Source organism: Coenobita brevimanus, chromosome 25 (genome assembly GCF_032717465.1).
Source record: "Coenobita brevimanus isolate Jiangsu-jjx chromosome 25, ASM3271746v2, whole genome shotgun sequence".
In the NCBI taxonomy this organism is placed as follows: domain Eukaryota; kingdom Metazoa; phylum Arthropoda; class Malacostraca; order Decapoda; family Coenobitidae; genus Coenobita; species Coenobita brevimanus.
In genome coordinates this window covers 12,442,432-12,514,520 of record NC_136978.1, presented here as the reverse complement: position 1 = coordinate 12,514,520, position 72,089 = coordinate 12,442,432, and the positions used below count along the sequence as shown (strand labels likewise).

General features: G+C 41.4%; 1 protein-coding gene across 1 annotated transcript; it reads right to left on the bottom strand.

Annotated features, from left to right (window-relative positions):
• Positions 1–32,866: 32,866 nt before the first annotated feature.
• Positions 32,867–69,056, bottom strand: LOC145393862 (uncharacterized). Its single transcript, XM_080267917.1, has 7 exons — positions 68,956–69,056; positions 68,601–68,686; positions 66,632–67,165; positions 60,805–60,972; positions 54,652–54,771; positions 35,348–35,452; positions 32,867–33,298 (listed from the first exon to the last, which is right to left on the bottom strand). The coding sequence occupies exons 2-7, from the start codon at positions 68,679–68,681 to the stop codon at positions 32,867–32,869; spliced, it is 1,440 nt and encodes a 479-aa protein (XP_080124043.1). The 5' UTR covers positions 68,682–68,686; positions 68,956–69,056.
• Positions 69,057–72,089: the final 3,033 nt, after the last annotated feature.

Genomic DNA, 72,089 nt, shown 5'->3' with positions numbered 1-72,089 from the left:
GCGAAACCCCTAAAGTGGCAACATTCACAAGGAGATTGTATCCATGTCAGATATGTTGCAATGAGGTGGTTGTCAATGGAGTTGGTGATCAAGTGGTTATAGAAGTAAGGTGCTGTCTGGAAGGATGTAAGTTATCCCAGGATGCCATCAGACATAAGCAGTTTCCTCACCCCCCTCAAAAAATAAATATACAGTATAAATAAATGAATAAATAATAAATAAAATAACAAATAAGAATACATGCATTACAAACATACATCTACTAATCCTCTGTTGCCCCATGAGGAGTGTAGGAGCCTGGGGCTAGGTAAGTTGGTCCTGACTTTTAAGATGACAGTGACCGGCCTCACTCATCCCTGTGTGGAATGATGTGAACAGTAAACCCCAACCATTCCTTGGATATAAACCTTCACAGGCTTAATCCGATTTAGCGCCCTAATTACCCACTAAACCACCAGGTGCCATAAGTTGGTTATATGGTTACCACCCAGCATAGTAAATGGTTTCCTGGTATACAGGAAACCATTTGGCTTGTCACTCAGTATAGAGTCACCCATAGACAGAAGGAAGAGGAAAGAATGAAGGAAAGAAAGATAGAAGAGGAAGGAGGGAAAGAAGGAAGCAAGAGAGGAAAGGACAGTCACCCGAGAGCAGCATGACATTGAGTGAGTGGATGGTGAGCGCCCCTGCCTATAATACCAGCTATTTAGATCTGACAGTAAATAACTAGGATAACATCTTCATTGCTCCTAGAAAGCTTAAGGAAATACCATACCTCCTATTTCATGAGAAACCACCAATGAGGAGAGGTAAAATGATCAGGGACCTTATAAAACTTCTCTGCGTCTGTGAGAATCTTTACACAGGACAGGTAAACAAAAGCACAAAAGCCCCTAAGCTGCACTGCCAAAAGTGTAATAGCCACTTCCACTGGAGTGTAGTAGCTGCTTAAACAATGACTCCCATTGGAGTGTAGTAGCTGCTTAAACAATGACTCCCATTGGGGTGCAATAGCTATTCTTTAGTGCAACAACTACTCCATTTGGAGTGCAATAGCAGCTCCCTCTGGAGTGCAACAGTCACTCCACCTAGAATGCAGTTGCTTCTCCATCATGAGTGCAGTGGCTACTTGTTTGAGTCACAGAACCCTGCCCTCATTTCCTACCAAGAACTTCTTTCATAAAGGTCAGAAGAGAAAGAGGGAATAAAAATGTGCTGGCACAAGAGTTTAACTACTGTGGCAAAGTAATGGTGTGTTTACAGTGGGGATATTGTGGAAAATGGGGATTGTAGATTGTGTCTGATCAGAGTACCTTTTTTACATGAACATACATTGCAATAATATTCTAAACAATCCACTTCCTATAAATGTTTCATATATTGCAACAATATATTCTGAGGCCATGCTGTGGCTAATCACCCTGAGAACAGTTTCTTGCCATTTTAAGTTAGGACAATAATTTGGAGAAACAGAAAGGTTACTTGATACATCATAAATGTGCCCAAACCCTACAAGATAACCTTTTATGATACAAACTACTGAAAGCTTCTGTTGTAAAATACATAATAATAATAATAATAATAATAATAATAATAATAATAATAATTAATAATAATAATAATAATAATAAATAAATAATAATAATAATGATAATGATAAAAGCTCAATATATTCTGAATTTTCTCATAAAGTTGATACATTTATTTATAGTGAGGTTGAAGACTCTGTTCATAGGCTTTAGAGATCAAGAAAGTATACTGGTACTGTTACTGGCAAAAAGGAGTTATAGAAACACTTTTCAGCAACAACTTACTGAACTGATTTCTTACTGCTAATTTACAGCCTATCAACTTGGAATGTTTTTACTAGAAACTGTTTTTCTTGTAAACTGACGTATCATTGTAACAATATTTAAATAGCTTAACTGGTATCTTAACAAAGGACAGGTGATGATGGATACAAGTTTCATTACCAAATATTGAGGTGAAAGTAAGCTTTTGTATACATTGAGATAGATTAGTAAGCACAGTTCAATATCAGTATTAAAATCAATATCAGTATATTCTACTGTACATCTGTGCTGTTCTGTTAATGAGTATATTATCACAAAGTAATACTGTAATGCATTAACTTAAGCTGTACTTATTAAACAAATTAAATTTTGACTGACACAGTGACAACTGCAGTACTGTATTAATATCATATTTAAACTAAGGCATGACACAGTAATGGATATATATATATGTAAAAATATATATATCATACAATGGTACCAGCAGTTTTTCATTTTAAGCACAAACTAAAATTACAAAATCTTAATAACTACTGTACAAATAAAATAAGTTAAAAGTTAGACATAAAATATGAGAAGTCTCCTAATACGTATCAGGATTCAGAGACATGTGCAGCTTTAAAAGATAACTGGGACTGCTGCATTGGTATGCATGTAGGAATATACCATGATAATGTAGAGATTTTTACAGAATGGTAAGATATTGCTCAATGACGATTTTATCAATGGTTAGGTTTATAGTACTTTGATCTTAGCTGCACTGTACTCTAAACATCCAGACACAGCAGCCTACTGTTTCTTAGGCAGGACAGGAAAATTAGGACCATTTAGTTATCACACACACACATATATATATAAAAAATAAATTATCCAGCTACATTCAGATTTATAGGATGGGACTTGGCCATAGTTAAGTGGCAAAACAGCACCTCAACACCTTTAATTCCATAACATGAAAACACATGCACTCAAACTAATCCCACAAAGCACCTGTGAGGTTCTTTGTATTATTGTATTTAAAATACTGTACATGAACAGCTGTTTCATCTGGAATCTTAAAACTTTTATAAGTTAATAATTATATGTATAGTACTGTGGCAAGAAAAACACTGCATGAAATGAGAGCTGGAAAAAAAAAAAAAAAAAAAAAATCACAACTTTGCATCCAAGAAAAATGGATCAAGAAGAGGGAGTACTGTCAATGGAAGATGTCAGCATCAAAACGTAGCACTCATTGACTGATATTATTATACACTACAGTAATGATTATGAATGTAACAACACCCAGCTCAGTATACCTGCAGACAAAACTTTTCATTTAATATGCAGCCTTGTAAATACAGCATTAAATGAATCAGAATTTCCAGGATAATGTACTTTGTAACTGTAAAAAACTAAGTTTTTGAATAGTTAATAACTGGTACAGTAGCCATAATTCCTCACTTAACACTCAACATGAGCTGCCAGTAATTCTCACCAAAGATGCCCTTGACCTCTCCAGTTAGGAGTGCAAGTACAACCCAAGAATGAGGTTTATTCTGGAGACAGGCACTGGTATATGAATCCTATTGATGCCAGTGGTGGGAAGAGCAGTAAGTTAAATTGATATTCAGTTATAAACCAATATCCAGTAAAGGACAGGTAAAGCACAGTTCTCCCTTGAAAAAATGGGCAGAAAAATAGTGACTTTCTACAGTACTGTACTGCAGTATGTTTCTTTGGCAACCAGTTGTATTAAGTTTTGTGGACAGTGTTAAAAACTAAATCCCCATCATAACTAAATAGAATTAAATTTTCACACTGTGCAGCTTTCTAAAAAACAGCATTCCTTTGCTCTGACTCTGTTTCCTTTGACATACTGTACCACATACTGGTATGTTACATATTCTGGGTCACTGTACTGTACTAGAGATGTACAGATGTATCGGTATCAGCCCATTTTTAGAGTATCGGAATTGGTACTGGCTGATTTTCTGCCATTACTACTGATACTAAAAAGGAGCTTAGTGCGTAGCGTATCACTCACTGGAAGTTATTTTGTTAAATAGAATTTGGATGTTTTATAAGGATGGAAAATAAAATACTGGTAATATCCAATTATTTAGCACCAAGGGTGAGATGGAGGGATGGAGTGGAGAGGTATATGAGAGAGGGGGGTGTGAATTGGGAGCAGGGCAGTGAAATGGCAGGGGACAGGATGACATGGAGGTGATTTGTTTGTGGCCACCCCGTATGGGATTAAGGCATCTGGCAATAGATAGATAGATAAATAGTATCATATCAGTTTGAGTACATGGTGCGTAGTAATACGGTACATTCTTTGGTAATGAGTGACATCTGCCACCACGGACATGTACGTAACAGGTTGGTAGCCTCGCATCAGTGGCTCAGGGCTCTGCCACAGCCCTCAGACGGCAGGCACTGCCTTCCCTCACTGGTATCGGTATTGGTATCGGTAGTAGTATCGGTAGCAGTCCAATTTTGTGGTATCGGTATCGGTCAAAATTTTGGTATCGGTACATCTCTAAGTTTTACACACCATCATTGTCAATGGTGAGTTCATCTGTGTCTGAAGTATTCCACAGAATTCCTGACATACTCGGCAAGGTAAAGCCATAATTCAAAATATTTAAGAAATGACAAAATGACAGTTGTTAATTTAACCTGCGGATTGTGCAATTACCCTTTTTTATCCCACCCTGTGGTGTGCAAAAAATGAAGAAAGTTTTTTTTTTTTTTTTTTTTTTTTTTTATAAACTCGAACATAAACATCCAGGGCATCATCTGGTGGAAAAAAAAAAATAATCTCTCTCTCTCTGTCTTTGCGTAGGGCCATGCGCAAGTTTACGTAGGGGATTAATGAAAAAATGAATAAAAAACAAAACAAAAAAAATTTTGTTTTTGTTTATTATAAACTTGAAGATAAACATCCAGGGCATCATCTGGTGAAAAGAAAAAAATCTCTTGCTCTTCGTCTTTGTGTAGCTCCATGCGTAACTTTGTGTAAGGATGGAGTAGTTAGCTGTGATGCACAGCCAGCACAGCCTGAGCTGTGGCTCGTAATCCACGGGTTGAAAGTCTGCAGATTTTTCTGGGCTGTTATCAGTTACTGGTCCATCCTCTTTGCTGTATGCACTTATTGATCCATCCTCTTTGTTGTATGCACTTATTGATCCATCGTCATTGCTGTATGCACTCATGGATCTAAAATAATTTGTTTAGTTGATTAATTAAATACAAGCTGAGAATCTGAGCTTCAGTCAGCATTCTGCTTACTAAAGTGGAATACTGTACATGAGGCTGTATCAGGACTACTGTAGTGAGACTGTGGACCATATTCTAGGTGGCATAGGAAGCTTCATAGTACCTCATCTTTAGCAGTATATCTGCATATTAAATCTTAACAGCACTTGTACGGTATTTGTTTCATTTTAATATTGACATGGTTTGTGTCGGTATTATGCTAGAGGATACTGAGGTGTGATGTGCAGCATACGGGATCTGTTCAGAAAGTATTCGATGACTTTAGGCTCTAAAAAATTAAGTAGCTAATCTGTTGAGCTAGGACACTAATCCCCCCTCAGAGTAGGCCTCATCTGACTTGACACACATAGCTCAGCATTCTTTCCACTGCCTGAAACATTTTTCAAAGCCAGTTTTCGGTATCTCCTGCAAGTGCTTCGTTGCATCCGTCATGATTTCATCTCGGATGAACATTGCTCAAGACATGCTGGGGTGTGCAAATCGTGATCCAGACTACTGAAGACTGTCATCACTGGAGATGAGACATGGATGTAATGGTATAACCCAGAAACCAAAGCACAGTCATCCCAGTGGATGCATGCAGGGTCGCCTTGGCCAAAAAAAAGCATGACAGGTCCACAGGAAGGTGAAATGCACTTGCATGTTGACAATTTTTTTTGACTGCTGTAGTGTTGTGCATCATGAATACACACCAGAAAGTCAGACTGTCAACAAACATTACTACCTTGATATTATCCGTCATCTTCATGACACAGTTCGGCGGAAACTTTGAAAAGTGGCAATTTGGCAGCCGCACCATGACAATGCCCTTGCCTGTTCTTCTCAACTGTTTCAGGAATTTTTGGCCAAGCACAACATCCTACAGGTCTGGCAGGCTCCCTGCTCACCAGAATTTGGCTGCATGCAACGTTTGGTTATTCCTCAAGCTCAAAACTCTGTTGAAGGGTTCCCGATTTGAGACAAAAGAAGAGATAATGACAAATGTGACGAAGCACCTGCAAGAGATACCAAAAACTGACTTTGAAAAGTGTTTCAGGCAGTGGAATGAATGTTGGGTTACTTTGAGGGGGATTAATGATGTAGCTCAAAAGGTTAGCTGTTTATTTATTTATTTATTTTTTTAGAGCCTAAGGTTGGATACTTTATGAACAGACCTTGTATATTGCTTAGGAAGAGTTGCTGACAAATCTCCCAAGCCACTTAAAACAAGACCCAGTAGTTCAAGAAATCAGACACTTCTGCCAAATTAGCTCTCACTCTACTCCATTCCATTTCAGTCCATTCTTCATAACGTGTGAAGTAGAATGGACTTTTTTGTGAAGTAGAATGGACTTTTTTGAAACACCAGTAATTGACTCCTTCACTGTAAGGACATCTGTCATATTAACATGGCTACCACCAGATTAATTTATTCAGTTCCAGAAGGGTCTCGTGTAGTGAAGAAGCAGTTAAGACTGTATCCAATGCCTCCATTAAGGAAAAAAAAAAAGACACTCATCTAAACTAAAAACAAAAAAAATTATTTGGAGGTAGCAAGAGTAAAATAAAAATGATGTCCTTTCACTGAATGAACAAAGTTTACCAAGGTGACAAATAATTATACTGTACTTAAATTACGTCAACCAATCCCTACATTATACAGTAGTAGTAGTTGCAAACCCAGGCTGATCTGAATGTGAATCCAGTGGTCTGCAAGCTGAAGGTGCTCTCCTCCTCCAGTCCATTATCCTCCTTTTAGGGGATAGGAACCAGGCAGCAGAGCTAAGTGGTTATTTTAGTGCCACCACGGGAAGGTGTTCTCCTCCAGCACCACACTGTACAGTATACCCTCTGTACAACAAACTAGTTGTTAGGGAGCAAAGCTGGTAAATCCAAAGTTTCATTCATATGTTAGATTGATACCTTAATTTATGAAATGAAGTTCATTATATACCTACCCTAGTTTGTTAGATACATTAGGGTACTGTACAGCTCAAGCCAGGCTGTCACATGGCTGGTCACTCAGTTGGCCTCATCCACCATGTATACCAAACTTTTTTTTGGTATGAGGGGATTGTTCAGTTGGCTCATAAAATTCCTTAAAACCAAAATCTGGAAAATACTGCTTGTTAAAAGGAAGGTTTACTGTACTGAAAATTAAAACAGCAGAGTTGTCCACTTTCCGAGACTACTGCACAGTACATAGTTTTTAGGAGTTTCTTCAGTTTATGAGGTTCTCTTACTGATAACCTGTCATTGCTGCTGGACGACATAGGACTGGGGATGTCGGCGCTCTATGTGGGACTTCATGTTCCACTTGAGCTGAGAACGGAAGGTACAGAATGGACACTTGAAAGGTTTGTCCCCCAAGTGACTTCGAATATGGCGTTCCAGGTTGTCTCTCCGGCTGCTGGCTCTTCCACATATTGGACATTGTAGGTCTGACCCACCTCCAGTACCAAACTGAAAATTGCTACATTTGTCAGTATTCTGCTGCCTGGAATGGGATCAAGTGGTAAAGCAGTTGACTGAGGATTATAAGACAGCAAGATTGATCCCCGACTGGGGCAGGGAACAGTTTGAGAATCTGAATTTCAGTAAAGTGCTCCAAACTATTCATCCACAAGTCCCATCAACATGTCACAAAAACTTCTCAGTAGAAACCATAACATCACCTGAATGAGACAGCCTTAGCACATGAACATTTTGATTTTGGTGCCCAGTGATGTGTGAAAGAGTGTGGTTCAGTTTGGGTCAAAAGTTGTGGTGGAGAGTTTGTGATGGAGAGAGTACAACTGGGGTCCGAAGTTCTGGTAGAGTCTGGTGGTGGAAGTTATGTACCTTCATTACCACTGACTCTTGTGACACAATTTTTGACCTTGACATCCTCTGAGTTGTAGAACTGTTGGACCTGTTGAGTCTAGCCTAGAGTTTGAATGTGCGTATTCTTGCAGGTTTCTCATAACGGCAGTTTTTAGAATCTGGCGTCTCTTAGATAACTTCACACTTATTGTAACTTTATGCGTTGATGGTGTGATGGCAATTCACTGACAGTCATTATAAGTCTCTTCAGATTAACATACGAGAGCATTTGGAATAAGCAGACTTTATTATTCAGTGTTTATCTATCTATCTATATATATATAAAAGGCACTGATGAGCCTACATGTGGTGGTGCTGTGCACCCTCAGTGGAGCAACTGTGGCTTCCACCTGGATGCCAGACTTCCTCATATTTTCTTGAACCTCTCTGTGGAAAAGGCCTTGGTCTGTCCCTGGTGGGGTGGTCATCTGCCCTACCTGCATGACAGCCCCACAGAAACAGCTGGTTAGCTAACTGCAGTCAGTGGGTCTGCTCAGCCAGACAGACCAGGGTTAAGCAACAACAACAGCAACAACTATGAAGCACAAGAAAAGTATTTGAAGCATATTCCCACTTGCAATCCTTTGCAAAACCTCCATCATCTCTTATTTACATCAGGCACCTTTTGGTTTTACTTAGGGTTGCATAAGCACCAGTAGAAGTGCAATACATTACAGTACTAGGGTTCCTCTTGTGTGGGGAAAAAAAAAAAAAAAAAAAAAAAAAAAAAAAAGAGGAGGAGCAGGAGTAATGGCACTCAGTATGGGGAAGTCAGCATACATCACAAGTGTTTACACCTGAAACAGATTAACCAAACTGCCTGTGAGACGTGTACTGATACCTACAGCGCCAGTTATGAATTGAAAGTACAGTATGGTACAGTACATTACACCTTGTATTTTTTATATACATGTGTGTGTGTATATATATATATATATATATATATATATATACCTGTATATAGTGGTAGGTGGTGGCAACCATCATCCACTCACTTGATGTAGTGCTGCCTACTTCTTCATTAGTTTTTATCATTCTTTTTCTGTGCCTGCCCTCTTCTCTTCCTATTTCTCCCATCTTTCCTGTCACTTCTTATTCCATTTCTTTCCTTTACAGGTGGCTTTACATTGAGTGACTAGCCAAATGGTTTCCTGTAAGCCAAGAAACCATTTACAACGCTGGGTGGTAACCATATAACCAAACCATACGTGCTCCCTACATGTCAACAAGTGCGTTGGTGGAGGGTTAGTGCCTCTCCCCATAAAACAAATAACTCAAAGTCAAATAGCCACCCCTTACAGGATTATGGCGTCTGGCAATAGATAGACCTGTATATATATATACAGTATATACACTCAACCCTTGGCTATCACGGGTTCCGCTATAGCGTATCTCGCTATCACGCCTATATAAAAAACTACCCAAATACCTTTATTTTGCACTAAATGCCTGCTATCGCACACCGCAAATGTTCGAAAATTTCAAAAAGGCCAGGCTTCAGTGCTCCGCCCAGCCAACAAAAGCTTCACTCCATGATTGGTCGTGTGACGTCAGGGCCAGCCGAGAGCTGATTGGCCGCCCGACCGAGTCTCCTGCCCACCAAACCATTCAAATATGCGCCCTCAGACCGTGAACAATGATAGCGAGAACAATAACCCTTTTTATGATATGACCATGGCCAACGTACCCCCTCCCCGTCCCCCTACCATCACCCAACATAATGCTGCGGCACCTGGCAGGGAAATAAAGAAGAGGAAGAATCTAAGTTATGCAGATAAACTGGAAATGTGAAACTTATAGAGAATGGTGAGACCAAGCGAAGTGTGTGGAAGAAATATAACATCAGTGAATTAACTGTGAGGGTTATTTGTAAGAATCATGATCACATCATAAAACATGCTCATTTTTAGACTGTTATATATTAATATGTGGTACAAAAAGGGTATCTTAGGGGTAAATATTGAGGTCATGGCACCAATTAGCATTATTACCATGAGCTCTTCAATTCGGCTATCACGGTTTCGGCTATAGCGCAACCATAGCGGGACCAATTGGGAGTGATAGCTGAGGCTTGAGTGTGTATATATATATATATATATATATATATATATACATATATACACACACACACGCAAGCATGCATGCATGCACACACGCACGCACACACACACACACACACACACACACACACACACACACACACACACACACACACACACACACACACACACTGTACACAGCTTGGCATAATTATATACAGTAGTCCCTCATTTATCCGGACATGTTCTTTATCCGAATGTTGGACCTTGACTTTATTAAACTATTATGCGAATTTACTTTCTATTATTCTGACGTAAAAATCCTCGAGAACTTTGGCTGGCCAGCTGACATGTTCAGACATTTGATATTGTGGCCATTAGACTCGAGCCGTGAGCAGGAAGTAGTCCATAACCCACAGCCAGAGCTAAAATGTCCATCTGCCCCTGTACTGAATGGTCAAAGTCGCGTGTCCGTCCTATCACTCCAAACGAACCTTCAGCACCCGAGTAATACGACTGTAACCCGCAAGCGGTGTCAAAACGTCTGTACGCATCCCCACAGAATGTCCAGTACTGCGTGGCATATGGGCTAAGTCTTTCCCAACAGCCACCACCATCGAACACAAACCACAAGCCAGGAGCACATGTTCAGTGACAGCGGCCGTCTGCCTCTCTACCGAACGTCGAAAGTCACCTGGTCACGGTGAGTTGTGTTTCCCGATTGCCACTTGATGTCTAACCGACTGCAAGCCACAAGTAAATGTACGGTAAAAGTGCCCATCTGCCTGGTGACAGAATGGGGAGAATCCTGCCCACAGCTTCGCTTCTCCCCCTTTCTCATCCCTCCTCCATACCCTCCCGGCTCCCCCCTCACTCCCTCAGTCCCTGCCCTCCTCCATGGTGATAACACTGACCTGTAAGTTTTCAAATTTTTTTTGCAATTCATTCAACTACTATTGGTCGTATCAAAATTCCAAAGTGATCACGAGAAAGCTCGTGTAATTCTGCATCTAGACTTATGCCTAACTCTTGGAAGGTTAGGAATTTTGCACTAGGATGATGGGAAGTTATATGAAGGCAAGTTTTACTCCTGACATTTAATTCTTTCTGCATTTCTGTTATTTTACTTAAAAGTTTTATATATTTTTATTAGCTTATAGTATAAACACCCACGAAGATGATGGTATACCATTTATACCAATATAACCAATTTCTGTTGGGATTGTGTGCGTGTATGCGCCAACGCAAGATCGTTCAAGCAGAGTGAGAGAAGAGTTCTGGACAAACGTGGAAGTGTGCATGGAAAAGTTTGGAAGGAACGAGAGTGTTTTTGATCGGTGATATGAATAGTAAAGTAGGGAATGTGAAGGTAGATGGAATAGTTGGTGAGTGGGGTGTGCCTGCTGAGATAGATGAGAATGGCAATGCGTTAGTGGACATTTGTGCTGGGAGGGGGTTGGTGATAGCCAGTACCCTCTTCAGGCATAAAATGATCCACAGATATACATGGCGAGTGATGAGAAGGGTGGGTGGTGTACTGAATGAAAGGAAGGCAATGATTGATTATGTGTGTGCGGATGAAAGGATGCGAAAATGTGTAATGCATGCAAGAGCTTACAGAGGTTGGGGGAGTGGACTTTCTGACCACTACTTGGTGGTGGCCAGAATCGAGATCCAAATAAGATGGAGAAATAGAAGAAGGTAAGGACGGGAAGAAGGAGTATTTGTAAGGAGAGTGGAAAGGTTACAAGAGGATGAGAAAAAGGCAAAATATAAGAGAGAAGTGTAGGAACGATTGAGCAAATATGAATTGGAGCAGATGGGGGATGTGGAAGGTGTGTGCAGGATATTCACAGAAGAAATATGTGTAGCATGTGATGTGGTGTGTGAGATGAAAAGAAGACAGAGGGGGGGCCAAGGAACAGTGTGGTGGAATGAAGAGGTGAGACAGGCTGTGGCACAAAAGAAGAAAGCATACAATGAATGGATGAGAAATAGGGGCGTGGAAGAAGTTGAGAGGCGGAAGAGAGAGTTATATGTAGAAAGAAAGAGAGAGGTGAAAAGATTAGTAAGAGAGAGTAAGAAGAGAGTGGATGAGGAATTTGGAAGGAATTTGAGTGTAAAGTGGAGGGACTGTAAGAAAATGTTCTGGAAAGAGGTGAAGAGTAAGACAGGGCGGAAGTGAAGTTAGCAGGGGAGTGAAAGATAAAGATGGTAGATTACTAGTGGAGAAGGGAGAAAAAGTGAGTGGATGGAGAGAATATTTTAAGGAATTGTTGAACATAGAGGATGGAAGTAATGCGAGTATAAGTGGCTGGGGAATGGCTGGGAGAAGGAGGGAGGTGAGAAGACGGGAAGAAATCAGTAGGATAGAAGTTGTGGAAGCAATGAAGAAAGTTAAATTGGGGAAAGCCCAAGGAATTGATGGAGTGTGTGGTGAAATGCTGAAGCATGGAGGAGAGATAGTAGCTGAATGGATGTGGAAGATGTGCAGATTGGCCTGGGAGGAAGGTAGAATCTCGGAGGATTGGAAGTCAGGTATAATTATTCCCTTGTACAAAGTAAAAGGGGAAAAAGAAGTGTGTGGTAATCATGGGGGCATTTGTCTTCTTAGTATAATAGGAAAAGTGTATGGTAGGATACTTATTGACAAAGTTAAAGAACAGAGGAATTAGTTGGAGAAGAACAAGGAGGTTTTAGGAAGGGAAGAGGTTGTGTAGATCAGATATTCATTCTTAGATCATTAGTGGAAAAGTTTCTAGAGAAGGGAAAGAAGTTGTATGTGGCTTTCATGGATTTGGAGAAAACATATGACAGGGTGGATAGAGAAGGATTGTGGAAAGTATTAAGAATATATGGAGTAGATGGGAAGTTGTTGAATGCTGTGAAGAGTATGTATGATGGTGCTAAGGCTGCAGTGCGTGTGGATGGTGAACTGAGTGAATTTTTCTCTTTGAAGGTTGGGTTGAAACAGGGATGTGTCATGTCTCCATGGTTATTCAATCTGTAGATGGATGGGGTAATAAAAGAGGTACAAGGTAGGGTAGTGGATGTTGGAGTGGCCCTGGTGAGAGAGGGTAGTGTTTGGAAACTCCCTGTACTGTTGTTTGCAGATGATACTGTGTTGTTGAGTGAAGACGAAGGGGAGCTGCAGGGCTTGGTGAGGTTGGGAGAGTGTGTAAGAAACGGAATCTAAAGGTAAATGTATGAAAGAGTAAAGTGATGGTCTTTGAGAGAGGTGAAGTCAGTGAATGTACAGCGAGGTTAGATGGTGACGAATTGGAAAATGTGAGTACGTTAAGTACTTGGGTAGTGTGATGAGTTAGGATGGAGGTTTGGAGGGTAAAGTGCTTGAAAGAGTACAGCTGGGAAGAAAGGTTGTTGGTTCCTTGCAAGCAGTGATAAGAAACAGGGAAGTGAGCATGGAAGTAAAAAAGTTACTGCATGACAGTATTGCGATACCAACTCTAACGTATGGAAGTAAGCTTGGACGTTGTTGGAATGCCCCAAGAGTGAGAGCAGTGGAAATGAGTTATTTGAGAGGAGCCTGTGGAGTCACATGGAGAGACAGGCTGACGAATGAGGATATAAAGGAGCATTGTGGTGTGGATGTGGATGTGCTAGGAAGCGTTAGGAGGAACACACTGAGGTGGTTTGGCCATGTGGAGAGGATGGAGGGTGAAAGACTGACGAAGAGAGTGTATGTGAGTGAGGTGGAAGGGGAGAGAGCGAGAGGGAGGCCGAGGATGAGATGGAGGGATGGGGTGGAGAGGTATATGAGAAAGGGATTAATCCCCGAGCTAGACCTCATCAGATTGTATAGCCCTGCTAGGGTTACAGGAGAGCGCTACCCCTCCCAGCACAGCAGCCACCGGGTGGGGCGCGAACTCGCAACCTCATGATTACGAGCCCAACACCCTACCACCGAGCTACCGCACTCCCCAGGTATATGAGAGAGAGGGGTGTGAGTTGGGAGCAGGGCAGTGAAATGGCGAGGGACAGGGCGACATGGAGGCGATTTGTTTGTGGCCACCCTAAACGGGATTGAGGCGTCTGGCAATAGATTGATAGATAGATAGATATTTGGCTGTGGAATTTTTTTTTAGCCCTGGGAGCAATCACTCGTCACAGACAACAGATTTTCAAACCGTCTTCTTCTTCTTCTTCTTTTTTTTTTTTTTTTTTTTTTTTTTTTTAAATAGCATTAATATGGATAATCCTATGTGTGTTTTGATGTCTCAATATGGCAGAATGACCAGAAACCAGAGCCAAAAATAGGAGGGGTACAGTGCATACAGTAGTGTATAGGTTGTGTGTTTTTTGGTTTTCGGTGTTTTTTTTTCATGGTTTTCTTGGTGTTTAGCATTAATATGGATAATCCTATGTGTGTTTAGATGTCTAAATATGGCAGAATGACCATAAAACTGTCAGAATTAGGAGGGGTACTGTACATTCAGTAGTGTACTGTATAGGTCGGGAGTGTTTTGGTTTTCATTGTTTTTTTCCATGGTGTTCTTGGCATTTAGCATTACTTTGGATATTGTTATGTGTGTTTTGATGTCTAAATCTGTCAGATTGACCAGAAAACAGTGCCAAACTTTGGAGGAGTGCTGTATACAGGTCTCCCTCGTTTTACGCTGTATCGTTTTACGATATTTCTCATTTACGATCCTTCTTCTTTAGTACCAAGTGTTCATTTTACGATTGAGCTCCCTCGCATTTACAACTGGGCATGCGGAAATCCCGCGCTCACAGGCAGATCAACTGAGAGTTGCGTGGCATACCCGCCCCACCCACACAGTTTCCTGTGCTTTTGCCAGTCTCACCTGCGTGCTTGTTCAGCATACAACCTCTGTGCGTCTGTGTGCATCAGTGCCCAGGATATTACTATTTCTCCTGTTCTTCATATTTTGCACCCCTAGTGCCACCACCGTGATGTCTTGTAAACGCCCTGCAACATCTGGTGCTGGTGATATGAAGCCAGAGAAAGCAAGAACGTCCTTAACCCTGGAGTCTAAGCTTAATATTGTGAAGCGGCACGAAGCAGGTGAGGGGGAAAACTCCATCGCTCGTTCCATGAGTCTTGCACAGTCGACTGTATCGACTGTTATAAAGCATGCTGTCAACATTAAGAAAGCTGGGGAGACAAGCACGACTCTACAATACATAAAACATCATCATTATTATTGCATATTAGATCACTTGTATGGGTCTTGGGTTCCTTATACATGAGTCCAGGAACGCATCCCTATTTTTCCCATTAAACCTTAATTTCGCTTTACAATATTTTGGTTTATGATTGCCTTTCTAGGAATGCACACCAATCATAAAATGAGGGAAACCTGTATATACAGTAGTGTATAGGTTGGGTGATTTTTGGTTTTCATTGTTTTTTTTTTAATGGATTTCTTGGTGTTTAGGATTACTTTGGATATTTCTATGTGCATTTTGACGTCTAAATATGGCAAATGGGTGACCGCCTGGGAACACCAGATGCTGCTGGCATAACGTTCTCCCTACGTGTCAAGTGGGGTTGGTGGAGGATTAGTGCCCCTCCCTGTAAAAAACAATTAACTCTAAGCCCTTGGCCACCCCGTTTGGGATACATGGCGTCTGGCAATGAATGAATGAAAAAACCTGAAAACAGTGCCAAAATCAGGAGGGGTACTGTACATACATTGGTGTATATGTAGGGTGTTTTCTGCTTTTCAGTTTTCTTGTTTTTTGCATGGATTTCTTGGTGTTGAAAATTATTTTGGATAATCCTATGTATGTTTTGATGTCAAAATATGGCAGAATGTCCGTAAAACACTGCCAAAATAGGGAGAGGTACTGTACATACAGTAGCATTTAGGTAGGGTGTTTTTTGGTTTTCAGTGGTTTTTCTGCATGGTTTTCTTGGTGTTTAGCATTACTTTGGATATTCCTTTGTGTGTTTTGATGTCTAAATATGCCTGAATGACTGGAAAACACCGCCAAATTAATTATGTCTGTAACTGTCCCAGAGGATTGGAAGTCAGGTATAATTATTCCCTTGTACAAAGGAAAAGGGAAAAAGAAGTGTGTGGTAATCATAGGGGCATCTGTCTTCTTAGTACAATAGGAAAAGTGTATGGTACGATACTTATTGACAGAGTTAAAGAACAGAGGAATTAGTTGGAGAAGAACAAGGAGGTTTTAGGAAGGGAAGAGGTTGTGTAGATCAGATATTCATTCTTAGATCATTAGTGGAAAAGTTTCTAGAGAAGGGAAAGAAGTTGTATGTGGCTTTCATGGATTTGGAGAAAGCATATGACAGGGTGGATAGACAAGGATTGTGGAAAGTATTAAGAATATATGGAGTAGATGGGAAGTTGTTGAATGCTGTGAAGAGTATGTATGATGGTGCTAAGGCTGCAGTGCGTGTGGTTGGTGAACTGAGTGAATTTATCTCTTTGAAGGTTGGGTTGAAACAGGGATGTGTCATGACTCCGTGGTTGTTCAAACTGTACATGGATGGGGTAATAAAAGAGGTACAAGATAGGGTAGTGGATGTTGGAGTGGCCCTGGTGAGAGAGGGTAGTGTTTGGAAACTCTCTGTACTGTTGTTTGCAGATGATACTGTGTTGTTGAGTGAAGACGAAGGAGAGCTGCAAGGCTTGGTGGACGAGTTTGGGAGAGTTTGTAAGAAATGGAGTCTAATGGTGACTGTAGGGAAGAGTAAAGTTATAGTCTTTGAGAGTGGTGAAGTCAATGAATGTACAGCGAGGTTGGATGGTGAGGAATTTGAAAATGTGAGTTCGTTTAAGTACTTGGGTAGTGTGATGAGTAAGGATGGAGGTTTGGAGGGTGAAGTGCTTGAAAGGGTACATCAGGGAAGAAAGGTTGCTGGTTCCTTGAAAGCAGTGATAAGAAGCAGGGAAGTGAGCATGGAAGTGAAGAAGTTACTACATGACAGTATTGTGATACCAACTCTAACGTATGGATGTGAAACTTGGACGTTGCTGGAAGGACACAAGTCAAGAGTGAAAGCGGTGGAAATGAGTTATTTAAGAGGAGCCTTTGGAGTCACATGGAGAGACAGGCTGACAAATGAGGATATAAAGGAGTGTTGTGTTGTGGATGTGGATGTGATAGGAAGCGTTAGGAGGAATACTGTGTTTGGCCATGTGAAGAGGATGGAGAGTGAAAGACTGACGAAGAGAGTGTATGTGAGTGAGGTGGAGGGGGGAAGAGGGAGGGGGAGGCCGAGGATGAGATGGAGGGATGGGGTGGAGAGGTATATGAGAGAGGGGGGTGTGAGTTGGGAGCAGGGCAGTGAAATGGCGGGGGAGAGGGCGACATGGAGGCACTTTGTTTGTGGCCACCCTGAACGGGATTGAGACATCTGGCAATAGATAGATAGATAGATAGAACTGTTCAAGGATTAACACTAACTTCGTGAGGTTATGTAAGTTTAGGAACACAGGCCTTAATCCCTGTATACGCTATGTATCAATTGCCATAGGCCTTAATCCCGTAAGGGGTGGCCACAAACAAATCACCTCCATGTCACCTGGCACCCTGCCATTTCACTGCCCTGCACCCAGCTCACACACACCTCTCTCTCATACACATCTCCACTCCATCCTTCTATCTCATATTTGGCCAACCCCCCCCTCCCTCTCCTCCCCTTCACCTCACTCACATACACTCTCCTCATTAGTCTCTCGCTTTCCATCCTCTCCATATGGCCAAACCACCTCAGTGTATTTCTCCTAAAGCTTTCTCTCACATCGGCATCCACACCACAATGTTCCTTCATTTCCTCATTTGTCAGTCTCACCATGCAACTCCACATGCTCCTCTCAAATAACTTATTACCATTGCTTTCACTCTTGACTTGTGTTCTTCCAACATGGTCCAAGCTTCACTTCCATATGTTAGAGTTAATATCACAATAGTGTCATCCAGTGAAGTTTTTACTTCCATGCTCACCTCTCTGTTTCTTATCACTGCTTTCAAAGAACCAGCAACCTTTCTTCCTTGTTGTACCTTTCAAGCACTTCACCTTCCAAACTCCTGTCCTTACTCATCACACTACCCAAGGACGTATATGCTCTTACATTTTCCATTTCCTCATCATCCAACATCGCTGCATCTAGTGACTTCATTTCTCTCTAAGACAATAGCTTTACTCTTCCCTACATTCACCTTTAGATTCCATTTCTTACACACTCCTCCAAACGGAGCCATGCAGTTCCACATCATCTTCACTTAACAATATACATTACTGATATACTGAGGTACCAGTTAGGTTAAGGTGTGAAAGTTATAACAGCGTAATATACAGAATTCCTGATATTGATCCAAGTGAATAACTGCAAATTAAAATACCTTTGTATGAATCCTTATTTCCAGTATCCAAAATTATTTACAACTGTAAACAGTTTCAAAGAGCACGGTACAGCCAGATACCAGTAATATTCCAACTAGACTTAAAACACACCAGTAAACCCCCTGCAATTTGATCTCCACATATTCCAACTGTGGCCCATCCGTCAGAATCCTTTATCCCGTTACGTCCCGAGCTATTTCGCACCTCTGACACCCCCCAATCCCGAGGTATTTTCGATTTTTTTTTTTTTTTTGGCTAAAACCTCCCCTTTTGGTGAGAAACATCAAAATTTCATAGAGAAAATCGCTCACCTGAGGTTTAAAATACTCAATCCAGGTAGCAGTACCTCCTTACCTGCCTGGATTTTCTAACAGGGTGGCACCAAAGAAAACGAGTTCTGTGGGAGGGTAACTATTTCACACCACTCAAAAACGGAAAGTGCATCCGTCTGGATAGTGGGCCTCTGCCTCCTGGACTGATACTTATGGACTCTAACCCAGCCTAACTCAGAAAACCACCTACAAAACTCTCTACCGGACATGCATAGCACCTATTTAAGACCCTATTGACACAAATAAGGGACAGAAAGTATGAAATAAATGAAAAGGAACCAGAGAATGAGGAATTAGAAGTGAGTATGGAAAATATTTAACAGTGTATAGGGTACTTACAACACGTCCATGGCTGTTCGTTACAAAGGTTAACCTGCCTCCTCTAAGGCTCTGGCAGTGGTGAAAATGCTCCTGAAGCACGTACAGTAATCCAGAGTTGTGCTGCACTTAATCCATTGCACTGTGAGTTATAATTGTTTAACACTGCACATTCTGTTCTTGATTACACCATGCCAGTTTCAACCACCAGTTTACACTCTGTCCATAATCTTTGCACTCTGAATTCTAATTTCATAGCACTGCACAACACTGTAAATTCCCGTGTGGTCTAGTGGTGAGGTATTGCAGTTTATTCACTGTTTATTCACAAAAACGAGCATGTGCGGCATCCATTGAATGAGCGTCTAGTCAGGATGGTAGTTAGGTGGTAACTAGGGAGGGATGGGGGAAGCAAGCAGCGAGTGTAAACGCAGCTGTTCGGCGCTGCAAGCCAATTTCAAAGTACAATTGAAAAAAATGTTGGACACCCCCCCCCCCAAGGCCCGGGCCCAAAATGTCCGGTAAGTGGGGAGTCCAGATAGTGGGCATGGCATCCGGATAGTACAGGGATTACTATATACTGTATATAGATAGGTAGATAGATAGATAGTGTGGTAGGTGGGGGTACTCACCATCCACTCAATTGATGTATTGCTGCTCTTGGGTGTCTGCCCTTTCCTCTCCTCCATCCTTTTTTCCTTCCATCCTCTTCTATCTTTCTTTCCTTCATTCTTTCCTCCTCCTTCTGCCTATGGGTGACTTTACACATCCTCTTCTGTCTTTCTTTCCCTCATTCTTTCCTCTTCCTTCTGCCTGTGGATGACTACACTGAGCGACAAGACAAATGGTTTCCTGTACACCAGGGAACCATTTACTACGCTGGATGGTAACCATATAACCAAAGTTTGGCTCATGGTGGTTTAGTGGATATTTATGGTGCTCCAATCGGATTGAGCTGGTGAAGGTTTATATCCAAGGGGTGGTTGTGGCTTATTGCTCAAGTAATGCCACTCAGGGATGAGTGAGGCTGGTCACTCTCATCTTAAACGTCAGGACCAACTTGCCTAGCCCCAGGCTGCTACGCTCCTCATGGAGCAATGTAGGATTGGATGATGAATGAATGAAAGATTGATAGATAGATAGATAGATAGGTACAGGTATACCCCGGTTTAACGATGCTGTTAGTTAGGTAAAAACCCATAGTTAGGCAGGGTATCGTATATTGGGGTAGTTTTGACATATAAAGTAATGGGATGCGTTTTTCTGCCTTGGTTTTCCCCCCCAACCAAGTCCAAAACCCACCCAAATGAGCCCCAAAACAAGTTTAAAGCCAACCTAAATGACCTAACAGCTGTAAAAGAAGCTAACCTAAGCCTAATACCTGTTAATAACTCACTAAAACCAACAAATAAAATCTGAAAATTGTCAAATATAGGTCTGGAAAAAGTTAAACTTAGTAAGGTGTACCCCAAAATAATAATGTTCACCCCACCTATTGCTAAAACACATTAACCTGAGTCTAAAAACTGTTTATAAATCAAACTAAACACACAATTTTTGTCTGAAATATCATCAAAATTGGTAAAAAAAATAAAATAAAAATCCATTGTTTAACGGGGGTTTGGCCATCGTGAGGCGGGGTATGGTGGTATTTTTACCCCCATCATTAAGCCGGGGTATCGTATATCAGGGTATTACTGTATGTGTATCCATGATAGACTTCTGGACAAGAAAGTGTGAGTCGTATATTGAAGGTGAAAGATCAGAAACAGCATAAACATCATCTTTATTTTTCTTAGGCAAGCTTTCGGCATTTACTCCTGTGATCATACCTAATAAAGAAACTGAGATATTAAAATGTTATTAATAAAAAATTTCTACTACTATTGTCACCAGTAGTATTTGCATTTCTGTTATTTGAATTCCATCATTCTTCAAGTTTCAAGGTCCCACTTGCCTACCAGCTCAAATGTGAGTTAAAAAAAAATGGGCAGGGATATTGCAGTATTAAGTACAGTATCTTTGTCCCCTTGCCATTAAGCTCCCCACCTTCCAACTTGCACCTCTCTCCCTCATATGTATCTTTCCACCTCATCCTCAGAGGGGGAAGGGGAGCTCAAAAATGAGGTGGAAGGATCAGGTGGAGATATGAGGTGTGAGGAAGATGGGTGTGAGCTGGAGGGAGGGCAACCTAATGGCAAAGGATAGGTTGACATGGAGGTGGTTTGTTTGTGGTTGCCCCATACTGTATGTGACTAAGGTGTCTGCCAATAGATGGACAGATTAATTTACAGTACCTACATGTAAATGGTATATCTACAAGTACAAAAGAACCACAAAAGATACCGTAACATGTATGGAACAAAAGAGCATGAAAAAGGTGGAGGTAACTATGTGTGAAAATGGAGAATTGAGAAGGGTACAGTGTAATAACTGAAGATAGTAAGACATTTATAGACAGGTCCCATTATATGAGTGGGATATGTTAATGGAGGACTGCCTGGATAACAGAAACCTGTATAATGGAGTGAGAAAGGGGATCACGAAAACTCATTTAATGGAGTGAAAAAAAGTATCATGAAAGTTTGTATAACGGAGTACGTAACTTATGGGGAAAATAGGATCAGGTTAACTGATTCTGCTTGCATCACTGAATTTAGGTCTAAATTGCCCATTCACGTATCATTGGTTTCTTATATAGTAGATGCTTGTATAACGGGACCCTCCTGTAGTGGATGGTTATCAGATAATTTTACTTGTATGGTAATATGGTACATCTGTGTTGTCACTGGTCAGATTTTGAGGAATTTTTTGGAAATAAAGAATGAAGGCTAAGGCAGTAGTAGTGAATAACACTGAAATAGTAAGGTCATCGTTTTGATTACCCTATCATTATGAAATATGAATGGCAGAGTAGCTGTGATTTTATGATGTAGAGTATTGTATCCTTATTCTGAAAACAATGATTTGTACAAAAAAGTACTTTCAAAGAAAAGATTACTAAAATTGTTAGGAGTCAAAAGGAGCTTTAAAAAATGATACAAAATCAGAGAAAGGACTGAATATTTTAGTGCATAATGCATAGAAAGTGAGTTCATATCATCATTATTTTTGGTTTTATATCCATTTTTATTGTATCATAAATCAGACAGCTTCATCTGTTAACTCCTCCACTTTGCTCTAGTTTGCACCAGCTCTCTAGTAATACCTTTAAGTCAGCACACGGTGCCTTGTCCCACGTCTTCCTCAGTCCACCTCTTTGTTGATGACCCTGTATCTCTACACTTCTACAGCTCCTTACCCAACGCCTATGGTCCATGATCTCAAAATACCCTATCTCACTCTCCTTTTGATTTTCTCTCTGATGCCTTCCATTCTTAACCATTTTTCTCAGCTCTTCCAAGGATATTACATCATCCAGTTTTACGCCAAATATCCATCAAGTAATTATCATCCCATTCCTTTTATATTTCACTATATCCTCCTCTATACATCCCATTTTTCACTGTAATGCTCTGTGCTGCCCTTGACGTAGGTACTAAACACTTTCCCTTTTGTGGACAGTGAGAACACTTGAGATATCAGGATGGGTGGAAATACTCCAGAATTTTTTCAGCCACAATGCACCCTTGCAGTGGTGCTCTGCTAGGCACCACTTCTTGCACAGCACCATAACTGAGGCTGCAGAATTTTTTTATTCACAATATCCAGTGTCACATCTATCACTGCAAATTTTATTAGTCTACTGTTGAGTGGTCTGGTTATGCTCCTACATCTGCTATGCCAGAAATCCAGTGTTAACCTCACGCTGCCACTCACTACACCACATCTCTTGTGTATCCATATCTGGCCCAGTATCATACCCAGAGATCCATCCATCCATCCATCATCCAGTCCTACGTTGCCCCATGAGGAGCGTAGGAGCCCGGGGCTAGGCAAGTTGGTCCTGACGTTTAAGATGAGAGTGACCAGCCTCATTCATCCCTGAGTGGCATTATGTTAGTATTAAAATCCAACACCCCTTGGATATAAACCTTCACCGGCTCAATCTCATTGGAGCTCCGTAATTACCCACTAAACCACCAGGCGCCAAAATTTGGTTATATGGTTACCACCCAGCATAGTAAATGGTTTCCTGGTGTATAGGAAACCATTTGGCTTGTCACCCAGTGTAGAGTCACCCACAGGCAGAAGGAAGAGGAAAGAATGAAGGAAAGAAAGACAGAAGAGGGAGTGTAAAGTCACCCGTAGGCAGAAGGATGAGGAAAGAATGAAGGAAAGAAAGACAGAAGAGGATAGAAGGAAAGAGGGATGGAGGAGAGGAAAGGGCAGACACCTGAGGGCAGCACTACATCAAGTGACCTACCACATCATAGCTTTTTTTTCTTCCCTTGGTTTACTCCAAAGCCTTGTGACTCTTTACTCTTTATTTTTGGAAATTTTTGACCAGTTCTTCCCTGCTCTGTGCCTTCAGCATATGAGTTCACTTGGGGATTCTCCTCAAGATCTCATGATGGCCCAGGACTGATTCCTAATGTAAACTTAGCCTAACCTCAGAGTCTTCACTGACTCTGATGCTACTTCTAGCATTTGTATCCATTGCCATCTCGACCCCAGCAATATGTTCCTCACCCACCAGCATTCTCGTTGCCCATCTTAATATTTCCCTTGGAACTGTGTCAAAAGGCTTTTTCAGATCCACAATAATGCAGCTGTTTCACTGTAATACTGCATCTATGGCTTCCTGGCCTGACATGAAAGGGAATGCTAATTACATGTCCATTATACTTTCCATCACTTTTTATTACATGATTCATCAGCTTCAAACCTCTATAATTTCCTCAGTCTAAGCTTTCTCCTATATCTTATATTAGCGCGCAGTGTAACTGAACCTCATCTCTGGACACCACACATCATCTGGACCTCCTTTCCCACCCAAGGGCAGGGTGAGGAGTAGTAATGTCCAGACAGCACAAACTTGCCCAATCCAATAGGCCACACTTCCATTCACTCATCATTCAAGCCCCTGGAATCGTGGGTCTACCGTATACTCCAAAAACATTCACCACATTCTGCAACTTCACACAAACTTATCTGATTGAGTCAATCCGGACGATGCCATGGTCAGAAGGGGTGCCAAAATACCTGATCATGCACTTCTCCTCACAATATTCATCCAGCCAGCTCGATCTCTTGTCAGTTTCCTAGCCTCACTGACTTCCAAACCTCTCTTCCTTAAACACTCATCCATCATATCTCTCCACCTTCTCCTTGGCCTACCTCGCCTCCTTCCTTCTTCAAATTTGCTCGGGTATACCTTTTTCACCACTCTGTTGTTATCCATTCTTTCCACATGACCATACAATCTCAGGGCACTCTGTTCGATTCTGGTGTCCACCGACTTCCTCACTCCACACCTTTCATGAGTCACAGTATTTCATATCCTATCCACACTCTGTACTCCATACTCCACATACATTCCTCAGCAGTCTCATCTCCACTGTTCTTACTCTTGACTTTTCATTTTGATGCCACACCATAGTCTCACACCCATATAACACTCCCTCATGTAAGCCTCGTGCAGCTGCAACACTCAAGCCTCTGTTTCTTATCAAGGCCTTCATTGCACCAGCTACTTTTCTTCCTTGTGTCACTACTTTTAACTAACTTCTTTTGCACATTTTCCTCTCTTTTCTATCACTGTACCCAAGTATTTGAACCCTCTCACCAATTCCAGTCTCTCTCGGTTCACTGTAACATCACACCGGGAGTCACCTTCTCTCTCAGTAACCATCACTTTACTCTTCTCTACATTTACTCTCAAGGCATGACGCTCACAGACATCTGCAAAACTCTCCACTAGCCTACCAAGTTCTTGTCCGGTACTTGCAAGCAGTACTGCATTATCAGCACACAACAAATTTGAGATATTCCATCTGTCACCATTCATTATCAATGCCATCCCTCTCTCCATTACTTGTGTTTTTACTTCTCTCATCACAACAGATGTACTGTTGTGTTTATTAGATGATGACAAAGTTCAGGTATACTGGCTAACCAGAGGCCTTAAACATTTCAGACAAGATGCCAGATGGGCCAGAAGCTTTGATATTTTTTCATTTTACTTTTCAACTGCTTGACCCGTTCCCACACTACCCAAACTGCTACCCTTTGTGTTAGTTGGATCAGTGTAAAATACACCCAGTTCCTTTCAGAATCAAGAAGGAACTTTGTTATAAGCGACAAAAGCGAGATAAATATATACATTTTGAAAGTTGGTGTTCCATGCTTGTATGGCTGTCTTATTCACCTGATGGCTGCATTCCAAGCCGCATGGTCTCCCACTTAAGTCTCCCAACCCTGACATACTATTGCATGACTATCCCAGGTTCTACTTGGTTTGCATACAGGAGCTCTCCCTTCTCCATTCAACAGCATTCCACCTACTTATGCACACCCATTATCTCCATGTGCCTAGACCTCCTTAGTCTACCTGTACTGTACATGTCGCATCAGTGGCATCACCATTGCTCTTAATACCAAAATGTCCTTATAAATCTTCAAAACTTACTGTCCATTAGAGTGACATTACACATCTGTCCTGCCATTCTCATATCAGTATGCTCAGATCTGTGGATATCCTTATCCTTTATTGTCTGTGTTTCCCGGACATCCTTATAGTGTAGCCAGACACCATAGTCCCATAGCAAAAGGATACAAACAAGTCAACAAATCACCTCCATGTCTCCCTGTTCTCTGTCATCAGGCTGCCCAACCTGCAACTCACACACCCCTCTTGATATCCCTCATTCCTGTCCCTCCACCTCATCCTCTTTTACATGAAGTAGCTGTATAGTTTCTCTTTCATACAGAAAAATACGTACAGTATATGTATCAAGGAGAGTTATAACTTTAAATTTCTCCCAGAAACTTCTTACTCATGCTGATCATATCCCCCAAATAGCAAAACTCAGCAGCACACTCAAGATCCGCACTCCTTACAACTGTTTCCCCCTGTTTTCAGCCCTCATTTATGGTGTCTGAGGCACTGTCAAAACATTTAAGACTGACCTCCCTTGGGAATTGATTGTTGTATGCTGATGACTACAAGTAAGTGTTGATTGTAGAGAAGGATAGGAAGGTCACAGAGATTTAGGTGAAGAGAGAGAATGGAATCTTAGATTTACAGTGAATGTGGATAAAATATGTGATGATCACTTAGATGAATGGTGGCAGTGTGGTGGTGGAAGGTAAGTGATTTTATGCTGTGTTGGAAGGGTATTGAGAGCAGTTCAGTCTTGTGTTATGTTTGCAACAAATGGGTATACAAACGATGCAGTAGTGTCAGCAGAGGTGGGCTAGAGGATGTGGTAGACTCAGAATGCAAGAATGCACTGTGTGTAGAAATGAACAAAGAGAGAGGGCTAGCCATGGCAGGTCAGAGTTGGTAAATATGTCTTTGGGGTACATAGAGGAATTCTGGTATCTGGATGGTGTGATCTGTGCTGGGGGGAGGGGAGTGGGGGGTTCAAGAAAAACAACAGTGAAGATTGGAATTTAGAAAATAAAGTAGCACAAGGAAGAAAAATGGCTGGTAATACAATGCCTTAACATAAGCACAGAGGTTACAGCATGACTACATTTGCCTCTCTCCATCCAGGTAACAGGGGCACTATCGTAGTCTCCACATCACCCCTTTATTTGGTCATATGGTTACCACCAAGGATTGTAGATGATCTGTAGGAAACCATTAAGCTTGTTACGCAGGACATAATCACCTACAGAAACAGTAGGCAGCATTGCCCTCTGTGAGCGGATGATGATTGCCACCACCTAACATAATGTGTGTTGTAAATTTAACAGGACACAAGCAGTTTACAGCATCGACATTCCTGATCAGGGATTACAGGACTAAATGATGGAAGGAACTTATTCAGAGAAATAAGTAGAGGTACCATTGTTTTCTGCCATTCTTGACCCATCATTGAACATCTTGCTTACTCAATAATGAAAAAATGGTGTACTAACTGAAGTGTTTCTTCCCCAACTTATCATCACCTTGTTATGAAAATGAACAGCAAATTAGGAACTGTAAAAGTGACTGCTGCAGATATATGTGTGTGTGTGTGTGTGTGTGTGTGTGTGTGTGTGTGTGTGTGTGTGTGTGTGTGTGTGTGTGTGTGCGCGTGCGTGCGTGCGTGTGCGTGCGTGCGTGTGTGTGTGTGTAAACTACTGTTATCACCTAGCCCCTCCAGTCTTCAGTTGTTCATAGCTACTTACAGTGAGGAATAACATTCAGCACAAATACTAAAGATTAGGTTCTTATAAATTCTGGCTTCCAGAAGTTGTTTTCTTTTTATCGGCATTTATCAGTTTATCTTTATGGTTGCTGTCACTATCTCCAACCAAATTTTTCTTTGAATTATGTGGCTGCCACTGCACAGATTACTGGTATAGGAAATATATTTCAGTTACAGCTCTCAGAATTACAAGATGTTTTAAATTTGCTTGTTAAAAGATGGCTATTCATAATACAGTAATACACTGCTGCTATGGGACTCATGACTAGAAGTAAGCAGTACGGGTACTTCCCATAATGCATTTATGAAGGGAATTTTTCCATATAAATCAAATGAAAATTTAAAGAAATACATTTATTTGGAAGGACCATACTGTATGCAAAACTCTGCATTTATGTCATCCTATTGAAACACTAGTAATATCAATTTACTTTGATGTGTTAACAGTAATTGTCTCCATATTCATCATCGTGATCCAACTGCCGACATTAACATGATAAATGGAGATTCAGAGCATAGGTGTGTTATCTTACTGGGGATGTGATATCAGATGAGAAAGGAGGCTCCAGTCACAGTTATTAATCAACGGTATAGCCCTCTTTGGTCTGAAGGCGAGTTGAATCCAGGGGTGTTTCTGCAAAGCAGGTCATCTCAGCAGTGTAATATTGGGTGAGCTGTTGTGCATAAGTACCCCTGGGTTCAACTTTCCTTCTGACCAGTCTCTCTCTCTCTAATTGGGTGAGCTGTTGTGCATAAATACCCCTGGGTTCAACTTTCCTTCTGACCAGGGTCTCTCTCTCTTTCTCTCTCTCTATAATTCGGTGAGCTACTGTGTGTAAATACCTCTGGGTTCAACTTTCCTTCTGACCAGGGTCTCTCTCTTTCTCTCTAATTGAGTGAGCTGTTGTGCATAAATACCCTGGGTTCAACTTTCCATCTGACCAGGGTCTCTCTCTCTCTCTCTAATTGAGTGAGCTGTTGTGCATAAATACCCTGGGTTCAACTTTCCTTCTGACCAGGGTCTCTCTCTCTCTCTCTGATTGAGTGAGCTGTTGTGCATAAATACCCTGGGTTCAACTTTCCTTCTGACCAGGGTCTCTCTCTCTCTCTCTCTCTGATTGAGTGAGCTGTTGTGCATAAATACCCTGGGTTCAACTTTCCTTCTGACCAGGGTCGGTCTCTCTCTCTCTCTCTCTCTCTTGTGCCACTGTAGGTACAAGGCTACTTGAAAGTAAAGTGCTGGATCTTGAGGTTGCCACATCTCTGTACCAATAACTGTCTTAAATGAAGATATTCCTAAACTACCTTTACTGCTCCTTTTAGTCTCCTATTACAACATCAGGAATATGTGGGAAGTATTCTTTCTTGCCTGTATCTAAGGAAATCTTCCACTACAATGCCATTAATAAAAAATTCAGACCATAATTTAGTTTCAGCTGTTGCACAGAAAGAGCCATAACCCCTGACCAAATGTGAAATCCATAAAACAAAGGGAAGGATAAACTAGTGATGAAATATCATCACTAAATGTGGTTCATTACATAAAATACAAGAATGTGTTAATTACTCAGTTACGCCATGCTAACAGTCAAATCAAAGTTACTATTACAGTATTTGATGCATGATTAAATGAGAGGGAGAGGAGTTTCTCTGGAAGGACGAAAGGTCTGAGAATGTTATAGCTATTGTATAGGAAACCAATAAAAGTATGAGTATTACTGAACTGTGAAAGTGTGAATGGTTTGAAAAAATTTTGCCTGTGGCATGCAGTAAAGAAGGTGGCATTAAATTGTGAATGAAACAACCATAAAAATTGGAAATAATGACTGTATTGCTGCATGTACTGATATAGGCTCAAGACAACAGGCAGGGATCTAGTAGGATGTATGATAATGACTGTACAGTATTGCTGCATGTACTAAAATAGGCTGATGATAACTGGCAGAGATCTAGGAGGAAATATATTAATTCTGGATCCAAGTGGAATAAATTAGGCAAGCCCTTATTCTGTATTCAACACCAACATAGGGAGCAGCAAGCACTCAATGTGTAGTGCGGGTAACGGAGGGCAAATGAGGGCATGAAATGTAGTGAAAAAGGAAGGCATCATTATTTTCACAAAACACTGTAGTACTGTATAGTATGATCATGTACTTGCCTTGCTGGAGTTTTGTAAAACACCTCTTTTTAGTATGACCAAACACAGTATTGTGTAGTTTATACCAGCCATGTTTAACTTTATAGTATACCTCATGTTACGAGTATGAATCTACTGTATTTTCCTTGACTCTGGCTGCCACAGCACAATTTTATTCAGATTAAAAAGAACCTAATTTAAAGAGTTAAACTTCTTTAGTATACTCCACTGCAATACATCTTTATGGTACAGTAATTTATACTGACTAATGCCAGACAAATTTACTCAATCAGGGAAGACTTACTGCAGCTGTTGACTATAATTACAGTATGACTGTGACAATTATAAACTCCATGCACAACCACTGATATCCAATTAGCAGGATTCATACAATAAAATGCAGGCATCATAGACCAAGCAATCAAAGGTGTAGCTATACGTTGGGTCCTCAACTCTCCCTAAGCCACTGTAGCAATATTTTCCCCACCTTTAACCATCTTCTTCTTCTTTCTTTCTTTCTTTTTTTTTTTAATATAAATGGAGGGGGAACTCTGGTTAAAACAACTCATTTTTGGAATTTTCACCATACTGAATTAAAACTGACAATATTGATTTCTTTAAAATGTTTTTCAAAACATTTTGTTGTTACAACTAGCAAATTTTTCATGTCTTATTTTATCATTATGGACTCTAAAGATGCATTTTTTTTTTCTTTTTGCAACTTTATACAATAGTAATGGAATAAAATCTTAGTTTCGTTCATACTTAGTGTCATTTGGGAAATTTCATCTCTACAGCATGCATATTTTTTTAATTTCTGATTTTGATGTTACAGAACTCAGAGAGATGTAAGTTATATTTTTTCCCCTTGGAACAGAGATATTGATTCTGGATTATTTTTTGGCTGTAGGTACATGCGGCAGACAGTGTAAAAGATTCCAAGACATGAAGACATGAAAAAACACACCCTGGACTAATGTAGTGCAATAACAGCATCACACTGGAAGTGAAAAGGTTAAATAACAGTGATGATGCTTTATTTACGAACCAATACAGGTTTCACGACAAGTACTTTTAACTTGACGACAGGGAGGACTGTGGTTTGCATATAGGTTTAATCCCAGCAGTGGACAACAAAATAACATAAAAATGATGCCATGCTTCCTGTTAAAGAATCACCGTATTGGGGTCGGCCATGTTACAGCTGATGTTTTCTATGGACTGGGAACTAAACCAGCTAATTACTTTCCAGCAGTTGCTACATGCTACTGAGAAAAAAGAAACTTGAAATGTGTAATAACATTTGTAACAATGTAAGTCTCAGGATGGACTTTCTGTATGGACACCCAGAAAAACTGTCACAAAGTAACTGTACTTGTGGCTGAATGATGCCTGCCTAAGAGTGATGAGCATGTGGCTAATTACCAATCCTGTAGTCAAATTTTGCTTTCTTGGTGGTACCTCCTAGGACTGATGGTGGCTACCCATTTCCTACCTTCAAGTAACAAACAATATAGTCTGTGATAATTATTTCTAAAAAAGGCATTTTCACTTCTCTTCCACGAGACCTACAACTGATCAAAATAGCATCCACACTAATGCCATTACAATAACCCTGAATAATGTACCCCTAGCACATCTTGAACACACGTAGTCCAACATTAGTGACCTAAGCCTAAGGTTTAAAAAAAAAAAAAAAAAAAAAAAGTTCAAGATTATACTTTACATCAGCATATAAAAAGGTAATGACCAGCCTGTTTTTCTTAATGGCATTACATGATCAAAAAACCTCCAGTCACTTCTTGAGGATCAAACCTAGGAAAAACCATCACTATGACTGGGGCATGCAAACCACCAGACCATCATCTGTGAAAACATGCTGCCCCATCTATTGACAAATGGTAGGAATGCTGGGTCTTTTGAAACTGACTGCCTATGTATCAGAGATCTTATGCGAGTCATATTGGCACAGGTGATGCTCACCTATCAGATGTGGTACTGGTATTGAAAATTTAAGTACAGAATTCAGTGGCAATGAACATAATCAGAGTGCTGAGATTACCCCAAGAGGTGCTCTAAGCAGGTCTCATAAAGTGTCAGCAAATAAGTTCATCTAGTTACATATGATATTTTTAAGAGGTTGGGTCACCAGTTCTCTGGGGGGGGGGGGGGGAGGCTTTTCAAGACAATTTTTTAAAAATGGGATAACATCCCAAAAGCATGTTAAATGAGTTTACATGACAGTACATATGAAAGTTATATTAGCAGTACTGTCACGGCTGTATCCAGTACTCTTAAAAAAGGGGGGGGGGGGATGATTCCTAGTGGAATTATCACAAGTTTAAATTCATGCTGACTCATTACCAAATTCCTCAAAATTTTTTGCATTAAAATGATTCTATGATAACATTAATAAAAAATAGTTGTTGTGTATATTTTGGTAAATATATATATATATATATATATATATATATATATATATATATATATATTTTAATAAGTACAGCAATCAACTGTCTGCTCAAAAATAGAGGGAGGTGTACCCCCCCCCCAACACCCTCCTCTAACTCCATGCCTGACTATGGTTGCACTTTGGAGAAAAGCTGAATAAAATAATGTAAACTAGACATTCTAATAACCAACAGCCACAGCACACACTATATCATACAGATATTCTTGTAAAAAATCAGTATAATTAATATACTGTATAGCCTCAGCTATACAAAACCAGATCATAGTCTCAGCAAAATCAATGCTAGTTTATTATGAAACTAGCACTTTTCCAAACAACTTGCTCAGGCCACTGCATAAGGGTATCCTTTGCTAGCACCCATTTACAAATCACCATATAATTACACATGTGGCACCTAAATGGAATATATAAATTATAGAATGCGTTCGGTACCAAAAAAAATCAATGCTGATACTAACCATGTGACACTTAGTATCGTCTAAATCCAAATTATTTCACTGTTTAGATCCCTACTATTCAGCTCTAAAAGAATACTAATTAGCTACCTAATAAGTCATAGAGATCATTCACGTATTACACATTTTCTTCAAATCATTTATCATTTTCACACCTAATCTGATCATTAAATTAGTCTGCCATGCAAACCCAATACCAAGTAACACCTAAATATGAATGGCCCAAGAACAGCACCCAAAACATATTTGCAACTTTGTATAAGCAGTCTGTTTTAAATACAGTTCCCTATATAAAATTCAGTAAACTTTTAACATACAAAAACTGACTGAAAGTGTGCATTTTATGTAAGGTTCTTTGTATTTACTTATCAAGGACACACCATCTGTATCTGCATGCAGAGAAGATGTATTCAAATGGTATAGCTAGTCAGCCCCCTACACCAAACCTCAGCTAAACTGACAAGTGGACAGTGTGTGACAGAATGTGAAGAAAACCACAAAAAAAAATTCACTTTAAACAGGGCAATTGTCATATTATGACATACCAGAGTTAAGACCTTAGGTGACCTCCCCCTCCCTCGGCAAGTTCCAGTTGGGTTTTTCATCCCCGATGGGACGAACTAGATGTTTAATGGACTTCCAATCCACTTTGTGTTTGGAGATGGTGTGCATCTTGAGGTTGCCCTTGAGTGCAGTGCGATATTGGCAGTATAAACAGTGGAATGGCTTCTCACCAGTGTGTATCCTTAAATGGGCCTGCAAGTTTGTTCGATGGCTAAAATCTCGACCACAGTACTGGCAAACATATGCTCCTCGCTGAGTCTTCTCCTTTTGTTGGAGGAATTCTCCAGGTAAAAGCCCTTCCCCCACCATGATATTCTGGTGGGGGAAGGAAGGGCCCCGTGTTCCTCCCTGCTGGTGTGGAAGGAGGCGGAGAGGCGGGTCTGAGTCGCCCGAGGAGTGGAGGAGGCCCAGGGCAGCGGCAGCAGCCTGAGGGAGGACGGGAGAGTCACCTGCGGTCCACTTTCATTAACTCACTGCTCCACACTCCTCCCAATATTTACAAACTTTTCTACCTCATTATGAACAGCTGGATGTGTTGAAGTACTGAATATGCCCTCACAGGACTGATAATGTTAAGGTTACTTGGTTATTACACAATGAATACACTAACATGATGTATGTTTAGCTGTACACAGTTCCAACAAATAAAACTCGTAATGTCACCATACTAATGCTTTTCAGTCTTACAGCGGCATTCTTGGGGAAAAAAAAAATCTTTGATAAATATTTACATCTGACTGTATGTACATACAGTTACAAAAGCATGTTTAGTAATGATGAGTAACTAATGACAGAAATGCTGCAGCCTCTCAACATGTCTTTAATACTAAGTGGGACATTAAAATTCCCACTCCCAGAGATAAGACTTCAGGTTGAAAAGTTCATTGAAAGCACTGGTTATACAGTGTTCTGTATGAATTAACAGTGACAACGTCACTATCTGTAAAAAAATACACTAAAACCCATGTCACATTCATCTATTTCCCCTTAATGCTTATTTAGTTTAATTGTGAGTAAAAACTAAATATTATACTGTAATAATTACTGCTGTGATTCACTTGTGCAATATTTCTTGACTTATTTAACAGGCATTTTAGACAATGAAATACATTACTGAATTTCTCAAAAATTAAAATTAGTTTTTCATAACCTCTTAAATTATATTTATTTTCTACAATACCAGTAAACTCAAATTTCCTTTGTTTTGATCAAACTTGGTTTATGTCTATCTTTAACAAGGGCAACAACACTAATCTAAATCCTTAATTTCCTGTCATTACAAAGTTATATAAAGTAAAAAACATTCCTCAAATATTCGTTGAAATACTTTTGAATTTCTTTTGATCACTATAAGTTTTCACTTGTTGTCAGCTATCTTATGCAGTAAAAGCAAAGCACGACTGGATGACTGAAAGGCATAAAAATAATATCATACAAGAAAGATTTTGTTGACAAAGCTTCCCACTCAGATAATTAAAAACAGTGGACACATGAACTATCATACACACAAAAATACAAAAAAAACAATGGCTTTCCTGAAGCTATAATTCACCTGGGATATATCTGACACCATAGAGAATTGTACATCAATCATCCTTTGAGCCATTTTTTTTTCTTTAGTTCCTTTCATTAATACAGGATTTGATTATGTAGTACTAAATAATCAGATTCTGTATTTAATGAAAGAAGCTGAAGAAAAAAGGTTCTGCCAAGCAGTCAACATTCTATGTGATACCAGCCACTCTATTTTCTATCACCACAACAATGTAGCTCTATACATCCCAGTAAGTTTAGATATGTATAATGGTACCGGGTATTTAGTGATGACCCGAACCCAATATAAATGCACTTGGTTACAGTAACTGATGGAATAGGAAGAGTTCAAGACTACTACAGTACACTGAAAATGCCACAAAGGAAACCACAGAAAAAATGACAAACCACTGTTCAAAATGCCAACTTCGGATACATAAAAAAATGAACATAATGATCACCCAAACCCTTTCTCATCTTCTGCTTCCTTTCAAGTGGAAAAGTATAAATGAGAATGTACTGTATATCCCCAACTTAATGTATACTGATTTATGTAATTTCACTTTAGGTAAGGTCTGAACACAACGCACACAAAAGTTACTTTTATGGTGAACTGCAATTATATTTGTTCATGATATATTCACTTTTCTATATAACTATACAGTCACTACATCCAGGAAACACATTCTGGGTTATAAAGTAGTTTTCTAGTAACAACTTTTGTGTGTGTGTGTGTGTGTGTGTGTGTTTTGCGGGGTAATTTTTGATATATTTATCATACCAAATGAACTATCAGATTTATATGCTATATGTAAGTTGAGGAAACCCTATGCTCTGTACACTGATGGATGATTTGGTATAACTGTGATTGAGGAACAGGGATTTAGAACATGCAACTGAAGTGGAAATAAAAATTATATACTGAATGTTCAAGCTCCTGACCTTTTGTTGGTGATGAGAGAGAGGGTGCTGAGAGGAACCTGTCTGGAGGTTGTGGCTAGCCAAGGGTCGTGCACCTGTCCCTCCGTCCCATCCCTCCAGGTTCATCTACAGGTGTGGTTGACAGTTTAGCCACAAGGTAGTTTGAGCAAAAATATTATGAAAAAAAGAAACATATTAGGTGACTTTTTTTTTTTTTTATTCATTTATTTTTTTTATTAATGCTACTTTCCGATGGTATTCAACTCAGGAAAGACCTTTTGCACTGAAGGGGTTAATGAAGACTACATCTAACCCCTGCACTTCCATAAGTCCCCTCCAAACTCAATGACACCATCTGGAGGTAGCATGAATAAATTAATAATACACCATCATACTGAAGAGGTCAAGAAAGGAAAACTAAAAATATAAGTAAAGTTTATGGAAAACAGTTCATTACAGGACAGTTGTGCTACCTCAGTTTGTCTGATCAAGCAGACCCATCAACTGCAGGCATGCAACCTCCCCTACAAGGCCGTCTCATGCAGTGAACTGATTTTTCCCATGCAGCTGACACCTCCTCACAAACAGTGAGGTGCGGGGAATAGTGTGGAGGTTTGGTTCATGGATGGGTGCTGCATTTGGGTCTCCATCCAGTTAACAGGGGCATCACAGTAGGCTCCACATCACCTTACTTTGTTATATGATTACCACCCAGCATTTTAAATGGTTTCCAGAGTTACAGGAAACCATATGGCTTGTCACTCAGTGTAGACTAGAAATAACAGAAGTGGAAAGAAGAGTAATAAATAGTGACAAGAAGGATATGAGAAATAGGAAGAAAGGATAGACACACAGAGAGAATAGTAAAGGTGAAGGAAGAAGTAGGCAGTACTATATCAACTGAGTGGTGAAGGGTGCACCCACTTACCACTACAGGACAGTAAAAAGGGGTAAAAAGAATGACTACACAAAAGAAAGTAGATGCTTCACATAACAAAACACACAACATTCTTGACATAACAGCACAAATTTCACAACAGTAATTACTACATGTACTGTTGTTATTTCTGACATAATCTGTTTATTAAAACACAAATTTGTATGTAGATACAGAGAAGCATCCTCCAAAGATACTGAGCATTAATGCTTATGCTGCTAGTAGGAAATATACAGTGGAATCTCCTAAATTGCGCAGTCCAACAATACAGCGTATCCATAATACAGTACCCTCGCGTCCAAAACGTGTTTGTCCAGCACAATTCGCGTCCAGCACAGAGAGCAAAAAATTAGTATGATTTAATACGATTTAATTACTGTAACACGAGTGCATTATCATAACACGGACGGAGCTCCAAGAAGTGGGCGAAATCCGCGGCGTTCGCCTCTAGCACGATCACCCCCGGTCCAACAGTCATAATGGACGTTCCTGTGATGCTGACAGCCAATCGAAACTTCCGATCAAGTAGCTTCCCCCGCCCGCTACTGTGACATGATCATGATGTCGCCCAATTAAAAACGCTTCTGCTCTCATGTGATGCTTTGTTTAAATTTCTCCCGCCACAGCGCCACTCAGTCGCATAATACGCATTGGAAGGTGCTTTTTTCTCGCTGCATTTTCTGCCCTTGCTACTGCATTTTACCCTGCTCACGATGCCTAGCGAGCCTTCTGAGAACCCCAAGAAGCGGCGGCACCTCCCACAGGCCACCAATCTAGAAATCATCGAGAGGAAGAAGAAAGGGGAGAAGAAAATGGACATCACCAAGGCCTGAATGAAGCCAGCGTGAGGACCATAATAAAAAACCAAGACAAGATCCTGGCAGCAGTGAAGGCTTACGGAGTGCTAGGACAGGAAGAAGCAGGACTTTCCGTGGATGTGGACGAGGATAATGATTCTGAGTGTGCCTTTGAAGGATTTATGAGGGAGGTTGAGGAGGAGCAGCAGCCATTACCCGCTAGTGACGCCAGCAGCCATCCTCTAGGGACCCAGTAGGACTACCTAGAGCCTCGGATACCACTTTCCATTCCCAGCAAGCCCACCAACACTATCCTAAAAGGTTAGTTATCATTCATAGTACAGTACCATTTATTATAATTACAGTCGTACCAATATATGTATAGGTAAATGGTAGGTATTTTGGGTGACTTTTCCTAGGGTTGCTGACATAATTCATTTTTCCCCATAAGCTCTGCTGTTTGACGGGACTCGTCTATCTATCTATCTATCTATAGCCCGACCCCCTAATCCCGCAAAGGGTGGCCGCAGACAAAACGCCTCCAAGTCACTCTGTCACCCACCATTTCACTCCCCTTCCCCCAACTCACCCCCCCCTCCCTCATATACCTCTCAACTCCATCCCTCCACCTCATCCTCGGTCTACCTCTCCCTCTCCCTCCCTCCACCTCACCTACATACACCCTCTTAGTCAGTCTTTCATTCTCCATTCTCTCCACATGTCCAAACCACCTCAGTGTATTTCTCCTAATCTTTTCAACCACATCCACATCTACCCCACAACGTTCCTTCACTTCTTCATTCGTCAACCTGTCCCTCCACGTCACTCCACATGCTCCTCTCAAGTAACTCATTTCCACTGCTCTCACTCTTGACTTGTTCCCCTCTTGCAAGGTCCACGCCTCGCTTCCATACGTCAGGGTCGGGATCACAATACCATCATGCAGTGACTTCTTAACTTCCATACTCACCTCCCTATTTCTCATCACTGCTTTCAGTGTACCAACAACCTTTCTTCCCTGCTGTACCCTTTCACGTACTTCATCCCCCAAAGTTCCATCCTTACTCATCACACTACCCAAGTACTTGAATGCACTCACATTCTCCATATCCTCACCATCCAATCTCACTGCACACTCTGTGACTTCATTCCTCTCAAACACCATAACTTTACTTTTGTTTACATTAACTTTCAGCTTCCTCCTCCTACACACTGTCCCAAATTCATTCACCAAACCTTGCAACTCCCATTCATCTTCTCTCAACAATACTGTATCATCAGCAAACAGCAACACCGGAAGCTTCCAAATCTCACCCTCATTCATTAGGGCCACCCCCACATCCACTGCCCTACCCTGCACCTCCTTTACAACCCCATCCATATATATATTAAACAGCCATGGAGACATCACACACCCCTGTTTCAGTCCCACATTGAGATCAAAGAACTCACTCAGCTCACCATCCACTCGCACCGTAGCCCTAGCTCCCTCGTACATACTCTTCACAGCACTCAACAATTTCCCCTCCACTCCATATATTCTCAATACCTTCCACATACCTTGCCTATCTATTCTGTCATAAGCTTTCTCCAAGTCCATGAAGGCAGCATACACTTTCCTTCCCTTCCCTAGATACTTCTCCACTAAACATCTTAGAACAAATATCTGATCTACACACCCTTTTCCCTTCCTAAATCCCCCTTGTTCTTCTCCAACTAGCTCCTCTGTCATATGCCTAACCCTATCAATGAGTATTCTACCATATATTTTACCAGTCACACTAAGAAGGCAAATACCCCTATGGTTACCACATACTTCTCTCTCCCCTTTTCCTTTGTACAGAGGAACAATTATACCTGATTTCCAGTCTTCTGGAACCCTTCCCTCTTCCCAAGCCAATCTACACAACTTCCATATCCACTCCACAACAATCTCACCCCCATACCTAAGCATTTCACCACACACTCCATCAATTCCTGGGGCCTTTCCCAGCTTAATCTTCTTCATCGCTTCCACTACTTCCGCCCTACTGATCTCTTCCTCCCTCCTCTCATCTCTTCTTCTCCCAGCCATTCTGGGACTCGTGCATGACAATATTACCGTGTTGGACGCGAGGGTACTGAACACGGCAACAGTTTGCAACATCAGTAACTCGTGAAAATTACATGAAATTCGCGAATGCAGCCTCAAAAGTGACGCTTTTCTGATGCCTCATGTAATACGCTCCGCCATTACCTCAAGCCCCAATATCTAGCTGGGTGTAAACTAATCGTAGTCAAGCATACCAATTACTAGGCCAACCATGTTCAAGCATAGCACTTAATGTAAGCCAACCACAGCGCTTCCCTCCCACATCAAGCATGAAGAACATGCATGCTTGATGCCCCAGCGCCTGGCTCAGTGCACTGTCTCCTCTCCATTGTTAGCGTGTGGTTCTAGTGTGGTTTACGAGAGGATTCCCCCCCCCCCCATGCTTCTTCTGCCTTCCCAGTGTTATTACGGCTGATCATAACCTTCCTAAGCCTACAACTTCCTCGAGGAAGGGGAAGAAGAAGAAGAAGATGCCAATGTCAGCTTACACCCAAAAGTTATATGTAATAAGGAGGATTGACAGCGGTGAGATGAAAGCCATTATGGACTCACCGGGGATGATCTCTCCAACTGGCCACATTGTTTACCAACCACCGCTCCTACTGGATGCATTGTTGTATCACGCATTCTAAATCCTCATTTGTAGCTTTCAGAGGCAAGTTTATAACAATGCCCAGTAGCTGTGGTAATCCAGGAAAAATAACAAGTAACCTATGAAAGATTCATTTCAATAGAATATATGAAAAGGCTGCACCCATTTCGTAAAGAATTAAGTGCTATGTATTCATGACCTGACGGGCGCAGTGATTCCACCTATATAATAAAAAACTCACGGTCTCAAGCTGAGTAATTTTGGTACTACGCAACACAGGTAACTCTTAAGACTGTAACACGTTAAGACTATAAGACGTGAGTGGAAAAAAACAAAACATACCTATTTTGGGGTATACAAGGAAGCTGGCAGGTCGCCATCAGCAGTGTTTAACCCGTTAACTGCGCATGGCGTTTTTTTGGAGGTGTCCGTGGTGCGCAGACATAGGGGTAAAAATGAAATTTCCCAAAGGCCAAATATTGTCTTAGGAATTGACAGAACACATGCCAAAGTATATACTGTAGTAAGGAAATATTAGCTCAATATTTACCTTGGTAAAGCCATGGATGAACATCGAAGTGTCTGATTCCCTATTGGAATGTATGGGTTTCGTTTTCTGTTTCGGTTTCAGTTTTGAAGGCTCAAACAAGCTTGCATGGGCAGGGCTCTTGTTTGGCGAGCCACAGCTCGCAAATGTGAGCATTTTTTCCCTTCGGCAAACAAATTTTACATGCAAGTCGCCTTTTGGCGAGGAGAAAATACATCCACTTTTGTACATACAGTATTAGCAGTGATTATTTTATTCCAGATTAAATGGAGAAGACAATAGTTTTTTTTCGCTAGTCAATTTTTTTTTTTTTTTTTTATTGAGATACTTAGTTTAGGTATAAAATGCTGCGATATTTCATTGCTACAGTATTTAGTTTTATTTTGTTTTTGTTGTAGTTTCTTATTTTAGTTTTGCTGTTCAATAAGAACTCCAAATTACTTTGTAGTATTAGCCAGTAGTTCATTATTTTATTCTAGATAAAGTGGAGATGTTTTTATTTTCATTGAGCAATAAAAGGAGTTTTGTTATTTAATTATATCTTCAAATTCTTGTTACATGCTATATATCTTGTGGCCACCATTAATAATTGACACTACACAAGCAACAAACCCCATTATATGATTCTAATCATCACAATGTGTAAATAAATAATATATTTATTGCTCGTAAAGTATTTTGGCTCGTAGTCAGTTTGGCTACTAAAAATTTATTTGGCTCATAAATCTGCAACCTTAGGAGCCAAATGGCTCACAACCATCGGGAGTTAGCAAGAGCCCTGATGGGTTGACCTTGGTCACCGTGGCACTATATTCAAAATTCACCTGCGCAGCCAGGGCTGTATTGAGCAGTTGCACTCAGAACAACCCAGGCTGTATAGAGCAGTTAACAGGTTAACAATGATCTCTCCAACTGGCCGCTTTGTTTACCAGCCACCACTCTGACTGGATGCGTCAGTGTATCACGCATTCTATATCCTCATTTATAGCTTTCAGAGGTAAGTTTACAAAAATGCCCAGCAGCTGTGGTAATACAAGAATAATAACAAGTAACCTGTGAAAGACCCATTTCAACAGAAAATATGGAAAGGCCATGCCCATTTGGTAAAGAAAATAAGCTGAATGAATTGAAGACTCTTACGACGATATGGAGGCAGCTAAGGTCAACGATGACACTGCTTCCGTTGCCTTCACACTGGACTTTGATGGGTCCCTGAGGGAGGTTGATGAGGAGGAAGTGGCACCAAGATGGCAGCACATTCAACTTGTGATGAGAGGCTGTAGTCCGCCTCAGGCCTCGGAATTCCTCCCCCCTTGCCCCGTCCATTCAAGCAATGCCATCAGTCAGAGTCGTGCAAGAATCTTACAGTACTGTTCATTCCCATTAAATAAGCTTTACTAATTTCTTTTCCAGGTTGTTAGTGTTTGCTGGCGATCAGTTTGATGTAAATATGGGGGTACGGGGGCAACTTTTCTGAGATGACAAACCCATTAAGTAATTTTCCCCGTAAGATTAGTTGTTTCTTACTTGCGGAAGCCTCAAATCGCAGTGCATGCTCACTCTCATAAAGCCGTGATTAAGGAGATTCCACTGTATTCCAAAGAATCCCCCCATCGCCCCCCAGTTTACTAACAACTCTGTGCTGTAAATAGTTTGTAACATTCAGGACCTACTTGAGATAGAAATACTCGTATGTTAAACACTGACTCAACTATTCACATGTCCCAAAATGACTGGGAAACCACATACAAATGGACCTTTATTCTAGCAACTGATGGGACCAAGAAAAAGGATGTGAAAGGCAAAATGAATAAAAGGCAAAGCTGATAACTAATGGAGATGTATATCCAGGACTTACCTCTTGTACACCGTAAAACTCACTTTCTTCCAAATTTTTTCAGGATAAATTTATACTACCGAATTCATAACCAAGTCATGGTACAAGTGTATGTGAGTGATGCGTGCTTACTTTATTTTTGTAATACAGTACTTAATCTTCTATTTGGAGAAAAAATTTGAATTATGATATCACCACTTCCACGGTGCTGGAGAAGGATGACTTCATGAAGTAACACTGATATACCCAGGTGGCCTCAACTCTCTCAGTATCCCTCAAAAGAAGGACAGTGAACTGCTGCAGAAGAGCAACTTTGGCCTGCAACCCTACAACTTCATGTTCAAATGAAGCTGGAGCTACAACAACAGTAGTAGCAAGCCACATCCATACTAGTCAACCCACAATGCACATCTTCACATGGTACATAACCTTCTGCCCTGCCCCACCAGTCAGCCACATCACTGTTTTTCTATTTCCTTCATCAAATTTCTCAGAGGTACTATCGGTATATGAATTAAACATTTTCACTGCCTGTCCTGCCCCTGATACAATATCTATCTTGTAGTTCACAAGACGTATATACTCATACTTGTCCTTCCATGCTCCACCACCCCACCACTGTCTTAGCTCATCTCACTCACTTCTTTCTGTCCACTCCACTCATTTTTTACTCTTCCACTTTTGACTTGCTACTGACTTGCCTATGTGCAATACTCATCTGAAGTGACTTGTATGAACCCAAAGCAGCCTAAACTGATCACTAGATTAATATATGCCTCATCAGGCCATGAAAGAAAATTATAATCTAATTTTAACTGTTTCTTTTGACAGTTACATTAGCTAATGTTTCAGAAAGCCAACAAATTTTCTAACTCAGCCATGAATGAAAATTATAATCTAATTTAAACTTTTTCATCTGGCAGGTACATCAGCTAATGTTTGTGAAAGCTGACAATTTTTCTCATTGGGCCATGAAAGAAAATTATGACCTAATTTTAACTCTTTCTTCTGACAGTTACGTTAGCTAATGTTTCTGAAAGCTGACAATTTTTCTCGCATGATACAGGTACCCAGCCAATAACCGAGCCTGTCAACTTACAAAGATGATAAGAAAAATACTTGTGTATATATATATATATATATACACAGCAAGCTCACCCCCAACGCATGGGATTCGTTCCTAACGTGGCGCGTTCGGTGCGAAACCGCGTAAGTTTTAACTACTCCTTATTTTGCTCCCTAGATCCCCTAAACATGGTTTTTTGCTGTTATCTGCCATTGGTAATCAATATGAAGCACTTTAAGTGGTTAGAAGGTTTATTTAATGTTATGTCTTACAAATACAGTACTGCACAGCAAAACTTCAACATACAAATACATAAACACAAGGCAACATTCCAATGCCAAAATCAATCGGCGTCGGAAAGTTGCCTTGTGTTTACGTATTTGTATGTTGAAGTTTTGCTGTGCAGTACTGTATTTATAAGTCATAACATTAAATAAACCCTCTAACCACTTAAAGTGAAAGATAAAAATGGTTGATCACTAGTGGAGAATGGAGAAAAAGTGAGCAGATGGAGGAAACACTTTAATGAATTGCTGAACATAGAGAATGGAAGTAATGCAAGTATAAGTGGCTGGGGAATGGCTGGGAGAAGGAGGGAGGTGAGAAGACAGGAAAAAATCAGTAGGACAGAAGTTGTGGAAGCAATGATTGAAAGTCAAATTGGGGAAAGCCCAAGGAATTGATGGAGTGTGTGGTGAAATGCTGCAGCATGGGGAAGAGATAGTAGTGGAATGGATATGGAAGACGTGCAGATTGGCCAGGGAGGAAGGTAGAGTCCCGGAGGATTGGAAGTCAGGTATAATTATTCCCTTGTACAAAGTAAAAGGGGAAAAAGAAGTTTGTGGTAATCATAGGGGCATTTGTCTTCTTAGTGTAATAGGAAAAGTGTATGGTAGGATACTTATTGACAGAGTTAGGGAAATAACAGAGGAATTAGTTGGAGAAGAACAGGGTGGCTTTAGGAAGGGAAGAGGTTGTGTAGATCAGATATTCATTCTTAGATCTTCAGTGGAAAAGTTTCTAGAGAAGGGAAAAAAGTTGTATGCGGCCTTTATGGATTTGGAGAAAGCATATGACAGGGTGGATACACAAGGATTGTGGAAAGTATTAAGAATATATGGAGTAGATGGGAAGTTGTTGAATGCTGTGAAGAGTATGTATGATGGTGCTAAGGCTGCAGTGCATGTGGATGGTGAACTGAGTGAATTTTTCTCTCTGAAGGTTGGGTTGAAACGGGGATGTGTCATGTCTCCATGGTTGTTCAGTCTGTACATGGATGGGATAATAAAAGAGGTACAGTTGGCCGCACTCCCGCGTTCCCTGAATTTCACCCATAGTCAGCGATGTGGCACCACTGTATTTGTTTGGATCTTTGGACACGTACCTTAGCAGTATGAAGTACTGGGACCACGCAATAGTGACCTGGCACAGAGAGTGAGAAACGGAATTTTCCTCTCAGCTTCATTGCATTGTCGAACCTATGTGTCAGTTAAATAGCAATAAGCATTAGGATATAACTGGACCCTGTATCGAGTATCTAGTTTGGTGAGGTGGAAGTGTGGCTCGTGGGGGAGGGGAGGGAATGGAGGGGGGTGGGTTGTACTTTCCTGTTTTTTGCTGAGTCGTAAGTTGGATCTCAATACTTTTCAGGAAACAAGCGAGACAACAGACATTCACATGGTTAGAGGCACACACACACACAGCATGCTTTCACCTTTGCATAGTGAGCTAAATAATATGTGTATTACTTGGCTCTCAATACAGCTATGAACACGACATAGTGATACGTAAAACACAGCAAACCTCAGTATGTTAAGTGTTAGGCTTATCATGTGATGTGGCATATGGCTGGTGCAGGGGAGGCGGAGGCTGATTCATGAGGCCACTTGGCTTGACCCGTCACCACAATTACACTATTTTAGTCAATAACAATGAAAATGACTTCTGAAAAACAGCTATTCCTGATGTTATTATATGGAATGTTAGACACGTTCATAAATAAAAACTTGTGTAGTTTTATAAGCACGTTAGTATGCCTACATCGTAGTTACACTGTGTGCATACCTAAAAGAATACCTTCATAGGTGATAGCATGGTACCAAAATGCTGCTCACTGTTATGTCTACCAGGAATACCATATATATGACTTATGTTGTGGCAGTATATTCATTTTGGTCGGCACCTTCTGTGCGCCACCTGAATTTTGTAATGAAACAGAGGGGTATGTTTACGTGGTTATTCTCCATTCTTAGTTGATTCCAATGTAGTGTTGTGGGACTCTTACATTTGTGGTGGTTTATTTGTTGGTTTCTTATATAACCAGAGTCATACGACAGTTGCTGGTGAACCTTCCTCCCAAAACCCTTTGCCAAGCTACCCAGAGTGGGAGAGCCCACCCCTCCCCTCCACCTCTAGCCATACCTCCTCCTCACCAAACTAGACACCTGATACAGGGTCCAGTTATATCCTAATGCTTATCGCTATTTAATTGACACATAGGTTCGACAATGCACAGACGCTGAGAGGAAAATTCCGTTACTCACTGTCTGTGCCAGGTCACTATTGCTAGGTCCCAGCACTTCATACTGCTAAGGTACGTGTCCAAAGATCCAAACAAATACAGTGGTGCCACATCGCTGACTTTGGGTGAAGTTCAGGAAACACGGGAGTGCAGCCAACTGTACAAGGTAGGGCAGCGGATGTTGGAGTGGCCTTACTGAGAGAGGGTAGTGTTTGGAAACTCCCTGTACTGTTGTTTGCAGATGATACTATGTTGTTAAGTGAAGACGAAGGGGAGCTGCAAGGCTTGGTGAACGAGTTTGGGAGAGTGTGTAAGAAACGGAATCTAAAGGTGAATGTAGGGAAGAGTAAAGTGATGGTCTTTGAGATAGGTGAAGTCAGTGAATGTACAGTGAGGCTGGATGGTAAGGAAATGGAAAATGTGAGTGTGTTTAAGTACTTGGGGAGTGTGATGAGTAAGGATGGAAGCATGGAGGGTGAAGTGCTTGAGAGAGTACAAGGAAGAAAGACTGCTGGTTCCTTGAAAGCAGTGATAAGAAACAGGGAAGTGAGCATGGAAGTGAAGCTTAGATGTTGTTGGAAGGACACAAGTCAAGAGTGAGAGCTGTGGAAATGAGTTATTTAACGCGCCGCGTCCCGCTGACATACATATACGTCCACATGTTTTGCGAGAATATGATGCTCAGTATAATGGTAAGGCCTGTAAGTATGTGATAAGAATTATATAAAGTTGAAACAGGTGTAATGTTAGTGGGAAAGTACTGTATTATATAAGTTGAAAAATAGTGTAAGTTGAAACAAGTTAAGTCACGAGTTCACTCACTGTGTACAGTGCTCGTCAGAAGTATTCAGCGTTGTCCGCCGGGCGCGCAATACTTATGGCCCAAAAAGAATCACCCATTTTTAGGGGTAAGAATTGAGCCACAAGTTTGAGCTCCGAGCATGACGTCACGGTAGCCTGGGGCCTTCTGACGCGCTGGTTGGTTCCTGCCTCAGTCGCCCACGGGCTGCCTGAGAGAGAGGACCTCCGCCGAGTGTCCCTCTCAAATTGCGCCATTTTTTACCGAGTGTCCCGCAGTGTTTTGGCCTTCAAAACTTTGTTATGGCACCTACCCGTGAACTATCGAGTGAAATCATATCCCAGATCATTGCTCTAAAGGAGGCAGGCCACCAGACAAAGGAAATTAGTGAATTGGTTGGTGTGGCACGATCGACAGTGCGTCGTTGGTGTGCGCGGTTTCGGGAGGAAAACAGTGGTGAAGTTCCCACAAAGAAACCGAGGTCTGGTAGGCCTAGGAAAACTTCCCCAAGGTCTGTTAATGTTTTAAAACGTGCAGTGGAGTTTAATCCTCGTGTGAGTGCAAGGAAAATTAAGGAGAGCAACCCAGAAGTGTTTGGTGAGGTGTCAGTGAGAACAGTGTCTCGTAGGGTGCATGAGCTTGGTTACACAAGTCACAGGCCTGTGAAAAAGCCTCTTCTCTCTAGCAGCCAGAGAATTCGTAGGCTTGCCTTTGCTAATAAATATCTAAATTGGGGTGAGGAGCAATGGTTGTCAGAGTTGTGGTCTGATGAGGCAACGTTTAGTGTTACCTGTAACAGAGGAGCATGCAAAGGTAGTGACCCACTTGACCCACGGTATGTAGAAAGCACAGTTAAACATCCTGATTCACTCATAGTATGGGGTTGTTTTTCAGGGAAGGGTTTGGGGAAGCTTGTTGTACTTCCCAAGAACCTCAGAGTGAATCAGGATGTTTACCTGGAGCTTCTGTGTGATCATTTACCAGACTCCTTCGAGCTAACAGGTGCACGAGTGTTTCAGCAGGACGGTGCACCTGCTCACAAGGCCAAATCGGTCACCAATTGGCTTCGTGACTGCGAGGTATCATTCATGACAGACTGGCCAGGAAATAGCCCAGACCTCAACCCGATTGAAAACTTCTGGTACCTCGTAAAGAAGAGTCTCCAAGGGAAGGACGTGAGCTCTCTGCCTAAGCTGGAAGCCGCCATTCGTGACTCCTGGGACAAAATACCGCTCCAGCACCTCAGGAGCCTCGCCCTTTCACTTCCAAGACGTCTCAGGTCCGTGAAGAAACGTAAAGGCTACCCTACGAAGCACTAAAGGTAAATAAAATGCATTATTTATATGTTTTTTCAATGTTGAAAGGTTTGTTTCTCAGGAGGGACGCAGGGCGCTCCATACTTCTGACGAGCACTGTAAATATGCCATAATATGACGCTCGGTAGAATAGTAAGGTCCGTAAATATGTGACAGCAATTATATAAAGTGGAAACGTGTAATGTAAGTGGAGAAGTATTATATAAGATGAAAAATAGAGTGTAAGCTGAAACAAGAGTCATAGCGACTTCACCCTCTATGTAATTATGCGCTAATATTATGCTAAATATTATCATAAGGCCTGTAAATATGTGAAAACAGTTCTCTAAAGTGGAAAAGGGTATAATGTTTTTGAAAAAGTATTATGTAAGTTGAAAAAAGAGAATGCGAGTTGAAACAACAGTCACAGTGAGTTCACTCACTACATAAATATTCGCTAACATTACGCTAAATATTATCGTAAGGCCTATAAATATGTGAAAACAGTTCTCTAAAGTGGAAAAGGGTATAATGTTATTGAAGAAGTATTATGTAAGTTGAAAGAATGAAATGTATGATGAAACAACAATGTTGGCGAATGATCGGTGAACAATTTGGGTGATTTCGCTAGATTCGCCCAATGGAACAATGCTTATTTCACTCCTGTTTTTGTATAAAAACCAGTTTACTCTTGTACTACATGTTTTTTTGTTTGTAATAAATAAATATCTACCTATTGTAAATGGTTTCCCAGACTAACAATACCACAGAAAACGTGAGAACCGCAGAGCACCTCCATAGCACACGGTACCAGGTGTAACGAAGGTATACCTGTTTAGGCCACTTCTAGACCCCGGTGACCACTTTCTTTGTGATGAGCCATTGTTTCTCACCAAAAGCGGAGGTTTGAGCCAAAAATTTTTATCCAAAAATGGTCGGGATTGGGGGGAGTCAGTGGTGGAAAAGTGGACGGGATGGGTCGGGTTTTAATGGAGCCTGTGGAGTCACATGGAGAGACAGGCTGACAAATGAGGATATAAAGGAGCATTGTGGTGTGGATGTGGATGTGATGGGAAGCTTTAGGAGGAACACACTGTGGTGGTTTGGCCATGTGGAGAGGATGGAGGGTGAGAGACTGACGAAGAGAGTGTATGTGAGTGAGGTGGAGGGGAGGAGAGGGAGGGGGAGGCCGAGGATGAGATGGAGGGATGGAGTGGAGAGGTATATGAGAGGGGGGTGTGAGTTGGGAGCAGGGCAGTGAAATGGCGGAGGAGGCAATTTGACTGTGGCCACCCAGTACGGGATTATGGCATCTGGCAATAGATAGATAGATATATATATATATATATATATATATATATATATATATATATATATATATATATATATATTTATAATACAAAAATCCACATCCAGTGATCTGTATTGTTTACATTTGATCAGATATGAGCATTCACAAGTGAAGAAGCCCTTCTTTGTACTACGAGTAAATGTATACCGGTGCGCACACAAGCACGCATGCACACAGACACACACACACACACTTTTAAGCATTCCAACTGTTCAGTCAACTTATATATGCTGTAAAACCTCACTATAACGTACTAATTGGGGCCCAAGCCATTCAGAGAAAAGCAAAATTCCAATAAAAGCGACATCTGGACTTCCCCCTACTAACCTGGACTTTTTCCGATATATCAGACAATAGTCCAGATCACGCCAAAAGTTTTTAAACTGTTTTCACTACCACTGCAGTACTGTACTGTATTATACATTCACTACAATAATCAAATGGTATAATACAGTACCCTCGCATCCAGCACAGTAATATTGTCATGCATGGGTCACGTGTTGGACCAAAAACGTGTTGGACTAACAATAGAGCTTATGGGGAAAAATGAATTATGTCAGCAACCCTCGGAAAAGTCACCCTAAATACCTACCACATACCTATACATATATTGGTACTATTGTAATTATAATAAATGGTACTGTGCTATGAATGATAACTAACCTTTTAGGATAGTGTTGGTGGGCTTGCTGGGAATGGAAGGTGGTATCCAAGGCTGTAGTTAGTCCTACTGGGTCCCCGGAGGATGGCTGCTGGCGTCACTAGCGGGTAATGGCTGTTGCTCCTCCTCAACCTCCCTCATAAATCCTTCGAAATCACACTCAGAATCACTATCTTCGTCCACAGCCATGGAAGGTCCTGCTTCTGCCTGTCCTAGCCCTGTAATCCTCGGCAAAGTGCATGCTTCTCACACTGTTGCCAGAGCCCCGTCTCGTGACTGTGGAAAGTGATCACTGTCGCTGACTCAGTAGAGAATAAGGAGAAGCACTTTGTTTATAAACTGGTACGCACGCCGATGAGAAGGGTTTCAAAACGATTGATATTTATTCTAAAATATTAATATGTATTGAGTGTCAGGCTAAATGTTCAATGCTGTAGTACGATACATTCTCTGTCGAGTCGCCTGGGTTTTGGTCACACTGTTTTCAACGTTGTATGCTCGGCAGGAATCCATCCAGATGGGTTCCAAATGCCCATGGTATCGTCGGCAATTTTACCACGTTACCGTTCCAATTTACCATCGTATCCTCGGCAAACCTCGTATGAAGTGCTGTGTGATAGCCTTCGGCTGCCAGGATCTTGTCTTAAGTTTTTTATTATGATCACGTTGGCTTCATTCATGTCGTAGGCCTTGGCAATGTCAACTTTCCTCTCCCCTTCCTTCTTCCTCTTGATGCTTTCTAGCTTGGTGGCCTGAGGGAGGTGCCGACGCTTCTTGGGGTTCTCAGAAGGCTTCCTAGGTATCGTAAGCAGGGTAAAATGCAGTAACAAGGGCAGAAAATGCAGCAAGAAAAAAGCATCTTCCAATGCAATTATGCGACTGAGTGGCTCTGTGGCGGGAGAAATGTAAACAAAACATCACGTGACACCAGAAGCGTTTTTAATTGGGCGGCATCACGATCACGTCACGATAACGGACGGGGAAGGCTACTTGATCGGAAGTTTTTCATTGGCTATCATCATCATGGGAATGTCCAGTATGACCGTGTTGGACCGGGGGTGATTGTGCTAGAGTGAACTCTGTGGATTTCGCCCACTTCTCGGAGCTCTGTGCGTGTAATGCTAACACAGTCGTGTTGCAGTAATTAAATCGTATTAAATAATACTAATTAATTGCTCTCCGTGCTGGACCCAAATCGTGCTGGACTAACGCTTGTTGGACGCGAGGGTATTGTATATACGAGGTGCTACCCAAAAGTTTCAGTAATTTGAACACAGGGAGCCAACTGTTTTCAGTTTTGCCTTTTGCTGCTAGAAAGAGTCAGTAGCACCCCTTGTGCATCAGTGTGGCCCCAGCCATGTCTGGAAGCAGACATTTTGTTGCGCTACGCTTACTATTGTAACATGGTGTGTAGGTGGTTTGCGGTTTTGCAATGGCAGACCTCACGGAACAAAGATCCTGCATCAAGTTCTGCTTCAAGATCAACAAAACGGCTGCAGAAACTCACCAGTTGCTTCAGCAAGCCTCTGGTGACAATGCCATGTCCCAAAGCAGAACAATTTTCTGGTACAAGCGGTTCAAGGAAGGACGAATGTCTGTTGAAGACGATGACTATTCTAAACGACCTCAACGGCAACACCACCAGAAAACGTCGGAAATGTTCGTCAGACTATCCTTGCAGATCGTAGATGAGCTATCCAAGATGTTTGTGATATTGTTGGACTGTTGTACGGGAACATGCAACGCATTTTGTCGGACATGTTGGGCTTAAGACACATCGCTGCAAAATTTGTGCTAAGACTGCTGAGTGACGAGCAGAAGGCACATCGCATTGCAGTTTGTAGGGACCTCAAGAATCAGGTCAGAGATGATGCCACCTTCCTCTCCAAGGTCAAAACTGGTGATGAATCATGGGTTTGTGATTATGACCCGGAGACAAAGCAGCAGTCATCGCAATGGAAGTCTCTCAATTCACCAAGGCCAAAAAAAGCACGTCAAGTTCACAGCAATGTTAAGTCAATGTTTATCATTTTCTCTGATATCCAGGGGAGTGTTCACAAGGAATTCGTCCCACCCGGTCAATCTGTCAGCAGAAAGTTTTACTGTGAAGTTCGCAGCGTCTGAGGGAGAACATCCACCGCAAATGTCCAGAACAGTGGAGGAACAAGGACTGGGTCCTACATCATGACAACACCCCCACTCACACATCAGTTGTTGTCTAGCAGTTCCTGGCTTCCACTAAAACAGCAGTCATTCCCCACCCACCCTATTCACCTGGTCTTGCCCCCTGTGACTTTTTCATGTTTCCCAAGCTGAAATTTACGATTGAAAAGGGTGTCGATCTGACTCGATTGAGGAGATCCAGACAGAATCGCAGGAGGTGCTCAAGACCATCACGCCTGAAGCCTTTCGGGGGATGCATGGACTTGTGGGAAAAACGCTGGGACCACTGTACACATGCCCAAGGGGACTACTTCAAAGGTGACAGTGAGAAGTAGGAGGTAAGGAAACCTATTTTCCTACAATATTCAAATTACTGGAACTTTGGGTAGCACCTCGTATAATATTACCGTACTGTACACTGAAAAACATGTCTTTTATTTACCTTACTATGGTGAACACAGCTGAAGTGGTCAGGCAGTCCGGACTGCTTCTGGCTTTACCAGACTTTTTCGCTATATAAATATTTAGTTTGGTATCTCCTCCATTCCAATAAAAGCGAATTCCGGTCTACTGAAGTCCGTTATATTGAGGTTTTGCTGTATATATAATGTTTTAAGTATTCTAACTGTCCAGTCAGTTAATATTACCCTCATCCTTAATATCTGTTAAGTGTTCAGGTTATTGCTACTAACATCATCATGATCATCCAGACCTCCTTTCCCACCCTAGGGCAGGGTGAGGAGTAGCAACGTCCATACAGCCTAAGTTTGCCCAATTCAATGGGTCACGCATCCATTTACTCATCATTCACGCCCATGGAATCCTGGCTTCATCAGAAAGGCCCCCCAAATTTCACCACGTTCTGTAGCTTCACATATACTTATCTAATACCATCATACTAATAATACCTCATGGCTGGCTGGTAAAACAAAACTCTAGCAATAGCAAAAAAATAAATAAATAAAAATTTAAGTGGGTCAGGCCACAGAATGAAAGGGTTGAGAGTTAAGAGATGACAAGTCTGATCATAATGAACTACAGATATCTGATGCAAATATGTATCATACACAAGATTACACTCTTGGGCAAAAAGTACTGTACTGTACAGTCATCCACTGAAGTCATGTCATCAATCCTGGCCCACAGTCCACCTGTGCAAGTCCAATCTGCTTCCAAGAGATTAGGTGTGCTAAGTCGACTCCATGCCTTCTTTACCCTTGCAGTGGTTGGACTTTATACACAAGTTTTATTTGCCCCTGTGTACAGTACAATTCTCATGCGTAGGGAGGATCCCCACATACAGCTTTTCTCAACAAGGTCGAGTCAAAGGCTTTTCATTTTGTTAACTCTCCTCCTCTTACTAGCTCCCTTCAACCTCTGTCTCCTTGCCGCACTGTTGTATCTTTATCACTTTTCTATCGTTACTTCAACGGTAACTGCTCCTCTGAACTGTCTGCCTGCATCCCTCCACCATTGCAGTGGGCACGTTGCACCTCTCTAGCAACACTGTCATCCTTTTTCTGTCCAGCTCTCTAATGCAAGAGTTAACTGTTACTCCCACTCCTTCATGTATGCAACAGGTTAACTCTGGAAGAGTTAACTGTTACTCCCACTTCTTCATGTATGCAACAAGTCAACTCTGGAACTGTCTTCCTGTGCATTTATTTCCTACTGCCTATGACACCCAGTCTTTCACATGCAATGTGTTCAGGCATCTCAAAATGAACAGATCTTGAGTTCTGGCATATCAAAATGAACAGATCTGCAATTTGGCTCTGTTATCTTGTTACTGTTTCTTTCTTAAAGAGTACAATCTTGCAGGCTTCTCACCTTTGGTTCCTTCACCCTTTCATTAAAAAAAAAAAAAAAACTTACACTGTTACTCTCAACTGTCTCAAATTACTGTCTTACATGAAAGCTGGGACAGATAACACAACTGATGTGGATAACTGTACTGATACAGAAATATGGACTTTCACCATCAATTTTAATTCAGATCTGAAGTGTACTGTACCTGTTCTGTACTTTCAAGCATCACACACCAACATTCCCGTCATCCATTTTTTTCCTCCCTCTCCACTCTGATACCCCTGAACTGTGTTTTTCAGTTCAATTAAGCTACAACTGGAAAATATTATACAACTGTAGTTCTAGCACTGAAGGTGTTAACTTATTCTATACGGTAACCCTTCCTGTGCGAGAGGTCTCTCCTAAACTGAATAAAATAATCTGGTGGTGGTGGTGGTGGTGGGGGGGAACCATCATAATGGTGGCATGGTGGTAACATTTCAATACATGAGCTACATGTGCCCTGCATCTAAGGTGTGAAACCCATGCCGTGGTAAACATTTGAAGTGGGTGCTGGTAGTTTACTCTTTCATATTCTTATGTATATGTTTACACCCTCTTGGTTCTACCAATGACAAATACAGACTTGGACAATCAAACTGCCATTATAACACCTTTCAAATACAACACTCTCCCTATAGACACCCCTTTCTCATTCATACTTCATCTGCATGGGGAACGGTTAATTCTAGCTATCACTCTCCCTTTGAGGAAAAGGTGGTAATGCAACAGACCACATATGGACTGTTATAGTTACACTGTAGTGGACAGGTTGAGGTTACCCACTACTAAAGGTGCAAGACCACATGGTAAACTTACATGTGCAGGCACACCAGAATGAGAATCAACACCATCTGCTCCTGCTAAGGTTGACTGCAGCATGTTTGAGAAGTTCACTCCAAGGTCATCTGCTATTACTGCTTCCTCATTAGTCTCGACCTGGAAAAATGATATTACTATACATGATCTATCTATCTATCTATTGTGTCATAAAAAAGTACGGTACCACACCATTAATTATGAAAACTCTGGCTAAATGGTCACTCTGGATATATTTCAGTACACTATTTACTTAATTGTTGTTCAGATACTTGGTGGGGTATGGGTCTACAGGCACCAGTTGGGGTGAGTAGGTGGAGTATGGGTCTACGGGCACCAGTTGGGGTGAGTAGGTGGAGTATGGGTCTACGGGCACCAGTTGGGGTGAGTAGGTGGGATATGGGTCTACAGGCACCAGTTGGGGTGAGTAGATGGGGTATGGGTCTACGGGCACCAGTTGGGGTGAGTAGGTGGGGTATGGGTCTACAGGCACCAGGTGGGGTGAGTAGGTGGGGTATGGGTCTACGGGCACCAGTTGGGGTGAGTCCTGTGTTACATGAAGGTTCAGATCCTCAATATGTAGCCAGAGGTTTCTGATCATGTAATGATACCACTTGGGTTGTAGGCTGGTCACCTAATTAAAAGCTCAGGAATAAGGTGGCCTAGTTTCAAGCTTCTCCACTGCACAAGGGCTACTATGGGAAATTGGGAATGGATGTTAAGACAGTATGGGTAATCTGTTCAACAATGTGTTCACACCACAGGCTGTTGTAAATTAGTAGGAACTGTGTACTGTACTTGAGGGAAATACATCATAAACTCTGGATGAATGAAAATGTTTCAATGGAGTGGAAGAGGGATGTAACTGTGACCTCATACAAAAGTGAGCGTGAGTGAATTGATTGCAAAATTTACTGTGGACTAACACTCCTGGGTGATGCAGGATATATGTACTAAGGTAACAGAGAGGCAGTAAAGATGATATCAAAATGGTTTGGTGAGTGATGAACATGGTGGTTTAAGAAAGCTTGACAGTGTAGAAAGCATTAATGAATCTGCAGGGGGAGGGGGGGGGAGGCATATGACAAGAATAATTAAGGAAGGCATCATGTACAGTCAATAGCAAAAGTTTGTTCCCATCAGGCAGCACAGTATGTGCCCGCTGGTCTAGAAACATTGTATGGGAGAGAACTGACTGGCATAGATTAAATGCCTAATATTTAAGATACTGTTTGTGGTTTGAGAGAAATAAAAAATAAAATGAAGACGTTACTGTGCGGCGTGTTGGATAATGTTACTCAGATATTTATGGAAACTGCTGAATAGCTACTGTGTTTTCATTTAGATGAAGCATGTTTAAGGGTAGACAGATGTCTGAAAAAGTGGATCAGTATTGCTGTTAGAGTGAAATATGGATGTATGAAGTTTAGTTCCTTTGCATCTTTGTGTTTACAATATGAATTCATCGTCATCATCATCTAACCCAGTGTTGCCCCATGAGCCTGGGGCTAGGCAAGTTGGTCCAGATATAGATAAGAGTGACCAGCCTCACCCATCCCTGAGTGGCATTACATGAGCAATAAACCTCAACCATGCCATGGATATAAACCTGTACAGGCTCAATCCAGTTGGAGTGTTAATTACCCACTAAACCACCAGGCGCCATAATCTGATTATATGATTACCATCCAGTGTAGTAAATGGTATGCTGGTGTACAGGAAACCATTGGGTTTGTCACTCAGTGTAGAGTCACCTGTAGACAGAAGGAAGAGGACAGAATGAAGGAGAGAAAGACAGAAGAGGAAGGAAGGGAATAAGGGAGGGAGGGAGGAAAGGACAGTGACCCGAGAGCAGCACTACATCGAGTGATTGGATGGTGAGCGCCCCCACCTACCACCTTCCTAATACATAATCTTTCCTGACACAAGTCCTTCAGCTGCTCTCCAATATCCTTCTCCTCTGGTACTCCATAATTAATCATTACATCATTTACAGGACCAGTGTCAACTCTCAAGTTCATGTTTCCCAATACAAACATTTTATATCTCGTCGGCATCTGATATATCACACCGGCCAACTGGTCCCAGGACTTGGTCTTTTTCTACCTTACTTCTTACCACTGCAGGGTGCACATGCAACAATCACAGCAACTTTCACTGTCACAAACTGAAACTTGACACACACACACCTTGACCTAACATTTTTGAGCTTTCATTCCGATTCTACCTTTGTGGTAGGTGAGGGTGCCCATCATCTGCTCACTCAATGTGGTGCTGCCTTATGGTCTCTACACTGAGTGACAAGCCAAATGGTTTCCTGTAACCCAGGAAACCATTTACTATGCTGGGTGGTAACCATATAACCAAATTATGGCACCTGGTGGTTTAGTGGGTAATCAAGGCTCTCCAATCAGATTACACCTGTGGAACAGAAGAAGAAGGCATATGGTGCATGGTTGGCGAGTAGAGATAGGGGAGAAGATGAGAGAGAGAAGAGAGAGGTATATGTGAGCAGGAGAAGGGAGGTTAAGAGACTGGTGAAGGAGAGTAAGAAGAAAGTGGATGAAGAGTTTGGGAGGAATCTGAGTGTGAAATGGAGGGAGAGTAAGAAATTGTTTTGGAAGGAGGTAAAGAAAGTAAGGCAGTGTGAAAGGGGAAATAGTAGGGGAGTGAAAGATAGGAATAATAGATTGTTGGTGGAGAAGAGAGAGAAATTGAGGAGATGGAAGGAGCACTTTGAGGATTTGTTAAATGTTGATTGCAGAGAATGAAAGGGAGGCGGAGGAAAGGTTTAGGAAGTGGAGAGATGGTATGGGGCAAAAGGGTTTAAGGGTAAATGCAGATAAAACAAAAGGTATGATATCTAGGGTTGGTGGTGGTACTGTCAAAGACGAGGGAGAGTGGCCATGTGCAGTTTGCCACAAGGGCGTGGGAAGTAATTCCATCTTGTGCGGTGTGTGTGATAAATGGGTGCATAAGAGATGTAGTGGTATCAGAGGTAGACTGCGAGATAATGCTGATTTTATGTGTACGGCGTGCCGGGGTGAGCAGGTGGAGATCGTCAGACGTGAAAGAATTGAACTTGCTGGTGAATCTCTTGAGTGTGTGGAAGAGTTTTGTTATTTAGGAGACATGTTGTGTGCTGGAGGTGGGGCTGGAGCTAGCTCTGTGGCTAGGGTGAGAAGTGGTTGGATGAAGTTCAGGGAGCTCTTGCCTCTCCTGACATTGAGGGGGCTCTCCCTACGTGCTAAGGGGTCTTTGTATGCAGCGTGTGTTAGGAGTGTAATGCTGTATGGCAGTGAGACCTGGGCAGTGAAGGAGGAAGACATTCGCCGGCTCAGACGTACAGAAATGACAATGATTAGGTGGATGTGCAGCGCGTCCCTGCGTCCAAGGCCTGGAGGGGCTGGGTTTACAATGGAAGAGTTGAGAGGTAGGATGGGACTGGAGTGTATTGGTGTTGTGATGAGGAGAGGTAGATTGAGGTGGTTTGGACATGTGGAGAGGATGGGGGATGATAGTTGGGTGAGGAAGGTGAGAAGTGTTAATATTGGGGGTGGGGTTATGAGGGGTAGACCGAGAAAGACATGGGACGAGGTCATTAAGTGTGACCTTAGGGTTAAGGGACTGAACAGGGAGGCTGCAATGGATCGTGCAGCATGGAGAGCCGCCATTAGGTGACCAAGGCCGACACATGCAAGCATGTTGGAGCCTTTAAAAACGAAAACGAAACGAAAACGAAAACGAGAGAGTGAGAGCAGTGTGAGTATAAGTGGTTGGGGAATGGCTGGGAGAAGAAGAGATGAGAGGAGGAAGGAAGAGATCAGTAGGTCGGAAGTAGTGGAAGCAATGAAGAAGATTAAGCTGGGAAAGGCCCCAGGAATTGATGGAGTGTGTGGTGAAATGCTTAGGTATGGGGGTGAGATTGTTGTGGAGTGGATATGGAAGTTGTGTAGATTAGCTTGGGAAGAGGGAAGGGTTCCAGAGGATTGGAAATCAGGTATAATTGTTCCTCTGTACAAAGGAAAAGGGGAGAGAGAAGTATGTGGTAACCATAGGGGTATTTGCCTTCTTAGTGTGACTGGTAAAATATATGGTAGAATACTCATTGATAGGGTTAGGCATATGACAGAGGAGCTAGTTGGCGAAGAACAAGGGGGATTTAGGAAGGGAAAAGGGTGTGTAGATCAGATATTTGTTCTAAGATGTTTAGTGGAGAAATATCTAGAGAAGGGAAGGAAAGTGTATGCTGCCTTCATGGCCTTGGAGAAAGCTTATGACAGAATAGATAGGCAAGGTATGTGGAAGGTATTAAGAATATATGGAGTGGAGGGGAAATTGTTGAGTGCTGTGAAGAGTATGTACGAGGGAGCTAGGGCTACGGTGCGAGTGGATGGTGAGCTGAGTGAGTTCTTCGATCTCAATGTGGGACTGAAACAGGGGTGTGTGATGTCTCCATGGCTGTTTAATATATATATGGATGGGGTTGTAAAGGAGGTGCAAGGTAGGGCAGTGGATGTGGGGGTGGCCCTAATGAATGAGGGTGAGATTTGGAAGCTTCCGGTGTTGCTGTTTGCTGATGATACAGTATTGTTGAGTGAAGATGAATGGGAGTTGCAAGGTTTGGTGAATGAATTTGGGACAGTGTGTAGGAGGAGGAAGCTGAAAGTTAATATAAACAAAAGTAAAGTTATGGTGTTTGAGAGGAATGAAGTCACAGAGTGTGCAGTGAGGTTGGATGGTGAGGATATGGAGAATGTGAGTGCATTCAAGTACTTGGGTAGTGTGATGAGTAAGGATGGAACTTTGGGGGATGAAGTACGTGAAAGGGTACAGCAGGGAAGAAAGGTTGTTGGTACACTGAAAGCAGTGATGAGAAATAGGGAGGTGAGTATGGAAGTTAAGAAGTCACTGCATGATGGTATTGTGATCCCTACCCTGACGTATGGAAGCGAGGCGTGGACCTTGCAAGAGGGGAACAAGTCAAGAGTGAGATCAGTGGAAATGAGTTACTTGAGAGGAGCATGTGGAGTGACGTGGAGGGACAGGTTGACGAATGAAGAAGTGAAGGAACGTTGTGGGGTAGATGTGGATGTGGTTGAAAAGATTAGGAGAAATACACTGAGGTGGTTTGGACATGTGGAGAGAATGGAGAATGAAAGACTGACTAAGAGGGTGTATGTAGGTGAGGTGGAGGGAGGGAGAGGGAGGGGTAGACCGAGGATGAGGTGGAGGGATGGAGTTGAGAGGTATATGAGGGAGGGGGGGGTGAGTTGGGGGGAGGGGAGTCAAATGGTGGGTGACAGAGTGACTTGGAGGCGTTTTGTCTGCGGCCACCCTTTGCGGGATTAGGGCGTCGGGCTATAGATAGATAGGTTTACATCCAAGGGGTTGTTGGGGTTTATTGCTCACATAATGCCACTCAAAATCTTAAATGTCAGGACCAACTTGCCTAGCCCCGGGCTCCTATGCTCCTCATGGGGCAACACAGGATTAGATGATGGATGGATGGATAGCATTACCTTCAGCCATTCATCATCAACAGCAAAACTCCTTTACATCACCCAAGCATTCATACCTGACCTTACACATTTCATATCCTTACATCTTCATTTCACACAATACCATCACTGCATACCTAGCACTCATGAACAAATTCCCCATTTCCACCCTCTTGCATTCTTCACTTACACCTATTACATTTCACATGGCCATTCGAACCTGCCTGTTTTCCCTAGGCCTGGGGCAGATACAAAATCAAAGTAAATGATGACATGATTTCTGCTGAGGAATTTCCATACCCAGTTTGGCAATGACATTCATGTTTTCTATGGACTGGGAGCTAAACCATGTGCGAAAAGCAGCTATTTTCCAACAGTTACTAGAAACTGTTGTGAGAAATCTTTCATGTGTGCTAAGATCTGTAACAATGGCAGTGTTTCAGTTTGTATTATGACAGTTTCCTGCCAGAGTGATGACTGGCTCGTTACTAAGCCTGAAGCAATATTTCATCCTCAAAGTAGTACTTCCCAGGGTTGAAGGTCGCCAACCATCTACTATGTGCTAATAGTAATGAGCTTCATAAAATCATTTTTGTAACATATAAAAAAAAAATTAAAACTGATAACACAAAAACACAGATATGAGTCCTACCTTTCCCCCATCCCTCTTGTCTGAGTCATGTAGGTAGTGGTTTCCATCAAACGTTGCCGGTGCCGAGTGCATGGAGGGGTCATAGTTGTCTTTATATTCCAACTCCTGCTCCACTTTGATGTGTGGCAGTGGTGCTGACTCCTCCTCATCAACTGGCTCCCCCACATACTAAAGCAATGAAAACAACATAAGTAACCATGCAGTTTTCAAGTTATAGCTATGATACCCATTAACTATTCCTTTCAAATGCAAGTCAAAACACCAACACTGCACTGCATAATCTTCCTCCTCTTCAACAAGCAAAACTGTAAAACCTCATGATACATCATCATCTTATCCCTTCTAACCAAAACTATGGACAAAAAATAAAATAAAAATAAAAATAATAATTCCCCTTAGCTTCACCAAATCATCAAGCAATAGACAAAATCAATTTTTTAGTTCACAACCATGAAGAGTAATGTCAAGGCATTCATTTCTTTTTCTGTCACCATTAAAATTTTTTTATTCCACTCCACAGACAATTACAGCAAAATCCATAAAATTGCACCTGAAACACCTGTAAAGTAGAGAGTATACAGTAATTTCACCCACAGTTTGAGTCTGTTCACTCATTTAAAGATGGCCTGCCCACACATTTGTTGACATCAATACATTGGTGCCATCTGGTATAAAGTATAAGCATTAGCACCAGCTGGACATTTTGAGATATCAACACTAAAAGATTTTGTGTGCATTTCCTTGGATTTAGAAGAGGCTCAAATTAATCACCTCCACTAATAAAGATACAAGCCATTTGTCTTTCAACTCCATATAATGCTTACAACACTGATATTAATGGTAATCCCACTGTATCTCTTTATTACTGTATACTGTTAGTATTGTACAATGGTTTTAACAGGTACTTCTAGGTTTAAGGGCTGGTATCAATAAAAACTATTTCTCAGTCTTTTAGCAGATGGAGAATTTAGCACAGAACACCAAATACCTTTTTACCAATCTCAAACTCAATAGTTTGGTACTTATATCCATCATCATCATCATTTTAGGTAACCCCAAAGTTTAATGTTTACTGGCACCATGAGATATCAAGTATAAAACAGTGATATGCACTTTATTTTCTTCTTGTCCTACCAGAAGAAAACTTTCCCTTAACCATACTGGCCTCACTCATACCAGCCACACTAAGCATTTTCTCTGGGTGCATCACTGTACCTCAGCCCTGCTCCATCACCATCCCAGTTCATGCCACTGCTTCTCTCCTCACACCCCATCCTTTTTCTGTCCCCTCACATCTAACTTTTATGAGAAATCTGACTTACACCTTGCAACCAACACCACTACCTTTATACGGCTCCCATCTTTACGTAGGCTATGTAGGCCTATTTGTCCTATCACCAGCACATTTGTGGTCACTATGCAACTGTGTCAGCCATGGAACTGTGATAAGTATTGATAATTCAAGATTTCTGAGAGAAAGTAAAAATCCTGCCAAGACATATATGAGGAAGTTCAAAACCTTATTAGAGATGAAGTAAAACACCTGCCTAAATTTTTAAGAGGAAGTAAAACTCCTCCCTAGATTTTTAAGAGAAAGCAGAATCCTGCCAAGAAATACTAAAATCTGCACACTAGAACACAAAAGAAAGGATACCAAATCATCCATTAGAAAAAATTTCAGTCAAAGGACCACACAATACCGTGTTGTACTCGAGTACATTCTCTTTTACCTGACAGTTCTTTGATGCACACAGGGAGGCCAGGAATGGGTCTTTGTGTTATGTACCAATGTAGTGCATTAGACCTATTGCCATCATACAATTTTTAGATGCCAGGTAGTCCATCTGGCTGTAATCCTTGAGGTCTACTTTTATGGGGTGGTTGGGGTTTATTGTTCGCATAATGCTACTAAGTGGCGAGTAAGTGGTCCCTCGCCCTTGAATGTCTGGAATGAGTAACCTAGACCCAGGCTCCTACATTCCTGATGGAGCAATACTGGGATGGATGTTGATGTAGTACATACAAGTGAATGACAATCCTTCAACATGAAACTGAAATCATGAGCAACGCAACTTCACTCTGGGTAAATCAACTCCCTAGGTGTAGGTGTCTGACTATGGGCCAAGTGACCATATTCCAAGACCAGTCATACCGATGACTGCTTCACTCACGAAGGGATACAGCTTGTTATGTCTCTCTCTTGCAGTCTTCACTCACTTCATTCATTTATTTAATTTTTTGGCTTCTTCAGCTTCTTTACCTAACCATCTTATTCATATGTTCGCTCACCACATTATGGAGTCTTTAACATATACAGCTAACATGGTAAGGACCAAATAGTTCACTCACCTATACATAACTTATAACTATGGTTTACAAAACTTTCACACAAATTAAGGCATGTGGTGTCAAAACATAGTCTCCATTTTCCACTTTTGTTTTGATCAGTGCAAACTTATGCAGTTACCATATTCAAATTTAGAGACAATTAATTCTTTTGCCTGCATCAATTTGCAGACAGTTTAATTTAATGTGCAAAATGACTGCTGGAAACTATGCAATTGATTAACTTCTAGCCAATATACTGAAATATGGATGAAGAAAGTCAAAATCAGGAACATGGCATGACTGGCCATGATAATGTATTACAGGACTGGAATCAGACTGCTAGTTATTGTAACAATATATGGGTAAGGAAGGAACACTGTTATAATAAAGAATTAGCTACCACATAGCTATTTTGATCCAGGCTACATGTAACAGTGAACCTAGTAACTAAACTGTCCAGATGATACCAAATGCATTTCATATATGCAAGTTACTCAAAACAAAAGCAAGTATTAAGGTTAATACAAATCTATCTATCTATCTATTGCCAGACGCCTCAATCCTGTTTGGGGTGGCCACAAACAAATCGCCTCCAAGTCGCCCTATCCCCCGCCATTTCACTGCCCTGCTCCCAACTCACACCCCCCTCTCTCATATACCTCTCCACCCCATCCCTCCAGCTCATCCTCGGCCTCCCCTTCCCTCTTCCCCCCTCCACCTCACTCATATACACTCTCTTCGTCAGTCTTTCACCCTCCATTCTCTCCACATGGCCAAACCACCTCAGTGTGTTCCTCATAACGCTTTCTATCACATCCACATCCACACCACAACGCTCCTTTATATCCTCATTCGTCAGCCTGTCTCTCCATGTGACTCCACAGACTCCTCTTAAATAACTCATTTCCACTGCTCTCACTCTTGACTTGTGTCCTTCCAACAACGTCCAAGCTTCACTTCCATACGTTAGAGCTGGAATCACAATACTGTCATGTAGTAACTTTTTCACTTCCATGCTCACTTCCCTGTTTCTTATCACTGCTTTCAAAGAACCAGCAACCTTTCTTCCCTGATGTACCCTTTCAAGCACCCTCCAAACCTCCATCCTTACTCATCACACTACCCAAGTACTTAAACGTACTCACATTTTCCAATTCCTCACCATCCAACCTCGCTGTACATTCACTGACTTCACCTCTCTCAAAGACCATCACTTTACTCTTCCCTACGTTCACCTTTAGATTCCGTTTCTTACACACTCTCCCAAACTCATCCACCAAGCCTTGCAGCTCCCCTTCGTCTTCACTCAACAACACAGTATCATCTGCAAACAACAGTACAGGGAGTTTCCAAACATTATCCTCTCTCACCAGGGCCACTCCAACATCCACTACCCTACCTTGTACCTCTTTTATTACCCCATCCATGTACAGATTGAACAACCATGGAGACATGACACCCTGTTTCAACCCAACTTTCAAAGAGAAAAATTCACTTAGTTCACCATCCACACGCACTGCAGCCTTCGCACCATCGTACATACTCTTCACAGCATTCAACAACTTCCCATCTACCTCATATATTCTTAACACTTTCCACAATCCTTGTCTATCCACCCTGTCATATGCTTTCTCCAATTCCATGAAAGCTGCATACAACTTCTTTCCCTTCTCTAGAAACTTTTCCACTAAAGATCTAAGAATGAATGTCTGATCTACACAACCTCTTCCCTTCCTAAAGCCTCCTTGTTCTTCTCCAACTAATTTCTCTGTTCTTTCTCTAACTCTGTCAATAAGTATCCTACCATACACTTTTCCTATTATACTAAGACAAATGCCCCTATGATTACCACACACTTCTTTTTCCCCTTTTCCTTTGTACAAGGGAATAATTATACCTGACTTCCAATCCTCCGGGACTCTACTTTCCTCCCAGGCCAATCTGCACATCTTCCACATCCATTCTGCTACTATCTCTCCCCCATGCTTCAGCATTTCACCACACACTCTATCAATTCCTGGGGCTTTCCCCGATTTATCTTTCTTCATTCCTTCCACAACTTCTATCCTACTGATTTCTTCCTGTCTTCTCACCTCCCTCCTTCTCCCAGCCATTCCCCAGCCACTTATACTCGCATTACTTCCATCCTCTATGTTCAACAATTCCTTAAAGTGTTCTCTCCATCTGCTCACTTTTCCCCTTCTCCACTAGTAATCTACCATTTTTATCTTTCACTCCCCTGCTAATTTCACTTCCACCCTGTCTAACTCTTTTCACCTCTTTCCAGAACATTTTCTTACAGTCCCTCCACTTTACACTCAAATTCCTTCCAAATTCCTCATCCACTCTCTTCTTACTCTCTCTTACTAATCTTTTCACCTCTCTCTTTCTTTCTACATATAACTCTCTCTTCCGCCTCTCAACTTCTTCCACGCCCCTATTTCTCATCCATTCATTGTATGCTTTCTTCTTTTGTGCCACAGTCTCTCTGACCTCTTCATTCCACCACTGTTCCCTGCACCCCCCTCCATCTTCTCCTCCTTCCACACACCACATCACATGCTGCACATATTTCTTCTGTAAATATCCTACACACACCTTCCACATCTCCCATCTGCTCCAATTCATATTTGCCCAATCGTTCCTCCACTTCTCTCTTATACCCTGCCTTTTTCTCATCCTCTTGTAACCTTTCCACTCTCCTTGCAACTACTCCTTCTTCCCGTCCTTCCCTTCTTCTATTCCTCCATCTTACTTGAATCCTAATTCTGGCTACCACCAAGTAGTGGTCAGAAAGTCCACTCCCCCAACCTCTATAAGCTCTTGCATCCATTACACATCTTCGCATCCTTTCATCCACACACACATAATCAATCATTGCCTTCCTTTCATTCAGTTCACCACCCACCCTTCTCATCATTCGCCATGTATAGCTGTGGATCATTTTATGCCTGAAGAGGGTATTGGCTATCACCAACCCCCTCCCAGCACAAATGTCCACTAACGCACTCCCATTCTCATCTATCTCAGCAGGCACACTCCATTCACCAACTATTCCATCCACCTTCACATTCCCGACTTTACCATTCATATCACCGATCAAAAACACTCTCTCATTCCTTCCAAACTTTTCCAGTTAAGCAATTTTTTCCTGAGAAGCAAATGGTTGAATAATGTACGAGGTTAAGTTCCTACAAAGAGTTCAAAATTATAAAATGCATGAATGCCATATGTACAGTAGTGTTTGTGCTGAAATGCAAATACAGGACAACATTGTCTTACTTTATTACAATGACCTGAGATGAGTATCAATATTCAATAATAGGAAGCTCATGCTGAGAAGTTTAATGAGTGAGCAGGTCATGTATGACCAGTAATAAACTAAGATACTGTATTCAAAGTAGCCATCACCTGCTTTGGATGTAGCATGATAACAGAAACATAAAACTGTGGAAACCTAGGAGCACACAGCATAATCAATGCTCTCTGCTCAACTTACATCATCTTTTTCATGCTGAGGTTGTACCTGCTTATCTTGATCTTGTTGGGAGATTGAGTTTGTGTCATGAGGTCTATCCCCAGAGCTGGATTCTTCTTGTATTGTGTTTGAAGGATGGTCATGGGAGAGAGAACTACTGGCTCTCCTCTCCTCGGTTCTCCTCCTCTTGGGTGCTGGGCTCGGACGTTCCGAGTGCTGATCTGTATGTCGCTGCCGACTGCCCCCATGAGGCTTGCTATTTGGTTGGTATTTTGGGTCATCATCTGGCACTGCTAAGCCTTTTATCTTCAGACACTCAGCTGCCTTGATTAACGAGGACAGGTCATTTTGCCGGACATTGACCTCCCCGATGTACATATAGTCCAGTAAAAATTCAAGATCCTGACACAGGATGTCCTTTAACACAATAACTGGGTTTTTACATGGTGTGCGCTCAAATATTTCACTAAAATATTCACTACACGTGGACAGAACCAACTTGTGGACGGGATAAAATTTGCCATCACATGCCAGGGTCACATCAGTGTAGCTACCCTGAAAGAGTATAGGTATTTTTAGGAGAGCTGAGACAAAGGAAGAACCTTAACCTATGCCAAAAAATCCAAGCACTAAACCTAGCTATTATTGGCTGTACTTCACAATATGAGCAACATATACAGTAACTGTTTAAGAGGAAGGCTACATTGAACCAAATATATCAACTGAAGCACAAGGTCTTCTACATTCAAGCTTTAATGTTTAGAGGATGGAATGCCTCTTCTTTGCTGAATAAATATCACCTTGCATCAGCTACAATAAACTACCGGTACCTAGTTAAGATTAGTAATGTTATGAAATATTAAGACAAACAATAAACAGATATCTGTATGTTATATCATATGAAAGAGATACTGTCATAGTGCTGAACCTACACAAGAAAATAGCTTACACACCTGCCTACTGTACCTGTCTGTTATGGTGCTGAAATAAAAAAGAAATAGTCTGTTTACGTATTTATGTAAGGTTTTTTCTTGATCTCTGGGCCCTTCCTCTCCCCCATCCTTAAGTGGGAAAAGAGGTCTGGATGATGAAGATGATTATTTATATACTGTACTTGTCTCGCAGGTTCAAAGCTCCCTTTCAATAATTTCACAAGGGATGACCAAGACAGAGGACAGAGTAGCCTAAAGACTTTTTGGACTTCTTGTTATGACCATCCCCTATGGAAGAGTTCCTGGAAAGGGGTTAAGGCATTGACAAGACTGACGGAACATATGCAAAGTACAGTACAAGGTGGTCAATATATTGCACCATCCATCTTGTGTGTTGCAGGGCAGTTTAGTCAGCTGGTGGGAGAAGCTTGGACATTTTGGCTCCTTTGTAAACTTTTTATTAAACCATGCAGTTGACGGACATAAAAAAGCAAAGCATGAAATGGAATACGGGAGGCATAAGATGCAGGATAAACATCAGTAATGCTGTCTGAGCCATCACCACAGGACATGATAACTCAGGCTGGTGGCAAGCAGTATGCAAGAAATGGACCAACCTTCCTTGTCATATCAGTAGCATGATATACCCATACCCTAAAGTATAATCAATTGATATTTTAACTATGTGAGGAGGTGGTAGCGACCATCATCCACAAACATGATATAGTGTTACTTACTTCTTCCTTCTCCTTTATCATTATTTTTCTTTGTCTGCCCTCCTCTCTTCCTATTTCTCCCATCTTTCCTGTCACTTTTTATTACTCTTCTTTCCTTTTCAGGTGGCTTTACATTGAGTGACAAACCTAATAGTTTCATTTAAGACAGGAAACCATTTACAATACTGGGTGGTAACCACATAACCAACCCATTCATGTTCCTTAAGTGTCAGCAGGTGGGTTGGTGGAGGGTTAGTGCCCCTTCCCATGAAACAACTAACTCAAACAGCCACCCTTTACGGGATTTTGGCTCCTGGCTTTAGACAGAGATGAAATGCTTACCTTGGTTCTTAATCCACTGATTATTTGATAAAATATGCTCTGATGGTTGTTCCACTTGAGTGCTAATACCTCTGCTTCCATTTTTTCTGAAAACAAAATTAAATTATTTTAGGCTGTAATTACCTATTCCTGATTAAATGGCTGTGAGTGATTTTATTAACTTAATCTCTCATTTTTTTGCAGATTATACAACCAGATGAAAAAGAGCAGCAGCAGAGATGTGAGTAACCATTATTACAACAATCTGTACCGAAATTTTAGTAGTTCACACAACCCACAACCCAAGCGTCTGACCAGGTAACATTCACCTGTGATTATTTTACCTTTACAGACAGCTTCACACCTGTACTTTTACCCTCCCCTTAGTACTCTTACGTCGAAATTCAACATATTACTTTGGGAGGCGTGATAAAACCGGCGTAGGGTTGTGGTGGGTGTTAAAGTGACGCCCCTCTCTCTTTCACCCGCTCTAACCGCAAACAATTGTGGGAGAATCGCCATCTCACTTGCTCCTCTTCTGCCAAATTGTCACGTTCCAGCCTCAGTATTTTACATTTCAGTGCTCATAGCTTCATATATATAGTGAATCCTAATCACCGGCATGGATTTAGATGTGTATATCAGCTTAGGTGGGTAACTTACGGGGAAATTGATATATGCTTGGGGTCAGTCGCCTTCATCACAACACCTCGCACACCGCTGGGTTAAAAGTATTGAAAACTGACGCTATAAATTTCATGTCCTGCTTTTGAATAAATAATATATGTGCCACGAGATGAGGATCGATACTTATGATGAGTGTGATTATTTAGGTTATTGTTAATTTTTTTGTGCTCACAATAATACACATAACCTAGTATTCTCTGCCTGCGATGTCCCGCACATTTTAACCCCATCAACGTGAAGACGTGTTTTCCATTTCATTTTGGTTATCCTCAAATGGTTTACTCTGCTGAGGAACGCTTTTTCGGCCTAGAGAAGTACATGTAACTTTCATTAAGCCTTTCAGTTCAAGAAATCTCCCCTGAGGTAAGCAGAATTGTCTGTAGATAGCAAGAATACAGTAATAGCCTATCCACTAGTTTTTTTTTTATTATTATTATTATTATTATTATTACTGCCCTGACTGTTGCACAGTACTTATTTGTTGCATATTATGTTACTGCTAAAATATGTAATTGAACGAGTGCATATGAAAAATAACCTCAGTCAGCGCCTCGGTGCTTTTCAAGATATTGCTAAGCGCCTCTGTAAAGGTAACTCCTTATTTTTGTTCTGGAAACTCACCCAAACCCAGATAATGTGCTCTTTGTAATAGCGCTTCTGAAGAGAAAATAAAACTTGGAAGGGGGAGGGGGATGAGGAAGGGACGAGGAAAGACTACACAGTATACACGCAATCCTTTATATATATATATATATATATATATATATATATATATATATATATATATATATATATATATATATATATATATAATTCCCGACGTACTGCTCCTTCCTGGAACCCCCACCCACCCACCCAACAGTGGAGTGGCCTCGGGAAAAAATAAAAATAATGTGGGATACTGTGTCGTCACCTATCACAGGTTCAAACACTCGTTTTCCTCTTCATTCTCCCTCATTGGGTGTTTCGCTTATACATCTGCCTCTTGTAACATTGCCTTGTCTTATTTTCAATTATTTATTTTTTGGGGGACATCCTATATGCATGCTTTGAACCAAACCATCTCATTGTATGTCTTTAATCCATTCAGTAATACCATATCTCGCTGCTGTCATTCTTTCATCTGTATACAGCATTCATAAATTTCTCTCTTATGTACACCATCCATCTTGCCAGTACCAACAACGGAAAACACTTTCTCGCAGAGCTCTCTTCGTCTCCAGGCTACCCATATCGTACCCTTCAAGATACAACCAAGTTATCCAGTTTCTCCTTTCCCTTGGGATGATCTTTCCTTTACCTCATACTCAATGTTGCCATGCTTATGTAATACACCACAGATTTTTTAACTGTTCAGCTTCTACAAGCATCTCGCATTCCACTTGTACCCAGCAATACCGCATGCCAAACTCAGTTAGGCCATATTATTCATTTCAGATACAGTGCTTATATTTTGATTTGGTTAACATGCACTTACGATATGATTGTACAAACTCACACTCATTCACTACTGTACCTTTTACACATTGCTCTCAGACTTTGCCATCAAAACAGCATCGTCAGTATATAGGCATGTTAACAGTTTCCATAAATAAACATTTTACTTTAATTTTGTTCTTGCAGCTGCTGTCCTCGCTTTAAGGTCTTGACAGCTCCATCCGTGTATACTGTATACAGTACTGTAGGTCTTGAACATCCAGGGTGTTAAAACACATCCTTGTCTTACACCTTTATAATTACTAAGATTAACAGACATCCCAAACTTCACACATGCACCACTACCCTCATGAAAGGATTATTTGTTTCCCTCAACAAACTCCCTCCTACATCATATATACCGAACGTTATAACACACCCTGTAAATCTTCCCAGCCAGCTATATAATAAGCCGTCTTTTTAGGTTCGTAAATGCAACTTTTTTTTTTGTTTTCAATTATTGTCTTCATATTAAATAAGATGCACGCGTACCCTTTCAAAATCCACTTACCTTTAATATCATCTGTTAAACAGTGCACCCTCTCTATAATCTTGCCGTATACTGTACATTCCTTGATATACTTACAGTTCTGGCGAATCCCACAAGATTATACTGTTTCTTTTTTTACCACCCTTCCTTTTAAACAGAGGAACTGTGTACAGTAGTGTTCCTAGGTCGGGGTATTATTTGTGGCGATAACTTGTAGTAAATTAATATTGATTATGTATGCATTTAATTTTGTCTTGCACATTGTGGTTCTTTGTGTTGGCAGTGTGTTCAGTGAAAAATAAATTGCCAAGAAGTGACTGAAAACCTTAAGTCGACGAAAATACGCTCAAAGGTATGAAGGTAGGCACTAACAGAAAACGTAGGTGATTGTGTGAAGGAAATGGGTAACTGTAACAAACTAACTGAATGCTACTTTCGGGGTGAACTTGGTATGCTTAGTACTGTGCCGCCCCTTGTTCGTGAGGACTTAGACGACGTAGATTCGAATCCTGCTGTAGACAGGAATTACTTAGCAAATCGCGCCCTCATCCCCTCCTTGGCTGACTTTGCTACTTCATAATTATTTCTGACCCTCAGCGACTGTTACCCTTAGTACTAGGGCCGCTCTGTGGATGATACAGTAATTAGAGCGTAAAGCACCCTCGCACACACACACACACAGACGGAGTCATCAGAGGTAGACGTGCGGCATCGGCGCTCCGTACCGAAACAACACGGCCAGTGGAATTACCTAAATTAGTATCTTTGAATGAGTCAAGCTGTGTACCAGGTTAGACTAAATGATTTTTCATATTAAAAGGAAAAAAAAAATAATAAGTTTAAACAAGACTGGTTCA

Bases quoted from the DNA above. Each gene is read 5' to 3' on its own strand.
- LOC145393862 (XM_080267917.1), bottom strand. From the start codon at position 68,681: ATGGAAGCAGAGGTATTAGCACTCAAGTGGAACAACCATCAGAGCATA. The intron at 60,973-66,631 runs GTAAGTTGAGCA...TCATTGCTTTAG, and splicing joins CTCAGCATGAAAAAGATGAT to TATGTGGGGGAGCCAGTTGA. The intron at 54,772-60,804 runs GTAGGACTCATA...TCATTTTTCCAG, and splicing joins ACAAGAGGGATGGGGGAAAG to GTCGAGACTAATGAGGAAGC.